This window comes from Poeciliopsis prolifica, unplaced genomic scaffold (assembly GCF_027474105.1).
Source record: "Poeciliopsis prolifica strain line A6 unplaced genomic scaffold, Auburn_PproV2 SCAFFOLD017, whole genome shotgun sequence".
Lineage (NCBI taxonomy): Eukaryota > Metazoa > Chordata > Actinopteri > Cyprinodontiformes > Poeciliidae > Poeciliopsis > Poeciliopsis prolifica.
In genome coordinates this window covers 5,637,472-5,698,419 of record NW_026562392.1, presented here as the reverse complement: position 1 = coordinate 5,698,419, position 60,948 = coordinate 5,637,472, and the positions used below count along the sequence as shown (strand labels likewise).

The 60,948-nt window shown below is 44.0% G+C and overlaps 2 protein-coding genes across 3 annotated transcripts; one reads left to right on the top strand and one right to left on the bottom strand.

Moving 5' to 3' along the window:
- Positions 1-251: 251 nt before the first annotated feature.
- Positions 252-5,210, bottom strand: LOC129367472 (prostaglandin reductase 3-like). The gene is made up of 2 exons (XM_055041908.1): positions 4,622-5,210; positions 252-1,296 (listed from the first exon to the last, which is right to left on the bottom strand). Exons 1-2 carry the CDS (start codon positions 4,891-4,893, stop codon positions 366-368), a joined length of 1,203 nt encoding a protein of 400 aa, XP_054897883.1. The 5' UTR covers positions 4,894-5,210; the 3' UTR covers positions 252-365.
- Positions 4,329-52,429, top strand: LOC129367471 (teashirt homolog 1-like). 2 transcript variants are annotated; one of them, XM_055041907.1, is made up of 3 exons: positions 4,329-4,510; positions 7,813-8,520; positions 47,457-52,429. In XM_055041907.1, the coding sequence occupies exons 2-3, from the start codon at positions 8,481-8,483 to the stop codon at positions 51,002-51,004; spliced, it is 3,588 nt and encodes a 1,195-aa protein (XP_054897882.1). In that variant the 5' UTR covers positions 4,329-4,510; positions 7,813-8,480; the 3' UTR covers positions 51,005-52,429. The 2 variants fall into 2 exon arrangements, with proteins under 2 accessions (XP_054897882.1, XP_054897881.1); XM_055041906.1 differs by lacking the exon at positions 4,329-4,510 and adding an exon at positions 7,182-7,569.
- The last annotated feature ends 8,519 nt before the right edge of the window (positions 52,430-60,948 follow it).

Here is a 60,948-nt window from a genome sequence, read left to right as displayed (position 1 = left end):
TTCATCTTGGTTGAGTTTTTATATTTTTCTGTTATGTCACACAAGAAATGTGTTTCTTCAAAATGTACAGATGTATGCCTCTGTGATTTTGGCAAATCTGACTGTTAAACATTTTGTCTGATTTAATATCTAAGAAAAAAAATGGTTGTCTTTTTTACACAGCTGTAGGCTTGATACAATATGATACAGGAATTTAGATTGAACTCTGTTCAAATCTTACAATCAGGAAAAAAAATACTTTAGATGCTTAATGTCTGTTTATTAATCATTCTTTATTGAGCTTTATCAAAAATCTTACAAAAATAGAATCTAAATTTTGAGGCCACATAAAGTATGTTTTGATTTTAGTGCAACATTAAGGTAAATCACAGCTTGCTGTTTCCAACATTTGGAGGCGCCACCTCTACCACCACCTTGCCCAAGTTTTTCCCAGCATACATGTAGTCCACTGCCCTGAAAACCGATTCCAGCCCCACAAATCTTCCCTCCTGCGCCATATCCCCACAATCCACCTCACACACCAGCTCCCCTTTGGCAAACATCTGCATCATGCTGGTCAAGGCCTCCCTGTAGTCCCCGAGGAAGTGGGGTAGGAAGAACCCCCGGACGCTGGCCGACTTCTGGAGCAGCTTGACCGGCAGCGTACCTCCCTTGAAAGGTGGGATGCCTGACGCGGTCTGGTAGCCCGAAATGAAGCCGATCACTATCAGTCTGCCCTTAGTGGCCAAGCTGTTCACAGCGAGCTCCAGGACACTTCCCCCGACAGACTCGTACACCACGTCTACGCCTTGCGGATACTCCTTCCGTAGTGTCTTGGCGAGGTCTTCCTTGGAATAGTTGATTGGCCTGTCGCAGCCAATGGATTTGAGGAAGCCTGCTTTCTCGTCGGAGGAACACGTCCCAATCACGTGGCAGCCGGCCCGTTTGGCGAACTGCACGGCGAACTGTCCCGTTCCTCCGGCAGCTGCAGTGACCAGGACGGTCTCGCCCTTAGCCAGGTCGCCGAGGCGCTTCAGGGCGATGTAAGCTGTGGCACCGCTCACCAGCAGGGTGAGGAACTCCGGCTTCGGTGAGGGAACGGGCACGCTCTCCTTGGCAGGGACTACTGTGTACTCCGCGAACGCGCCGCTGCCGAAATAGGCCACTGTGTCCCCGACGGTGTAACGGGAGCTGGCGCTGAGGCCGAGGCCTACGACCTCGCCGATTCCCTCGAAGCCGGCGTCAAAGGGGGGCTTCACCGAAGGGTCATAGCGGCCTGCAGAGTAGTTGATATCAGAGGCGTTGATTCCCACAAAGCTGAAACACAGAGATGCAAACGTTTATTGTGTAAAAGGTGAGAGGAAAAGACAGCTGCAGCCTGGTGTGGCAAGTTAAAAGCTTGACCTAAAATGCCTCATTGGATCATAAATGTAGGGATATAATTCCTGGAATCCGGCGTGAAGGTTAAGACTCGAGCCTTGTTCTGTCAGGTAAAACGCTCAGGTTTGTTTTGGCAATACTGCAACGCTTTTTTCTTTTTTCTTCCCCTAGAAAAGAGCAGTCCTGTACCGACAGGACAAGGCTCATATCATAAAAACATTAAATGATGTCGTAATTTCTTGTCTTCAGAGACACCCACAAAAAAACTGAAACTGTGCTGTGTTTATTTTATGGGGTTTTTTATTATTTTGTTGTTTTTTTTGTTCAATCAGAAGACAGCCGCTTCATGCCTCAACACGAAAAGGCAGTGGTTTTCATCTTACTTTTTGTAGCGACGCTGGGAACAAATCTGGGAGAAAAGGAATGTATAAATAAATCATTTACTGTCTTTTAGAGCGGCGGCGCATGCTGGGCCTCATTACTGTGCATGTCACACGTGTACTTTGAGCTTGTAGATAATGCTCCTGTGGTTTATAGATGGGTAAAGATGATATAACAAAACGCCTTGATTCCACTCTTTTTTTTTTTTTTTTTTTTTACATCCGTGAGATCAGCTGCCTCACAAACATAATGTGGTTTTATTAAAGAGGAACAATTATTTGGATTCACACAGACAGAAAATCCTGAAGCTTTTCAAATTCCCATTGATATAAATTTAGAGATTATTTTGGAAATGAAGCCCGAATCTGCTACGCCTGCAGCCTTTGAAATAATGTGGAAAGCTCAACGGCATTCAGCAAGATAATGTGCTCGGAAATTGTTTCTTTTTGTGGCAAACGTGATCGCGTTGATGTAGAGGTTTGCTGACAAAAACAAAACGTTCTAAAACATCATTTACACGTTAAAATTACGGTTTCAAAACCGCAAAACTTCTGTCAAGCCATTTCTAGGGCTTAAAGACTTCTGAACGAGATGCCCCAGGCAGTGATGGAGTGAGCATGGAGGAAGACGGTGCTGCTCCTCCCCCACCTACTGCTGCACACTGGTAGTCAGATGGCTGTCAAATAGACTAGTGTGTTTGTGAGTTATGTTTGGAAATATTTTCAGTTGCAAAAAACCAGAGGTTCATTGGTATCACATGCTTTAATACAGGTTTTTAAGTTTGATTCTTTGCACTGATAAAGTGAAACTGAGTGAAATCTCACACCTAAAATGTGTGAAGCAACCAAAGCTCGATGTTTAGATGCACTGAAAACTGAACTTTTTAAAAATATATATCTCTTATACATTACAATAAAACTAATAATCCTGTTATACATCAGACATGTCATCAGAAAAAAACAACAACTAATAACAATGAACACTATAATAATGTCTTTCGGGGACAGTTTCCGTATTAACGTGTGTTTTGGGGGGCAAAATCAAAACCTAAGGAATACAGAGGCAAATATAATGCTTTTTCACAGGCCCATAACGTCTTTTAATTTTACTTTAAGGTCTGATTTGTATTTTGTGCAATTCCATTTTTTTTTTTTTTTTTACGGTTGTAAACCATGGATGGGATTTCATGGCATGTGATTGCGATTGTTGTTTTAAATGGAACAGAGGCGAATGAAATGTGATTCAAAACATGCATTTTTTGCTGATTTACTCGTTAGCTAAAAAATCTGTTGCGGCTTAGTCCGAGACAGACTTGCTTAGTCTGTTTGATGGGCAAACATGATTTGTTCTGATCCATTTGATAAATAAAACTGAAAAGGTATTCTTTAACTGTGTCCCAATCTTTCTGCACCGTGCACAGAAACCAGAACCATGCGACAGTATTGTCGTTTTTACACAGAAAACCTCCCTCTGAATGAAAAGTGCATTTCAGTTTTATCAGCCGTTGTCACGTTTACTGCTTAGATATCTTACAGAAAAAATAAACCTTTCCATAAACAAAGCTTTTAAAAAAAAAAAGAAAAAGAAAAATTGAGAAATAAAAAAGAAGTTTTATTTGTGGGGTATGTGGACTAACTTTATTCGTGATCTAAAAATCACCTTTCTCTCTTTCTTGCTCATATCTTTGTTTTAGGCTTGTACTCCAGCAAATCGTGTGCACTAAATCCAAGACGATTCGAACACACACTCGGTAGAGATCGCTGCAGATTAAAAGCATCCCGCTGCACTGGCTTTGATGTTTAATATAAATTAACTACAACTCTCCTGGAGCTTTAGCTGATCCTCCAGCTCCAGTCAGAGGCAATCTATGAGCACGATGAGAGCTCTCCCTCTAAAGATTCATCACCTGCTTCAAATTGTATACAATTGCTGCCTCGCAAGCTCCGCCGATCGGTCGGCAGAAGAGCGGAATCAGCCCATTTCCCCTTGTTGATTTGCAAATCTACAGCTTTCGATTCCCACATCCGCTTGAATTTAAAACTTCTATCGACATAAAGGAAGCGACAGCAGTTTTGTCTTTGTAATCTTCAGAATAAGAGAGGTCGGATCGGGTGAAAAATGAAAGCAGGACAGACCTGATTGGTGCATCTCTGCTTACAAGCCAACCAGGTTCTAATGCAGAAGATCTCGCACTGGTTTATGGTGGGGGGAAAAAAATACTTTTTTATGGAGAGCAAATGGAACAATTAACATTAGAAACCTCATCAGGCTGCCCGCACAGGCGGTAGTGGGGTAGTAAATCAAAAACAGAGGACAAATACAGGATATCAGGCATTATAAAGTATGTTTTTAGTCCTACATCAAAGTAGGCGGATGCTTAGTTTAAGGCTGTTTGTGCATGCAGGTGCAATCGGTGCTGGTCTGTGGGGAAACGAGCCTGATTCCACCCAAACACACTGCTGCTTGCTGCTCTGAATGGGAGACATGATGCTGCAGCTCCGGCGCCATGTAAAGCCGCATCTCCTTCTCCATCATCTCCTGATGCCAGTCTGAGCCCCCCCACCGACTCTCTGTGTGTGCGGGTTGGTGACGTAGGAAGACAGGAGGACAGAGAGAGAGAGAGAGAGGGAGAGATGGATTGATAGACAAATGCAGGGAGGGCGGAACTTGGAGTAACTGTGGTTTTCTCTTTTTTTTTTCTTTTTTTTTATGCCATCTCGTGATGATGATGATGGTGCTGATGATGATGATCGCGGTCGCCGGATTTGAGGTAAGCGGAGAGCTTTCTGTAACTTCCCCCCAAACAATAACAGTGATCGATCAGACACCGTATCGGTTACCCCCCCCCCCCCCTCTATCCCCCCCCCGGGCAACAACTCACCGATTCCGGACGAGGAGCTCTGCGTCTCCGGGCGTCGGAACGGCGACGGTCCGCACGCCGACGGCCTCTCTGAAATCCTGACTGAGCTTGGCAACGACCAGCTTCTTCATGCTGCTCGGTATGGAGGAGCCTTTGAAATCCATGAAGTGCGCCGAGTAGGACGTGTCGATGATGAAGCGCCTCGGAGCCGTCGGGCGGACACCGGGAAGCGCGCCGGCTCTCCTCCCGAGCAGCGACAGCAGCAGCCGCGGCGGCGGCGACGGGCTGAGCATGGCTCCGAATTGTGGCAAAGTTCACGGAGCAGAAACTTGCCAGCAGTGAGCCCCGCTGCCGTTAGCCTGCGCGACAGGCTCTGCTTTTCTGCCCCCTCTGCGCAGTGCGCGGCGCGCGCAGATCGGACTCGGGCCGGGCCGAGCGGCAAACGGACGCGTTTCGACGAGTAAAATAAATAAATACATAAACCACTCCGCGCTTTTGCTACGCTGTATCTACGGCTAAAACCACGCTCTGAATGTGTGTGTGTGTGTGTTTTATTGGGATTGAAACGCAGCTCAGTGGGGAAGAGGTGCAGCGGCTTGTCGTCGGAGTCCCTCCCCTTTCCCGGACACACGCGGCATTCACTTCCTAGTACATGCAAAGGTGAAACGGATCCGTCCCAACGTCCTCCCCCCCCCCCCTTCCACGAATTCACTGTGACGTCTCAGAATAATAATAATAATACTAATAAAAGAATATTAAAGGGACCATCGCGCTCCAGTGTTGCCTGTCAGTTTGTGTGGGTACACCTGTAACCAGAGCTTCCTCACTGGCGATTCGTGGGATTTTGCTGTCATCTGTTGTCATCTGATCTCCTGTTTTTTTTTCTGGAAGGTCTGAGTTGTCTCTCTCTCTCCGCCCTGACATTTGTAAGGGGTGGCAAAATGAGGGTGGGGTGTGTATGCAAGAAGAAGCAACAATGACATTCCAGGAGCGCTACCAATATGTCACAAATATTCAATTGTAGCCATTGAACAATTCCAGAAAGTGGGCGGAGCCAAACTAGGCTGAGGCGGGGCAAGGTCGAGGGTAAGTGCAGTTAGCACTGATGCTAACTCGTAGACTTTGGCACCATTCTGTGACTTTCCAGGCACCTCTAGTGACTTTTTAATCAAAAACCAACAAATGTAGTGGCTTTGTGCGTTAAAGACTTTTATGGACGACGCTCTGCAGTTCAGCTGCGGCTCGTCTTCGTGGAGGACAGGCAGCGACAGCTAGCATGAGACAGCTAGCAAATGGTGGAATTCAACTTTTCAGCCAAAAAATGTAATGCAAAATTAAACGTGAAGATGTCAACATTTGCACAGTAACAAAAACAAAGAACCTTTAAATAACCTCTTTCGGCAGTCCTGATTTAGGAGTTTGCTACACTTTAAAGTAAAACCCAATACATTTAGCTAACCCTATATAACAAAAAATCGCATGTTTTGATATGTTAGCACATGCTTTCTCAATCCCTGGAACATTTTGTGACAATAAATCTCATATTTCACCCACAAAATTGAAACATTTAAAAAAAAAAAACATTTACAACTACATATTATTTACATGTATACCATTGGGACTGCTAATAGCTGATTCATTTCTCCAACTTTTAGTATTTTATTGCCTCCATATTGGATACTGTTTGGCACTGGCAATGCCCAAAAATCCTCATAAATTATCTGGCAGTCATTGGCCAGACCGTCTTTTATGTGTAGTAATTCTTTTTAAAATATGAATTTAAACTAGGAAAAGTCATGTTTGAAAGAGTTGTACCATATTTCTTCCCGCAGTCATCACAGCAGAACATTATATAAATTGTGCGACTGTCTTAGATTTTTAGTGGTTCCGCTCCCACCACCGCCTTACCTTATCAGAACGTCCCAGTGCCGCCCCAGCAGACACTACGGAACTTAACAATCCCAAATTTCTTAGAACAATTTAAAACAAAGAAAAAAGAAAACAGCAACACGGTTTATAAGCATAAGTCAGGTGATAACAAAGCGGCAGGACAAGATGAGAACACTAACATGAATGTCCCCCAAGCCTGTTGTTCACCCCCATCCCCCTGTCCAGACAGTGTTTATATATATATATATATATATATATATATTATATATATATATATATATATATATATATATATATATATATGTGTGTGTGTGTGTGTGTGTGTGTGTGTGTGTGTGTGTGTGTGTGTGTGTGTGTGTGTGTGTGTGTGTGTGTGTGTGTGTGCAGCAGCACGTGTGCCTCCCCCATTCTGGCTGCCCCCTTTTCCAAACTTTCTGGACGCACCCCTGCATGGATGCAAGTTTGGGTTCCAAAAGACTTCCATTTGTCTCTAAAACGGAGGTTTAGTATTTTTAAAGCAAGAGGAGAGAGAAAGAAAGAGAGAGAGAGTGGGAGAGAGAGAGAGAGAGAAAACAAGACAATTAAAAAGATTGACAGGTAGGCTCCTCTGTCAGGGGTGACGCTTGCGGAGAGGGGAGGAGTAAAAACTGTAGCAGGAAAAGCCACTCGATGCGTCTGTCTATCAGTTGAGACTGTCTGAAACAGCTTCCAGATCCACCGCGTTTCCCCCATTTTTTCCCACCTCCTCTCCTTTCGGGAGAGCGACCTCGGATCAGTCCCCTGGAGTTTCATTCTTCTTCTTTCTAAAAAAGACGCAGACGTGTGTGTGTGTTTTTTTTGTTTGTTTTTCTGGGTTTTTTTTTTTGTCCGCTCCTGTCGATGTGATCTGATCAGATCGGATCAGATCCGAGTGTTTTATTTGTGTACATATATTTACATATATGTATACTGGTGGGGGGGCAGCGAAGCTCGGATGCGCCTCTTCACCGCATGAAGCTGAGATCCTTAAAAATAAAGAAAAACCACACCGACTCTGTCCGAGATGAGGCGTGGAAATGATTCGCAGCACTCTTAAAAGCGTAAGTACGAGAGAAACGAGAGTGCACGTCTCAGTTTATTGTTCCCCCGTTTCTCTTTTCCCTTCTTCTTGTTCCTCTTCTTCTCTCAAACGGGAGAGAGGAGAGGAGAGGAGGGGAATGGAAAAGTGTCCGCCGGACGGCTGACGCTGGATCCGGGCTGAGGCGGTGTGCAGGGGGACGGGGTTGACATGGACCCATCTTAACGCCTCGCTCTCTTGTCTGCTTTCTTCCTTTCTTTTTTAGGTGTCTGGGTAAAGACAAGAAGGAAACGGGAGCAGGAGTGGAGACTGCTTCCTCACATCGGATTTGTTTGGTGAAATCACCTTTTTTTTTGTTGTTCTTTTTAATATACATGTATAGTTTTTGGCGTGCGTAAAAAGGCGCAGCAAACTCTCCCTCTCCCCCCCCCACCGCCCCTTCAACCGGGACTAGAGATTATTATAGGGGGATTTATAATTTTTTTTCCCCGCACACACAAAGAAAGGAGTGAACTGAAAACTTTTTTAAAAATTTTTTGGTGCTTTATTTTTGTTTCTTATTATTGAGACTGTAATTGTTAGATTTTTTTTCTTCAATTTTTGTTATTATTATTATCGCCGGCTAAAAACAGAAATGAAGGAAGATGATATCTGATGGACACGGAGGTTTCGGGAGCTGGCCGAACCCTCAGTTTCGCTGAAGCCGACCCCCCCCCCCCCCCCTTCCCCCCAGCCATCATCCACATCCAGCAGAGAAACGAGAGAAAAAGCCTGGCGTTTTTTTTTTTCGTCTTTTTTTGAGCCTCAGAAAAAAAGGATGATTCCTCAAATCTGATCCTACTTTGACCCATCTACTTCTTCTTTTTTTTTTTTTTTTTCAATACAAAAATAAATATACCTGCATGAGAAGCTCCGTGGAAGGTGACGGTCACTATGCCGAGGAGAAAGCAGCAAGAGCCGCGGCGATCAGCAGGTACAGCCCGCTCCTTCCCTTCTGAACCTTTCCTCTTTCTGTCACGTTTCATTTTTGGTTTCCACGTTTTAGTTGTTTTTTAAAAAAACACGCGCACACACACACATACACACATTGTTCTAATCCATCCGTCTTGTCACCCGTGACTCACATCAGTTTGGACCCAAACTGCGCAAAAGACGCACAGATCCTGCCACTTTTTCTTCCCCCCTTGGAAACTTTTAGGAATAGTGAGATAAACTAAATGGCATGTTGTTGTGGGGGTAAAAGCGGGGAGGGGAGTTTAGAGGTTTTGAGAGTGAGTGAGTGAGTAATGATGAATAATTGACACAGAGAGTCGTTTTTTTCCCTCTCTCCCTCTCTCTTTTTTGGTTTTATTAGAAGATTGCCATCCTTGATTTGATGCGTGATTGATCGCCTGTCATGTGGCACTCTTTGATCTGTTCATCCCCCATAAACATCAATAAATCCCCTCCATGAAGGCTGCCTGAAGTCCTTCTCTTTTATCATCTTCATTATTATTATTATTGCTTGTATGTTATTATTATTATTATTATTATTATTATTATTATTATTATTATTTAGGCCAAAACAATCTCCTGAAGTTGGGAATTTGGTATAAAAAGAAGGCCAGAAGCATCTGCTCCTTCATTTTGACATCCATGTGTAAGTGTAGGGACTAATACCTAAACCACAGAGTGAAATAATTTTTGCTACAGGCGCTCTGTTTATGTGAATATTTGTAATTTGGGGGGACAAAAGCAAAAAAATCAAAAGTAAAATATTCAAATAGAAAAACAGTAGAAAACCTGAAATTTGGAAAGAATCAGTATAAATCACTGCAGAATGAGGTGCATCCCTCCAATCTCAGTCAACGCAACGTTAGATGAATCTGAAGGTGGCACGTGTGTACACAGATAAAAAAATAATAATAATAACATTGGAGTCTGTTGTGATCGTGGTTCTGCACTTTGATGGCCACAGGTAGGAAAGATCTCCTGTGGCGTCGTGTTGGTGCTTCTAAGTGGAATCATTCTTTCTCTCCTGTGATTGGCCAGCACATTGTACAGTAGGGTGTATGCACTACGTCTACTTTTGATTTTTTTTTTCTTTCCAGACACAAATAATAAATTTCTCTTCGGGATTTATCCCACGCTCCCCTCTAGAGCAGATATACCCGAATGCTGTGATGTTTAGCAAAGTGACCAGCTGACAGAAGCAGTTATGGGGAAAAAGGACCCCACAAGGTTGACATGTACTAGTTTGGATTTGGATCTGAAACCCCCACCACCACCACCAGCCATCACCCCCACCCACCCCCCTCTGCAGCCTTTAAACAAATGTAAATGAGTGACAGGGGCTTTTCTACCTCTGTGCTAATGAGGCTGAGCCTTTGAAGTTAGGCATTAACAACTGCAGCGAACAAAAGACAGTTACAGAATTTTAAAGAGATTTTTTTTTTTTAATATGAGGTGCAGAGCAGGTCGAACGGGAGGCCCGGCTGCCGAGGACTTTGAACTCAGTGGGTTTTATCATTGTGATGATGTTGAGGAGGAGGAGGCAGAGGAGGAGAGGACTGTGAGATGGAGACGATTCTCCAACTGAACAGTCTTCCTGGAATCGCTGGGCCACACCGGGAAGCCGGGGGATTCGGATTTCCACTTTCAGGGCTCGCTGAGCTTTTCCGCGCGTGGTTTTCGAGGGTTACGAAGAGGGAGGCGTGCGTGACACGACACCGCCATGACCTCCCCACCCTCTTCTTTTCCTCACATCGAAAACACATCCAGCTGAGCGTCCGCCGGGAGCCGCGAACATCACGGCTTGTGACGGTCGATCAAACGGAGCGTCTTCCTCCCAGGAAAACGAGAGTCCAGACAAGGACTTCCACTTGTACTTCACACACATGCACACATGCACACACACTGCAGTCTGGCCTGATGCTCTACTGGGAGCTGCCACTGACCTGTAGCTTCCTCCCTGTGTGCCACATCTCAAACTGCTATCGGTGGCGAAAATCAAGACGTCACATGATTTCAAAAAAGAAACATACAAAAAGACTTTCGGTGCATATTTCTATTAATTTCACACCCACCCAAATAATATTGTGTTGGTATTTATATACAGAAAAGATTTTTACTGTCAAGTTGCTGAAACTTTTGACATACATTTTTCTGCATTTTCTCTACAACTCAAATATAATTTCTTACTAAATATCAAATAAAAAATATGCATAACTTTTTTTTCTTTTTGAAAAAAATCCATATTTTTTACAAAACTTTTTGAAACGTTCAGGGTCTCTGTCTCAACGCTTTGGAGTAAGGCGAAACAAACGAACGTGTGGGCCCTTTCATTTTGGCCGGGGCATGACCGGATCCAGTCGCAGGTTTTTACCGAACGCACATCCATTACTTCTGTGACCCTCCGATCCCGGAAGTGTCGTCCTCCTGCTCTTCGTGACACCTTGCGGCCGTCCCTCCCTCCCTCTCTCCCCTTCCTCTCTGGCGAACCACTTTGTCTTTGAGGCGGCAAAGACGAGGGAGGAGCGGAGGACGGAAAAAGGAGTGGCTCTGCCTTTCATCCGAGGCGGTTCTCGGATCGGCTCAGATCAGATAGTCGCTGCTCCGTCTTTTGAAACACGCTGGTTAATTATAAGACAGACAAGAGTGTGTGTGAGTGTGTGTGTGTTCAGCTTGGAAATGGTGGATAAGGGGTGCTTGTGGTGCTGCTGAGACGGAGGGAAGTAGGGGGATCTGTGTGTGTGTGTGGGTGGTTGGGGGGGTGTTGGTGGATGTAAGGTTGCTTCCTGTTGGCTTCATTAGAGAGAGCCCTAATTATCTGCGGAGCTGATGGATTTGTGACAGGCCCTAACGATTAATGCTGACAAATTCAGTAAAGTGTCAAGTCCGCAGCTGCCTTGATGTAATCAAGTTGATATTATACAGTCCCCGTAGCCCCTAGTGCAGCACCGACTCAATTTACCAGTGCAGGTGACAAATGGACTTTGCTACCTGACTAATCACATCAGGAGACAATGCCAGTTAATGACCTCGGCGTGCCCCCCACCGTTCTCATAAAGTCGTAATAAGAGAACCCGGACATGCTCCGACATGTCCTGACCCTTTTTTCTGTTTCCACGATAGATACGATTTTGATTTTTCTTTCTCTAAATACCCCATCGATTTCCACAAAAAATTCCCTACTCGAAACGTTCCTGTAAGTCACCATCATGGGCGTTTTCCATATTTATTGATATTATTGTTATTTGCCAATGACACGGTTCAGGCCGCTTGGTGTATCAACTCACCGAAGCGGTCCTAAGAGTCGTGTTTTATTGTTTTTTTTTGTTGTTTTTTTTTTCTTAAAGTCCTGGACATCCTGTGGGGGAGCTTTTACGTTTTTCACATGTGTTGCTTGTAAATCAAAACAGTTTCCATGTTCTTAAGCTCAAAACACACACACACGCATACAAGCTCCCTCTCCCCAGCCAGCTCGCTGAAGGCCTCCGGTTTATTCTGACCCGGAGAATCGCAGTGCCCGGGGATTCATGATTTTGCATGTTCGGGGGGATCAGATTACACGGCGACCTTTGTGCTCCCTGTTGACGACGCTGTTATGTGATAGTCCTGCCCTCAAAGTAATCAGCAGGTAGAGATTTATGCCCACCCACCCTATACACACACACACACACACACCACCCTTCTGATTTAATCCCTCTAAATACCTGTTTTTGTTTAGTTTTTTTATTTTATTTGACCAACTACTTCCTGTAACCATCTGAAAAGGAATCTGGAGGGACTTACAATTTCAAAGGCTTCATAGTGTCTGAGTCAACTGTTGGTGTTTGAGCTTTGCCAAAAAAAAAAAAAAAAGAGAGGAAAAGTGTGCGCGCGTGCGTGTGTGTGAAAGAAGCAGAAACAACCGAGACCTGGAGTGTGTGTGCCTCAGTGCTGACCGGTGTCAGTTTTCCTGGAATGAATAACTCAAACGAGCGCAGCGGTGACCACGCCAACTTAGTCATCCTCTTTAGCAGGGCCAGCCTTCGCTTCTCATCCTCGCCCTCCCCCTCCTGCCTCCAACCACCACCGCCGCCGTCGCCGCCTCATTGGAGCAGGAAAACGAGCTGGTTTTCTCTCGTCTAGCATATTTTTAGCCATTTCAAATCAAAAGCCTTAAAAAAAAAAGCGGGACCACCTATTGATCCCCCCTCTGCCTGTTCGGTTTGTACGCTTCCGGTACCCTCAGAGTGAGTGCGTGTGTGGGTGTGTGTGTTTGGCACAGCGAGAGCTTGCGGCGCTGTAGTTAGCAGGTGGGCTTCAACTGACCTGGTCAATAGCCCCTTTTTTTTTTTTTTTTTTTTCGCTCCTGCACCGGCCTCCGAAAAACGATAGTTTAAATTTACATCTGGGATTCTGGGAGGTCGAAGGTCAAACACGCTCAGCTTGCTCCTTTTTAATGCCTCAAGTAACAACATATGCCTTTGCAAGCTATGCACTAGAATGAGATCATGGCTGTGTGTCAACCTTGAGTAAAAATATCAAGCACTTACACAAAGATTTTATTTGAGGCTAATTGTTTTTACACCTGCTTAAGTAATATAACATAGTGCTTATTAAAGTTATAATATAATACACTCTTTGTTGCCTTGATATTTAAAGACCACAAGCCTGCATTCCGCTGCTTTACAGATACATAACCCAGTGTCTTGTCTGATGTTAGCATAAGTGACAAACGACAGATTCGCCCAATATGGTTCCCTTGTCGCCTCCTTTCGACAACGGAAAGAAGGCGATTACTGCTAGTCCAGTTCGAGGAAAACTTCACGCTGACATCTCATTAGCAGGATTTTGAACTTTAGGAATGACGCAATGGAAAAATTAAAGCTAACTTGCTAGAGCCTCGCTTTTAGTTGATAACAGGCGTCCGCCACTTCAGTTAACGTTTGTCAGAGCTTTTCTTGTTAGCAAACCACTAAATTAAGGCTATTACATGCAGCACGATTACTAGCGAAGGATTTTAAGAACATTGCCTTACCAAATGGTGATCAGCTTTCAGATCTATCTCAAAGGCTGCATTTATAGCAAATGTGTGGCCTTTATTGCCACAAAGACCACCCTGTTTATGTGTAATTACACTTAAATGACGCATTGTTCTTTAGTCCTTCCAATCCCAATTGTTGCAGATAAAATGTCATATAACGTGTGACATTTTATCGCACTTTTCTGTGAGGCTGCTGATCCTGCTGATCAAAAAAAAAAGGGGGGAAGTCAGCGATGCAGTTTTGTTGCTACCTTCACTCGTCCCAAGCTTTTAAACCTCAGAGCACTTTTCAATTCATCATCCAAAAATGGAGGATGACACAACTGAAAACCTACACAGACGGGGAGAAAGCTCCTGCATTTCCTCCTCGAAGGATGGCATGTTGCAAAAATGTTTGTTATTTTTTCCAAACTTTATTTTATCGATAATCGGCCCGTGTCTCGTTCTAAGGCTTGCTTTGATATTCTAACCAAAAAGTCAGCATAGATAAATAATCAAAACGGGAAAAACAGCTAATCTCCGTTCACATTAGTTTTCACTTTTTCATTTTAATACCAGATTTGTTTTTTTTTTTTTTTGTTCTATTTCTTTACATTTCTTTCTCGGGGTGTTCTGACTAAAATCTTAGGCTAGAGGGGGGGGGGGGCATGCTCCTGCCACCGATCGCAGTCTGTTGCCCCTCGCCGCACTTTAAAACACACATGCACACCGTGAACCATAAACACCGTCAGACACTCGCACACTCACAGACACACACCTATACCTAATGCTTAAGTGCAGCCAGCATGTCTCTGTGGGAGGTCATAATGGAGGTGGCTTAGTATGATGGGAAATCATATCATTAAAGCAGCCAGATGTGCTTTGTTGCCTGCCTTGCAGCACATAAAAACAGCAGCAAGTCATGGGATCTGAAAAGGAAAAAAGAAAAAAAAGAAATCCAAGTCTGAGAAAATCAAGTCTGAAACAGATAGAAAGCAGCCCTCTGGGACTGGGGCTGACAAGCAGTCTTACTGCTGACTGCCATAGAAAAACAATTTCCACCCAAATAAAGTATTTTTTTCCCCTCTTTCTGCTGTTTTAAAATATTGCAGCACCAGAGACAAACTCTTCTCTGAACTTTTTTTATTTTTTTGAGAAATTCCAAAAGTGAAAAAAATAAAAATAAAAAAGCATTGATAAATTGCTTCCTGTCACTGTTATCAGCTCTCTGCGAAGTGTGCTTAATTACGATGTAATAGTGGTGTGTGCTGAGTAATTACATTTTCTTAAGGGTCCACAGCGGGGATGTAAGACTTAAGAGCTCATTAATAGAAAACTGTTGATATGCTTTTTTTTTTTTCTTCCCTTGCTCGGCCAGCACATAGTTGGAGACATGAGGAAGATAAGAGGGGAAATGTTCGAGAGAACTAGTCATGCAACATTTAAGGCTCAAAAATTGATATCTCAAATTTTCTTAAGTAAAGTATTACATTAGCTGTGGGTAAATTTGCTTTCTTGATCAGCGCCTTGCCTCCTCGAGAGGCTACGAGAAAGTCTGCCAGAGCCAAATTTAACATGTTACTACTATCAATAAAAGATGAGCAATTACAGAATATTTTGTCTAATAAGTATTTGAATTCCTCGGCGCTTGAAAAAAGCCCAGAAAAAAAACCCAAAAACAAAAAAAACATGTAGCTTACCCACTCATTACATCAGTTAGCAGGGGGAGTGAGAGGCAGCCCTTTGATGCCGACAAACAAACAAGACAAATGAGACGGGGCCCTCTACAGAAGAACCAAAGCCCTATCCAGGGACACCTATACCCCTGTGTACACCTCCCTTCCCCCACTTCTTCTTTGACTTTGGATCCTCCGCACATCTCTGCCTCTCCATCTCTTTCACGTGCCTCCTGTTTCGTTGCTCTCCCTCTCCTCTTTCTTTCGCGCTTTCCTGCCTCCCGTGCGCCTTTTTGCTTCTCTCGGAACCAGAGAGGAACTTTACTTTTGAGCTTTTCGTTTACGGTGAAAAACTTCCCGTTCCCTCCTGTGTCTCATCAGGCAGAAGTCAAGGCGAGATGGAGAGGGAGTTTCCGCTGGGCGGTCTTTTGAGTTTTAAGCTGCTTTTCCCCTGCAAATAACAGATTATCCAAGCAATGTTTTGGTAACACTAAGCGATGAGTAAAATCTGGTTTTCATGATGTCAAGGTGCTCGGGAGTACCGGCTAAATGACGATCTTGGTCGCTGGTGTTGTGGTGTTTTTGTTTTTTGCGTGGGAAGGAGGAGTGGTGGGGTGAGGCTTTCAGGAAGGATAGTTAAGCTGACAGATGAACGGGACGACAGACAAATTCTCCCACAACAGCTGCGACTGCTGCCATTATCCTGACAGGTGTCAATTAAGAATTACTGCCTGGCCGGCCGAGCGCCCCTCCGGACTCACTCAAACGTCCCTCCATCCCTCTAGTGCGCCACTCCACCCCCCTTTCCTAGGTCCAGCTGTCGACTTGTGAGAGAAATAACACTCAGATTCTCAGTTTTCCCATCTCTTGATCAATGGTAGCACACAGGATCATGATTATTGTACATCTGTTGACCACCAGGGTACTGGTATTACTACTTGCTTAATGCTTCCTGCTTTGCAACCCAAATAGAGAGAAATGGTGACTCAAGAAGCTGTACCTGGCCTTACCCCAGCTATTTTGAATATAAATCTTTCAGCTCTCAGATCTGGAAGGTTAACAAGCCTCATTTCATCTGTGGTTGTGTTTGTATGAGGGTTTGGATCCATTTCGTGCATATGTGCTGCACTTGCCTTGCAAAGTACCGTCTACAGACTTACTGATTTGAGTTGTTGGCTTCCCCTCTGTTCACTGGCTTTCATCAAACCAGTTGATGGCCATGCTTTTGCAAACTTTTTGCACATCTTGATGGCTCACTTTGGCAAACCTACCAACCGAGCAAATGTGCGCCTGACTATCAACAGCCGAGAAAAGGCTTCAATCAAGCCTTTTCTCGGCGACGCCTGTTGTGGTCTAACTTTGTAGCCCTTAAAAGAGAAAAAAAAAACACACCACAGGTTCTTTGAAAGATGCTAATATTTTTTAATCCAATAGTGAGTTAAAGTATGGTAGGTTTTTCCGCATTAGATCTGTTGATCTTCAATCAAACGGAAAATTTGTCTGATTCCGACGTCTGGTCGAGTGATGGGTGAATTTCTAGTCAACCGTCTTACGGTTTTACCGCAAGAAAGTGAAAAGCTAATTTATTTGGCATCTGCCTACCCACTTGTCTCAGTTTATGAGGGTCTTTAGTATGCAGTTGAACTTTTTTCTTAGATTGGGTAGCTTAGCGGAAATGGTTAAGTCAGCGGGACACTGATTCCTGCAGGCATGAGGAATAAAACGGGAGAGCCTATATTTTCTACATACAGTATGGAATTCACCATCGTGTTTACTGATTCTACGGTGATGTGTCATGCCGTTGACTCTGTACTTATTGCTCAGACTCTGTAATGAATGCAGTTTTCAGTGCTGCCGCAGAGTAAACACGGGGAAGGCTTCAATCGGCTGAAGGAGGAAGCAAAAACAGCAACGCTTAAAAAGCAACATGAGAGTGAGCGAGTTAAAGGAAAAAAAAAAAAAGCTCCCCAGGAACACACAGACGGATTTGCATGTTCACTTGGGAGTTAGACTTTTGGATTTTTTTTTCCTCCCTAGAAATCATTTGCCAAAAAAAATAACCGGGGAAGATAATATCACTGTTTTGTGTGTGTGTGTGCATGTGTGTGTTTTTCCTGCTTCTCCTGCTTTATTTGCATATCACTTGTTTTAAATAAGGAAAACCCTCTGAGAGATTTCTCTCTATATATATATTTTTGCCTTTAGCTACGGTCGTTTTCATCATGACAAAACTATCATCTCTCTCGGCCTTTTCTCCCACCTTCTCTCCCCTCCCCACTTCTTCTTCTCCTCTTTTTATTTCATTCCTTCCTCAGGCCTGCCTCCATTCAGTCTCACTCCAGAATTATGCCGCTCCGAGCGATTATCAAACCTGAGAATATTTTTTTTTTTCCCCCCATCCCCATGCAAATCACCTCACCGTGTTCTCTTATCTGCCCCCAACCCAGCCAACCCCCTTCCGAACCGTTTTGTGTAATCAAAGTAAACGGCAGCTAAAGCGAAAAGGGAAACGCTCTTTGTGGAGATGGATGGAGGGATTAAATATTAACCGGATGCGGCCGACTTAAGGCGAGTGTTTTACATAGCTGCTCCCGCCACGGATGCCGCACATTGATCCCCCCCCTCCGCCACCTCCTCACCTCAACCCCCTCACCCCACCTCACCCCGCTTCCCTTCGCCCCGGTGCCTTTACTTGTTTGGCCGCCTGCCGTTAATTTTTCACCATCAACTCGCCGGCTGGGTCTGGAGAACAGAAACGGAGCGGGTGGAGGAGAGGGAGGCCAACGAATGGTTCTGCCATCATCCACCCTCGCTCCCATTCCCCACCACCACCCACTCCTCTGCTTTTAACAGGGGCAGGTGAGATGGATGATAGCAATTTGAAATTTTGTTTGTGCGTGTGATCATGGAGATTGTTTTCTGTATTACCATGGTGTAACAATTCCAGTGATTAATTGAGGCGAATGCCGGGTTCTGACTGGCTGAATGGGGCTTGGGATATTTGTGTGTACACGTGTGTATGCGGGCGTGCGTGCGTGTGCGTGTGTGTGTGTGGTGGCTTTCAGAATGTCCACCATCCTGCAGTCCTGGCTCGTGAATGTAGTGTTTATCAGCTGACCTTGGCTACTCCCGGCCAAAAAAAACAAAGAGAAATCGGCCCATACAAACAGCGGATCCAGCCTGCCACACACTGCCCTTTCTGTCATATCGCTTCCTTCATTTCCTCCTTCTTCCCCTGCTCCAGCTGTGATTAAAAGTAGCAAAATCAAACCACTCAAGTCCAACTTTTTTCACACCCAAAAAAGGGGCCTGGGGGCGGGGGGGAAGACTAAACAAAAACAAAATGGCCACAGTGACTTCACTATTTGCGCTTTTAGGACATCAGAGGTAGGAATGCTCCTCCAGTGGCGGCGGCGCTGCGGGTTCACTCTCTGTTTGTTGTTTACATGTGTACAGCAATATCCTGTGGGTTACAGAGGCAGCTTGTTAACGAGGGAGGGAGAGGGGGCTCCGACCAGAGCCGGTTCATCCCACCCTGCCCCAACACTCATCTCAGGCCAAATACACACACACTCACAAACACGCACGTACACAAAGTTGTCACAACGGTGCTGGTGACAGCACGGTGAAGGCCCTCTGGCATTTATAAATGTGTCCACCCTGCAGCAGAGAGAGACCCCCACCGCCAGCAGTCCCCTGTCCCTCCCTGCCTCTCCTGCACCCTCCAGCCGGCGCACTCGTCTGACGAGGTCGCAGGCAGGTCGTGACCCCCAGGTGGCCGCAGTCTGGGCTATGCGGGTCCTTGTTTGCTCTCTTTTGTTGTTTTTCTGCCCTGCCGCAGAATTCTGGTGAAATTCCAGGTCAGACGGTCCATCTAAAAAAAAGAAAATAAAAAAAGTTAAAATAACGCTTGTGTTTCACAGGTGGGGGGTTTCTGATGCCACATGCCACAAAACAGTGTCGTTTTTCTCCTTTATTTCCACAGAAAATACCACAGTGTGGCTCTTCCTTAAATGTGTTCTAAAGTAGGTGTAACGTGGTGCCACAATATTCTCATTCAATGAAGCCTTTATCTGCATGAAAGTTGAGGCTATTACTATGACACGTGTTATGTTCTGTATTTAACAACTCTTCTTTTGATGTGAGAAAGGAAGTAGTTCTTGAGTTCCTCCTCTCTGTTGGTAAAGGCAATGAATGATCATTGTTTTTAGACCAGTTCTTCTGATTCTTACATTATTGGCTGTTTGATCATTTTTAATAAGTTTGGATCACAATTGGTTTTTCAGAACAAATCAAATACAAAATTTTAATTTGATTTGACTGGTGAAATAAGGTCTTTCTCTCTGGCTGGATATGAAGGGTGCTTTAAACCTGGGACTCTTTATTTCTAATGGCTGTATATACTCTGGGAAAACTGAGAAAAATCAGTTTACTTGAGGTGACAGGAATGTAGTTTGTTTGGTCCAGGACATTTTATACTTCACAACAAACTCAAGGACGGAACTCCTGGGAAGACCTTCCACATTTCTCCTTTCTTTTTTCTTTTTTTTTTTTATACAACCAAACCCATTTGAAATGTTCTGACCAATCACAGAACTGTTCTCTGATGCCAACGCTCTGCCCAGCAGATGTGTTGAGAACGAGCACAACCAGGCAGAATGGATCAGTTCGTGTGGCGCATGTGTTTTAAGACAAGAAGGAGTTCTTGAGTTGCCCTGATGCATTGCTCGTCGTGAGCGGCAATGCAACAGGGCAACCTTCGGGATTCTGAAGGAAAAAAGAATTGCTGGCAAAATTAAGAGACAAGATGCAAACAAGTTGTAAGGACTGTGAGGATAGAGTGGCTAATTGTTAAGCGCTAGCATCGCTAAAGTTAGCATCTACATCTTAGCTGACTGTTATTGTCTAACTAAAGGGTTGTTTCCCAGTTTTTAATGAGTCTGGATTGCATACGATCATCTTTAGGTCAGTATCTGAGACATTTAACTTGAACTTGTGAATTTCCCAAACGCTTTATTCAGTTTGGGAAAACGCAACAGCAGAGAGTTTTCGCATATATTTTTCGTCTTTTTGGCATTTGGGTTTATGGGAAAATGACGCAGCCTAGTAAAAACAGACTAATATTGTTCCCTGATTACAGATCCTTTGAAAGACACTTTGTCCTCAGTACCGCGCATGTTCATCCACACTCCTCCTCTGTCAGATCACAAACTTCTCCTGCCTCTCTATTCTGTATCCTTCCTAGTTGCTCTCCTCCCTGTCTTTTCTGTGTCTCTGTCTCTGGCGCTCCCTCAGTAAAAGTAGCCCTGGTCCCCATAGCAACACATGGTGAACTCTTACTCATTACCCTGTGTTTGCAAGCTGCTGAATGGCATGAATCCGGCTCCTCGTTGCTGTAATTTTATTCCAACGGGACTGTCGTGATTTTATTTTTCCCTTTTTCTCTCAGCCTCTCTCTCCCACCTGACCACCTTGAGCAGAAAATGATGGAAATATTTAATCTCCAAAGTGTTAGGTCAGTCGGTTTAGTGGATGCCATCCGTCCTTCGTGTTTCCTTTTCTTTCCTTCTTTTTTTCCCTTTTCTTTTCCTTTTCTCTCTTTTTGACCGTTAAAGCTCCTGTGTGCTGATAACAGGTCAGCCGTTGAGGGCGAAACAAGAGGGTGGGAGGAGTGGTGAAAAGTGAAAGAGATACAGATGAAGGGAGGGCAGGCGAGGAAGATGAAGAATCAGGATGTGATTATTGAGAGTAAGAAAATGTGTAAGCAAGATGGGAGGAAGGAAAAAAAGAAAAAGGGAAAGATTTTCTTTATGTTGGCTCACCCGTAGCGTAGGCGGTGCACGGAGTGGAAGAGGTCAATAGGATGCCGTGATAGGCTAATCTGCCAGGAAAGGGAGGGTTAGAGCAGGCCTCACGGGAGCAGCTCATTGGCTAGATTCATTTGCCCCTGTGAAATAAAATCTCACTGTGTCTTTGTGTTGCTTTCTTTCTTTCCCTCTCTTTCTCTCTCTCTCTCTTTCATCACTCCAAGATTGATAGTGGAGGCATTTTGCTCTGAAAAGTTCCTCTCGAGTGTGTGAATATTTATCCGCTGGCGTACATATCCCGTATCTGCTCGTTTAGCTGTGTGTGTGGCATACTTTTCTCAGTCCATCCCAGTTCCTGTGGGAGCGCGAGTGTGTGTCTGTGGGCGTGTACGCTCAACATTTCCAGAGCTCTCTCTGTGTGTGTGTGTGTGTGTGTGTGTGTGTGCTTCCCCTATTCCAGTCAGACACATGGATGACAGATGACCCAGTGGGAGACACCAGCCATCCTGCCCAACCGGAATCTCTCCACACTCCCTCCACCCTCCTCCCTTTTGCCTATTAAAAAGTGTGCTCTTTGTTTACTTCCTCGGCTTTTTGCCATAAATCCTGGATCCACCTCCTATGTGGCGCTGCCCTCTTTTCCTCAGGTTATGGCTTTGAACGCGATCATAATGGCTGCGTCATGGCGACTGTGTGCGCGTGCGTGCAAGAGGGAACAAACCGGCCGCAACCTGTCTACGTGCGAGCTCGTCTGTCGTTTTGTGTGTGCGCGCGTGTGTGTGGAGGGGTACTCGGTGGACCAGAGGAAACCTAAATCCTTATATATAAAAAGGCCGTGCACTCAGCCCGGGCCGAGGGAATGGAGGGAGGGGAAAAGAAAGAAGGGGGACAGAATCTGAAGGAGAGAGGGAGAGGGAGAAGGGGAAAAAAGTTGATTTCCTTTTTCAGCAGAGCCATATATCACCGGGCCTCCCAGCTGCAGTGTCACAAGCTGACAGAATGACATGTGTCATTTATCAAAGGGGCCAGGCGGGGGCCTTGGGAAACGTGCACCACAAAGCCTGAGAGAGTTCATTCCAACACTCAACCCTCCCTTCTCCCTTCCCTCCCCTCATCTCCACTCCTTTAGCCCGCCCCCACTGTTCACTCTCCTCCTCGTTCACCCCCCCACCCCTCTCTCGACATCACCACCCACCCACTCACTTCGCCTGGTGCTGAAAAAAAAAAAAAAGGGCCCTGTAATGTTTGCTGTCTTCACAGCAGCTGTGTCTCTGTGTGTATGCAGGGTTACCCCCACTGAGTTCAGAGCTGGGCTGCACCTTAGAGCCAAACTCTGCTCAACTTTGAGGCAGAGAAAAAGAGACGGGAAGAGGATCTTCGGTCGGTTAAGCGAGCTCTCGTAAACACCTGTACCTGATGCACTAAATATCTTTCTGAAGCTGTTAAAAATAAAAGCAATTAGCTTGGGTTGCAAAAGTATTTATACCCCTTAAAATTCCTAAACGTTTGTTAGATTTGTAACCAAAAAAAAAAAAGTGTTTTGGTGCATTTTGATGGAATTTTATGACACATCAAAGCACATTAGTGCATAATTGTAGCCTGGCCATCGCCTTCCTATGCTATTCCACCCAGTTCTAAACTCGCTTCACAGCTCAGTCTGGGCTTTCTCCCGTTGAAGTGGATTCCTCTGGTAAAATTTCTTCCGGGCCAACCAGCGAACAGAAGAAGTTGTGAACGATGTTGATTTTCTGCGCTGTTTTAGAATTGTAATCTGCCTGTAGTTTTAGCAATTCGAGCAGAGGAAGTGAATGAATCTGTTCGGTCCATGTTGGCCACATCTCCAAATATTGAATTAACATCAGCAGCCATCTCGTTCAGCGCGGCTCTTCTCTCCATTCAGTGAAGGTTGGTTGTTTACAGCACAGGCAGTTTTTGGTAGCTTCATAGCGTCAAACTGACAAATTGCGTATGTCATGGGCAAATGTTAGTGATTGGGTGAAAAAAACAATTTTGAAGACTGTCATGCTTTTGTATTCATCTGGACCACCTGTCTCTACCAGGTCTGCATACCAGAGATTCATTTTTTTCCTTGCAAAACAGCTCAACATCAATCAGATTGGTTGCCATCTGTGAAGTTCAATGTTCAAGTCTCGCTGTAGGTTTTTATATTACGTCTGGACATTGACATCCTAACACATGAATGAGCTCTTCTCTGAGCCATTGTATCGTAGCTCTAGTTTGAATGCTTAGGTTTATTCTTGTGCTAAGAGGTGCACCTCCACCTCAGGCTCAAGTCTTCTGTGATCAGGATTTTCCACCCTGTTGTTAACTCTATCTCTGACCAGCTTGGGCCGCCATGCAATTTGCACAGCTATAAGTCATGTTGGCCAACAAGTTCTGACCGGAACGTCTTCTTCCCACATGCTTTGTGGAAAACTCAACTCCTTATTTTGCTTTCTTGCTGCTACTACTAGTTGTTTTGGCAGCAAGATTTTTATATCTCTTCCAAAAGTTACCAAGGGCCTCTTAACTATTTCTCTCCTTTATGCTCTTTTTGCCAGTGGAAGTTGATGTCCAGGTTTTCAGACCTTGTCTTCACGATTCTGTGTTTTTCTCTGTTAAACCTGAGACTTTCACAGAACATCTGGACTCATACTGAGGTTAAATTTCACCGACACATACTCTATTTACTAACTAGTTGACTTCTAAAAGTAATTGGGGCAAATGGGGCTGAATACAAACACCAGTTACACCAGTGCTTCTCAAATAGTGGGGCGGGCCCCCTTTGGGGGGCGCGGTGCGATACCTGGGGGGGCGCGTGTGATCCTGGGGAACAGGCTTTTTTTTGGCCGAACTAGTATAAAGTGTAATTGCGCACAGTAGGCGGCAGTGGCGCTCTCATTGTTACGTCTGTCACGTTTGCGACAGTGCAACATTTTACGACTTACAAGACAACAGGTTTGCCTTGGTTAGCAGTGTTAAGTCAACAAAAAGCTCCGACTGCGTTCTGTCTATGGCCTCCGTTATTCAACAACCCCCAACATGAAAAAGTTTTTAACAGGGATGAAAAGAAAAGCGGAGAGAGACAAAGATAATGAGACAACAGAAAGTCAACCGAAAGCTAAGAAGAGGAAATACGACGAAGCGTATTTAGCGCTTGGCTTCACTGTGACTACAGTTGGAGAAGAGGAAAGACCGGTGTGTTTGCTGTGTCTAAAAATGCTCGCAGCGGACACCATGAAGCCAAATAAATTAGCGCGTCACTTAAATACATTACATCCCAATCACGCCGATAAGCCGCTAGAGTTTTTTCAGCGAAAAAAATGTTAATAAGGAAAAAATGTTATGCAGAGATGTATATTCACGGTGGGTGGGGGCGCGAATAGTTTTCTTCTTGCTAGGGGGGGCGTAACGGAAAATAATTGAGAAGCACTGAGTTACACTAAGAAAATACTTTTTCCCCCATTTCTTTCTACTCCAAAATTAAGAGCTGCACATAAATCCTCCCCCCAAAATACATAGAAATTTGTGGTTTTTAACATGACAAATAGTTGACACTTTTACATGGCTGTGTACCAAAGCATTGATCTTAACGCTCTGGCAGTTTCAGTTGTGGTTTCATACTGTTTAGAAGAATCACCGCTTGCATCCATCAGCCAAGAATTACACACTGCAACTTAGAACAAAGTTGCAAGAGTTTTTTTTTTTTTTTTCATGGTGTGTTAGATACCGCAGCCCCTGATTTAACAGCCCATTACGTCGATGAGCAGAGGAATGCATTTTGTATACAATGTGCCACCTACAATATAAACCAGCGTCAGTCCAGTCATGGCATGTCTGTCTAGCAGCTTTTTCTTTTTTTCCTTCTTCTTCTTTTTTTTGCCGACGTCTTACCTCAGCGCACAGACTCCAAACCCGACTTCCTCTCATCCATCATCGGCTCACCTTTTATCCCGGGCCTTCATCCACCCCCACACCCGGCCTCAGCTGGGGTAGACTCCATTCTGGCCACTTCCTGAATGAATGACTTAACCTACCTGTATGCCCTTCACCACCATGAGCTCCCCCTTTGTTTGTTAATAGGCCTTGCAGTCGTTTCTGTTCTCTCTAAAGTTGCTTCTTCCTTCACGGAAAGATTCTTTGGGAATGTTGTCACCAGGTATGGGCATTATTTATTGAAAGAAAATAATTATTTTAAACATTGCTCAAAGCATACGTACTGTTTTGCCATCTGTCTAGACGGGCTTGTGATGCTTTCTGATTAATTTGTAACCACGCTCACATGGCGCAATGTCACAACATACACCTTTTTTTCTTTTCACTGAAATTGCAACACATGGCAGAGTGCAATAAATAACTAGAAAGTTTCTTGTATATAAAGTTCAGAAGGTGACAGTAAGATTGCAGAATCAACACCTCCAGAGGCTGGCTTTGTTAATAATCTGTAGGGGTGTGATAAGATTTCGTGGAACAATAGGAAAAAAGCACCATATTTGTTGTCAAGGTAAAGACTCCCTTGCTGAGCTGCTGTTAGCGTTTGTCTGTGTCTTGTGACGCAAGTTTAAACAACCATCATGAGTTGATGGTTGTTCTTTCAATATAAAGGCGTGTGCTTTAATCTTGTCACATTGTGTAAGTTTGAAGGACAGAAAGGAAGCATTTGTTGATTCGGTGTCATGCTGACAGAGTCAGGTAATCAAGACGTAGCCAGGCTAGCTAGCACAAAGTCTGAGCAATGTTCAAAATGCTTATTTGAGAGCATTTAGGGAATTGAGTTAAAAATTGAAATGGTGGCAGAGTGATTAGCAAGAGATGACATAAGGATTATGACTATAATGACTGGCTAACCTGAGTTGCTAACAATGGAAATGTTTGTTGTTAGCTTAGAGCTTTCTGCTAGCATTCAACTAAAGGGATATTTTGCTGCTTTTATTGGGTTTGAACTGCATTTAATTGTCATCATGTTTACGCTCTAGTAGGTAGACTGGTGAAACCTGACACCGGATGATTTTGGCACTGAAAAGAAATTCTTCAAATTCGCAGTTGGAGACGTATGTCACTTGTGTTTGTGAAAACGAAAAGCAGGGATTTCAATCCACTCAACTTTGTTTTTATCCATCCACTGCCACGTGCATTTCTTCGTAATGTCGAAGATGTTGAAACTGTAATGTTTGCTTTGGCTTCTTCTTCTCTTTGCTTGGCCTTCATTCATCCATTGCCTTAACATTTCCAGAATTTAGAAGCTGCCTCATGTTGACATTTTTGGGGGGTTTAGCTTGTGCTTCTTTCTTATTTATTTTTATTTTTTTGTTCAGTCTCTTGACAGCTGCTGAACTATTTTGGTTAGAGTTTGTTTGAAGTTTTGTCACTAAGTAATACATTTCAGTATTTTCACTTAACTGAAAAGAAGCTGCACATTTGAAAGCTTACGCCATTTGTTACACCAAAATAGTGGAGTGACTGTTTGCACCTGTGCATTACACATACTCCAGTAATTCTCCTGGACAGAAGCGGTCACTGTTGAGGACCACACTACTGCTGCACATGAGTAACTTTAGCAGAAGAAGAGTCAGCGGGAAGCAATCTCCACATTAAAACATATGTCAGAAATGTAAACTTACCTTTGCACTTCCGACATCAAATGTGAAATCAAAATAGTTGCTACCAGGAACCTTACAATACTACAGCTAACTTAAGCTATTGCACTTATATTTTAAATAAATCACAGGTTGTACAGCTTTAACCAGGATTATTACCACAAACATCTTGCAGCGACTTTCAGTATTGAACGCAGGGACATTTCTAAAGGTTAAGAAGAAGAAAAATCAATGCGGCATGAACAGTCGGGCTGGGGGGCTTCCGATACAAACCGTCGAGATGCAACTTGCAGAAATTCGCTCCCTCCAAGCCCCCATTTTCATGCTGACTCGTGATGGCAATTACAAACGTTTATTCATCTCTCTAAACAGAAAGCATATCGTTTTTGCGGTGCAGACAGCCTCGTCCTGGCAGACCAGACAGCCTCAAGAAAAGCAGAGGAGCTCTCTCTGAGTGGAATTCTCCTTTTAATTATTCAAAATCTAACACAGAGCAGATCGAGGTAGAGGAGGGGAGACAGGGAAAGTGAATGAGAGGTGAGAAAGCAGAAGAAGAAGAAGAGGTGGGGGCGGTGGGAGGCCTCCTGACAGTATGACGCTTCTTTGCTTTGTCTGTGGGGGCTATCAGAGACGGTCGATCATTAAAGGGAAAATTCAGTGGCCGCGTCACCAAGGAGTGACCCTTCAAACAGGTCGCGGATAGTTCACTCTTTAAACACTTCCTCCCTTCCCCCCACTGTTCCTCTTTGCGTGCTGTGAAAGGTGTTTTCACTCGCACCGTGACAGATTTTAGGTCTTCGCTTGGTAAGCAGCATTCAAACGCAAGTTGATTTCATGACTCAATTCGGGTTGGATGAGCTGTCCATTTATGCACCAAAAGTCATCTGCTTATATGTTGAAAGAATCTTTGTTTTGGCTCAACATATTCATCCTTATCTCCACTCCTCGCTTTATTTCGGACCGTCTGTATGTGATTTTTGTCTCATTCTGTGTGGGTAAACACCAGAAAAGTAGAAAGCAAAAGAGGAAAACCTGTTTATTGTATGTGTCTTCATAACCCATATTCAGGTTTGCAGCTAAATATAAACTGACAGATCTCACTCATATCTCACTCAATCGCTTAAAAGCCATCATATCCTGCCCTCTCCTCTGTCAGCACCTTTAGGCCATCAGTTGCCCTACCTCCCACCCAAACCAAGAGAGCACCTGAACGTCTCCCCCACCACCAGCACCTTCAACCAATTCAGCATTTTAGGAGATGGATGCTTCTTTAAAGCAGAGATTTATTGTGGGTATCAGAGTTATGGTGCCATTCATCACAGTAGATATTATTCAGATGAGCAGCAATGAGCAGGGAAGTGAGACCCTAAGCCCATTGATGAGGTGGGGAAGTGGGAGAGGTGGAAGCGGGGAGTCAGGGGTGCCTATGGATTCTAGATGAGTGCATGAGTTTCTAGGGGCCCGTTCACAATTAGTAACTCCTTTTTGGGGCCTTTATAGTTTTTTGGGGGGAGTAATGAGCATAAATCCTCATAAAAATGCTAAAATCTCACCTATAATATAAATGAAGTTCGTAGTATTTTCTGAAAGCTTTTAACTCCACCTAGTTTTTGATCAGGCTTTTTCTAGTTTGTTCTGATTTCGAGTTTTTCCTTAAGGTCAGAACTGTTGATTCTGAGTCGGACCTGTTAGTTTCTTCTGAACAGAATTGCAGCACAAAGTAAAAATCTGCAAGTTCCTAGATAGATGTGAAAGTTATGAATCCAACTGGAAATAGAGAAATAAATAAATAATATATATATATATATATATATATATATATATATATATATATATATATATATATATATATATATATATATATAAGATATGTTTCTTCTTTAGTTACCAAGCGACCAAAACTACAAAGTGACAAAATGACTTGCACCTTTTTTTAGGTGGCTCATACTTTTGCTTCTATTGTTGGTAATGTTTCTGCATCTTGCTGTTAATTCTATGTATATATTCTCATCGGTGTGTGAGTGTGTCTGTCTGCATTGGTCTCCATTTATGCGATGTTTCTCCGTACCCTCTTCTCACCGGTCTCGGATTTACGGCTTCATTAGAATCCTTGCGTTACCTCCCATCCTTCCTCTCTCTTTTTTTTTTATTGTGCGCGTCTGCTTCCTTCTGTGCGGCCGCATTTGCAGACAAAACGCACAGCCAGCCGCACGGTCAACATGCTGCTCTCTCTCTCAAGGGAAAGCTGCGGCTAAAGTACTTTTCATTCTGGCACTTTGTATAGTTTGTTTCAGTTCTTGTTTGTCATCCTTATAAATAATCTGTCATTGTTCGTCAAGGCTTAGCACCTCATTGTGACTGGAGAGTTGAGGCGCTGCGGCGGTTTTTTGGAGGTCCTTCCCTGCCCCCAGGCAGCCCCACTCGGCTGAAAAGAGCCCCCTTATTGTGTGTGTCGTCTTTTATGGCGCTGTCTGAAAGAGAGGGATGCACTCCAGTCGGCATTCAAATGCACGTGGTGAAGCAGCCAGCAGAGCAGGACAAACACCACTGGTTGTAAAACGCTTTGAAAAGGAGTGTCTGCATTTGAGTGTGTGAAGGCGGTATGGATGCGTGTGCGTGCGCGTGAGAGAGACGGTGCAAGCTTGGAACTGAAAGGATTTCACTCACTTTACATCCACTTTTTCAGTTTCTTGATACAGCTTGTGTCCACCTGTCTCCTGTAATCGCCTGAAATGACTTTCTTCTTGCAGGACTAAGAAAAGAACCGTAAAGTTTGGGCTTTTCAAAGTTCCCCCTCCCCATCACCAACACTATTATCAGGAGTCAAGTCATGCAGAAACGTTAAAAAGAAAAAAAAGAAGGTAATCACACTTTGTGCTGGTGCTTTTGTCGTCAGTCCGTGATGGAAATAGGTCTAAATATGAGATTAGAACCTGCCAGTGACTGATGCTATTAGGCAGATATGCCATAGACTTCACTATCTTCTGTGAAGGATTAACGCAAATTATACTGGGAGACGGGCTTGATTTCTCCTCTGCCTGGCTGGATGTGGGCATTTGAGGCACTCTAAGTTGACAGCGTCTGTCTCCGCTTAGTTCTCCGAGACAGGTTGTGTGACAGCTGATGCCAGCCGAGGGCTTAAAAAGTGTGTATACGTGTGGGTTTCGATTTTTTTGTGTGTGTGTGTGTTGGACAGCATTTGGTCTGCTCGTGCGGCGAGTTTGTCTTCGCGTGTGTGTGCGTGAGCAGGAGAGTTATAAACTGACAGGCGAACGCGTTTGAATGTGATTTCACGTCAATGACTTTTTCTCTTGCCTTGATGTTGGGAAACAGGTTCTCTTTGAGTTGGGTGACAATTGGGAAAGGCTAAATTTAAGCTTGGTGGCGTCCTCTTTATTTCTGCACTTTATTTTCCGTGTTTAGTTAAATAACTCCTAGTTATTTAACCCATCCAGCTTTACTGTCCAGGTAAAGCTGAATGGGTGGTTTGGATAACTTTCATGTGATTATTTGAAGAGTAGTGCTGTTGATTCCCATCAGGTCTGTTTTAAGGTCTATGCAGATGCTCCCTGTTTTAGCCTGAGGGTTTCCTCTTGGTGCACTGATTTAGAAAGGGAACATTTTCTGTATTGCTGTGTAGTAAGCTAGAAGAGTGGATGTATAGTCTGAATCCCTGTTTCTCCCATCAGTAACTCATCGCCCTCATGATTATAACAAAGGTTCCCCCTCAGACTAAACTTGGCCAAAGTTTGGGCTTGAGATTCACCTTGAATTTTGCAGAAATGAAGCCATAGGTTATGTTAGGTAAGCAGGTTATGTTCTGATATCTTGAACTTTATTTCTTATATGCAAAAGAAAATATCTCTACCTTTCTGTCACCTGTACGGCCATCAGAGGCATTGTGGTGCTGCTTTGGTTTTACATTTAGTTGGAGAAAATTTGCGGTCACACCTGTGCCTTCTGTGGCATTTGCAAAAAGTACCTCAGACCGTGACAGAAGCTCTTCTGTGCTTTTCTTTCCTTTGTGCGTGGCTTTTTTAAAAACCTTAATATATGACCCATTCCTGCAGTGGGAATTGGCCACACAGAAAGCAAACAAAGAAGTTTCTTACAACAGAGGACAGTCGTTTGGGTTAAAAATAGAGACTTCAGTCCAACTAAAGCCAAATCAGGACTTTTGAGCAAAATGAACTAAATTCTGAAGTTCGAAGGTACAAACTTTTCCTTTCTCCCGGTTCGTTTTGCTGTTTTCCTGCTTGAATTACTTGAGATTGAATTAGAGAAATCCAAACAAAACCACCTCAAACGTCTAGAAAACAATATTAAAACCTTGAAGTAACTTTCAAAATATCGATCTCTGCTGTGTCTCCTCCTTGTTCTAACTTCAGCTGCCCCCCCCTGAGATTTCTGCCCCCTCCACCCACTCATCACAGTCCTCTCTCGTCTTCACCTCTCTCCTTCGTTTGTTCTGATGTACGGCCCGAAGCCCGCACTTTGCTGCATCAGCAGGACCGAGCGGGTCAAAATACAGAGTGACTCACATAAGGCTGCAAAGATATACCACATGCTGTTAAGGCTGTAAGTCGGCCCACTTCTAATATAATGTCATTTTGACAGCTACTAAGTGTTCACGGTTAGGAAGAGTTCCCTGACTGTCTGAATGTGGAGGTTTCATTGTTTCCCCTTTCAAGGGTTACTTTTGAAACAATCCAGCGGATGAAACTGATCCTAGAAGAAGAACAGTAAATAATTCAACATTATAGAAATGATGTTCGCTGTCACTTAGGCACCCGAGAAGCCCATATCTGTCTTCTTATATGTAGCATGTGCCAAATCAGTCTCTTTCTGTCCTAGACGGGGTTTGACTGATCCGTCCAAGGCACAGTTTGCTGCTGCCAACATGGGACTTGATATTTCTCTATTTATTTCCACGGCCGATGCGTTTTTCGCCATATAAAGACAGACTATGTCTGACCGTGTCACCCTGTGATGGATTGCATAGTCCTCTTCTCTCAGGAAGAAAAGGGTGGGGGGGGGGAGAAGGATGGAGGAGAAGAAGACAGAAAAGAATGAGCAAGAGAGGGAGAGGAAGCGGAGCGGTGCGGTACGGTACGGCAGTGAAGGACATGGCAGCTTAGTGCTGGCCAAAAAGACTGTGCTGAACACCTGCTCCTGTCTCCAACGCCCCTTCAACCTCCTCATTACCTGTCAATCTATCACAAGGCAGCCAGATCAAATGTCTGCAGCAGCCAGGACTCTCAGAGGGAGGGAGAGCAGGGGGGTGGGAAGAAGAAGAGATGGTGGGAGGGGGTCTTGAAAGAAAGAAGGGAAGGACTGGGACAGATTGTGTGTGTGGGAGAGCTGAAAATGAAGATGAAGTTATTAGAGCAGCTGCATGTGCATATATTGAGTTTGTCGGGGTAAACTTTCTTTGGGGCGTGATTATTCGAAACTTCTGGAGGGAGCTTGACGTGTTGCTGCTTTGCTGGCAGAACTTGTTGGACGCTGTCGTCAAACCCCCCCGACCAAGTGGGCAACGCATATTTTTAAATAGCAGCAGGACACATCTTCTCACATTCATGAATAACTCAGTTCCTAGCATTAAAGGGTGAATACAGAGACCTAAGATTTGTTTTTTCAGAAGTTTGTTTTTCTCATTTGAAACAATAAAACATGAACCATAAACAATAAAAAGACTGTAATTTTTACCTAAATTGATTTTGATGTGAGGCATTTTGAACACCTTGTGGGAAAAAAGTCATGGTGAACTGTGAATACTGTGACTAGCTAACTGTTAACTGCTAACACATTGTAGTTGTTCATTGACTTGGAGCGAAGGGAGTATGTCACAAAGGAAAATAATAATAATAACCAAAAACTGTGAGAGTACAAGGCCTCGCTACGTTAATACAGTGACAAGCCTATTAGCTGCTCACTCTGCTAAAGTTGGAGTCTGGTCCGTAGCTCCCTTTTGTTGCAGAAACAAAGGACAATTTCATAGCGTTTTTAACATTCAGCACATCAGAATTTGCCTATGAAACAATAAACATTTTTGCAATATTATTTTTGATAATATTGCCTGCACTTCGTCCAGATCATTGCAGCAATTCTTGAAAACTTATTTTAATATTTATGAGCTCAGGCTCATCAAAGCGAGAAACTTTTTGACATCCAAGTTTTCGGCATCTCATTCAAGCATATTCTTGAATATCATTTGTAAAGGCATTCTGAACTGGTTAGCGCCCTTATGGTGGCTGAATCCCTTGATGCAGCACCCTGTTCCAACCCTTACTGAAGACGCATATAAAGTCTGAAAATAGATTAGTTCTCAGTGCAGTGGCATAATCTCCCTCCCAATAAATGCTGCAATTCTCTTAACAGTGAGCTGTGGAGATTTATTCCTAACGAGGTTCCTCAGTTTCCTCGCTGTTGTGGGTGGTGATGGTGAGATGAACTTGTCTTCCTGTCCCGTCATGTTTGTCTCAGTTTCATCTGCTTTAAACATTTCGATTCTCCAGAAACGGCTGAGGACAATTTGTATTTTCTTAAAACCGTCTCCCGACTTATGAAGATCAACACACATCCACATTACCTGAATGTTGTGTTTCTTTGACTGCTGTTTTGACATTGTCGTGTTATATTTATATCCCACAGATATAGCGGCAGATTATTACTGTAGGTTGGTGATTGACTCAATTTATGCATAGGTTTTATTAGAGTTGAAAATAATTTAAAGGTGCTGAAATGAAAGCTTTGATTTAGGTTTTCTGGCTTTTTAAGTGTGAAATCCTGTTACTCCAATAAATTATTTTATTTTTAGATGTTACTGCAGAGATTTTTCCAGAGATACCAATGCCTTTGGGGAGTGCTGATTCGACATTGTAATGTTTTAGATGTGTTCCACCGGATCTTCCTGTTTTCTTTTCCATATGTCTTACATTTGAATTATTTGTGAAAAAAAAAAGACAAGAAAAATGCACATATGTTTCCAAGCGTGGCCTGTAGTTTCAGTGTGAAACGAATTGCACATATGTAAGCATACGGTAATACGTGCATTTGTGCAGTCAACACTTAGCATCTGTGAGCTTTAAAAGACAGCTGAAATTCAGCTCATCAAAGTGCATTAGTGCACACATGACAAGTCCCAGCCCTCCAGTTCTGATCTTTTTTTTTCCCTGTCTTTACTCTCTCTCTCTCTCTTTCACCTTGTTTTTTAATGCTCTCTCTACCCTCTCTTGCCTTTAGTATGTGAGCTGCGGTGATTTACGGTAATTATCCACTGTAGGGTCATCTATCAGGCTTGCTGTTGCTAGGAGATGGAAGCAGCTGCTGCTTACTGTTGTCTCGTCGGGACGGTGCGTGTGTGTGTGTGTGTGCGTGTACGTACCTGTGTTTATGTGTGTTTCCTGTGACCTGAGCGGGGACGTGTGCATGGGGTGGAGTGTATTTACTGGCGGCGTGCGAGTGTGTGTTTGCCTTGATGCGGGGATTTAAAAGCACAGGTGGTAGGAGAAACACAGAACTGTTAGTCAATGGAGGCAAGGATTATGAGAAGCAGGCAGACCTTGGCGAGGGAGGGGTCAGAGGTTGAAAGGGGCCAGGTGGAGTCTGAGTGTATGTTCTGTTTGGGGTGGGTGGGAGATGGGGGCCTTAAAAGGCACAGGTGTGGTGACAGACAGAGGAGCTGGATGATAAATTCATCCGGCCATATGGAAGTTTTAAGAAGTCGAACCTTGGGGTAGTAGTTTTCGTGGCAGTGAAAATTGCAAGATTTGGTTTCTCTCCTCGCGTGTGTGTGCGTGTGTACATAGAAGAGCAAGTTGCATTTCCTACAGCAGCTGATCGGCCACAGATGGATGCTGGTTCAAATCCATGCCAAGGGGGCCCGCTCTCTCTTCACTTCGCCATTTTAATCCGGCGGTAACCCATTGTGTTGACACCGTCTCAAGTTTCGTGTTCTACAAAAACCTTCAGACATCAACGCCCACACACACACACACACACACACACACACACACACACACACACACACACACACACACACACACACCCACGCACGCAAATATACTCAAGTTAGGTCACACTGAAAGGTCAGCTGCAGATATTATGTCCTTTCAGCGGTGTGCTTTTACCAGGAATCAGACAGGAAGTTTCAAAGACTAGCAGGAAATTGTCACAGGTAACCTGGTTGAGGGTTTCCAGATGTGAAAGAGGGGTGAGATCAACAACAATAAATAACACATTTACTAGAGCCGTAACAAGACCTCAATGTATTGAAATGGCCCCTCCATTTTCCATCAAGTCAAGTCTAGTTGCTGTCATCGTGTGACATCATCTGGTGAAGGAGGTTAAAGCTGTTATTCTGTTGTATTTATGTTGGAGACTCTCATCCTAGTAAATCTTGACTTGTTTTGACGGAGTTAACTTGCTGACTGCTTGACTGACTGGGAGAATTGAGGGATCCTTCACCATTCTTAAATTGTTTGGCATTTCTGGATTTTCAGCAGAAAACTGAAAGTTTGACAGTGACTGACAGGTTAGGAAAAATCCGTAAGCTCGCAGCTATCTGTCAATGTGGCGTATGTTTTGTGGCTTAAACTAAAAGGCTATTTTATCGTTTTTGTCTGGTTTACAGTTCATTCTCTCGCTAAGCATGTCACAACTCACCAGCAGCTCAATTAATTGCTAGGTTCCTTTATGATTATGGCAGTTTTGTTTAGAATGATATCATAATTTATGTGAGGTTGTGTATTTCTTGTTTTTGGTTGTTGTGTTTTACTTTGAAATTTTAGCGTCTTACAGTTCCAGTACAGAGCATAAAATTTAATTTACTAGAAGTAGAGAGAGCGAACTTGCGTTACAACGCCATTTTTATTACATTACTGGAAAATGGCTTCAAAACAACAATATTATCATTTATCTCAATAATTTGTGGGACAATTAATCGTCCAGTAAGATTTGGTATCATGACAGGCCTACCTGTCGTTTTTAAATCAAACCTGAACTGGACAATTATAGTCTGACCATACATTCTTTGAAACACAGTTTTGAGATTTTTATTTGTAAAAACAGAAAGCATAAACATTTTGAGTGCATCAAAAAGAAATCTCTAAATAAATAAAACCTGGACCTTTTTTTTGCAGCAAAGTATGTGGAGCTCATAGTTTTTCCCCAAATATTGCTAAAACCTTCTCTGGTGTTGTTGTCATGAACCTAATGTAATGTCTCAAGAGCTTAATGTATGCTAAGGGTTAGGGATGAGCATAACAAACTTCATCAAGTAAAATCCTAAAGCTTTTGTCCTGAATATGCACCTCAACTGTTTTTTTTTTGTTTTGTTTTTTGTTGCTTTTTCTTTGCCTGTCGGTTTATGGAGGTTTTATTTGCTTAACCTGTCAGCAGATCTGAGGGAGGGAACCGAACACGTCCATATGAGCCACAGCAACTGTAAATACAACCTCCACTTTCTGCTCCCCATACCAGCCTAATTAGCGCCAGTTAGCATTTGTCATTGCAGTTAGGGGTGAAGATTAAGAACACCTCTCAATTAATCTGCAATCAGCCTGTTTGTTAATTAGCTAACCTGTTCTAAGTGGCCTTCGGGGCTCTCGTGTAATTAGCTAAGCTGCTGAGAAGCGGGCCCGTGTGTTGACTTTGACCTAAAACGTACTCGCGCACAAACAATGCACAAACACACACACTTTTTTTTTTTTTTTGGCTCACATATATTAAATAAGACAAACACTTCACAAGGCATCTGCAGTCGCGTTCAAGTGGGACAAGAGTCGATGTAAATTACATGCAAACACAAACACGGGTTCTGCGTGTTCAGGAGTAGGAAAAAAAAATTGAAGAAAAAAAAACAGTGCACACTCACACATATTTATTAGAAGCGCACTCAACTCCCATCCACGTATAAATATTTTCACATTGTCACGCCTGCGCTGATACGCTGATTATTTCCCTCCCTTCACTCCGAGGTAAAACTGCATCCCTCAAAAGCATTCTCAGATAAAGCCAAAAGAGGAAAAACTATACAGTCCCCCCCTTTTGCTTTTGCTTCTCTTCCAGTGCCCCCCACCCCCTCCCTCTTGCATGCACACCCTTTTGAACATTTCATCCTTTTCAAGTGCAACAACATCCCAACCAAAAATGAACAGCTTCTTCGTTGCTGTGTCGAAGCGTTTTTTTTTTTGTTTTTTTTCCCTTGCTCACTTCAAAGCCATTTGTTTACTCTGCTGCCTCCTGACATTGTCTGTGGTAATTAAAGGAGCGCGCCGAAATTTATGGTTTAATTATACGGGCCTTGTTATGCAGAGAGGACCAGGATAAGGTGATATGCTCAATAAAAATAAATAAATTCCGTACGGGTTTATTGAACTTTTATACGCAGAGGAGGCGTCCCTTTTCAGGTGCGTGTGTGTTCGTGCGTTGCACGGCCGTGCTCGCGCACCCTTATGTATGCAAATGCGTGTCCGTTTATTTATGTATTGCCCCGCAGGACAGCTGCAGCTCAGCGTGGAGCGCATGAGAGTGAAATATGAAAAAATAAATAAATAAAGAGAGACAGATGAATTGCAATCGATTGGGTGCTGGTTCACTCTATTGATCCCCGAACATGTTAAAGCCTGCTGTACTCCATGAAGCCACTCTCAGTCAGAAAGCCCTCCACCCATTAACACATGCTTAAAGCTGTGCATACCGCGCGCGCTGGACGCGCAGGCTGCAGCTCACACACGGGGTGCTATAAGAGAGTGTGTGAGTGCGTTATGAGTGTGTGTGTTTGTGTGGGTTGTTGTGCATGCTCGGTAATGGAGAGTGATCTTGGCTCTGGCCCACGAGCAGCTTCTCTGAACTGATCTTTGAGTTGGGTATAAATAGTGCTCACTCTATAAATAAAACAGCAGCACCTTTTAGTCACACACACACACACACACACACACACTCACCCCCTCTCTCCCCTTCTCTTTCTTTCCAACACACACATTCAGTTCAGGCCTTTGACTTAATGGCTCTCGCACCTGTCCGGACGCAATCATGTCAACAAATGCTCCTGTCTATATGCTGCCATTCATCCCCGCATCATTTTTCTAAAGGTCACAGAATCACAAGTCTTTGGACAGATTGACAGGTTTACACGAGTGCGTGATCCAAACCAACCTTGTTCTGGTTGAGCAACAGATGTCTGACACAAGATTTCAAAATATGCTTTATGCCAGACGCGTCGCATCCTAATCACAAACTTCTGTGTGCCTTACTGATAGACCCATTCAGTCTATTAGAATAATATTCTAATTCAGTAAATTAGAATATTATTGAAAAGTCCATTTATTTCAGGAACTTTATCACTAGTTGAAACACATTATACAGATGAACTCCACATATTCTCATGTGTGGTTGATGGATTTCTGCTTACAGTATTGCAAACATGACATTTAAATTAGAATGTGACATTAGACCAATAACAAAAATGATGCTTAATTCCAGTTTAAGGGTTATTTTCAAAAGGCACTTCTCATCTGACAAATGAGCCTCATCAGAAAGCACATCCAAATTTACTCAGTACGACTGGGGTACAACAACATGAACCCGAAGCTTAGATTTTTCAAATTTCGTACAAATGAAAATCTCAAAAGTGTGGCGTGCTTTTGTAAAAACTTTATTCCATAACCCCAAAATAAAACATGTCATTATAGCCAGCTGTTGTGCGTAAGCCTCGGTGGTGTATTTGAGTCAAATAGGACTGCTGTTTAGAAAAGTTTAGTGTCTTATAGATACTTAATCTTCCACAAGATGCGTTGAACATTCCGTAAAATAATGCTCAAGCCATTATTTTACATTGAATAGTGTATGGCTCAATTTACAAACCTGCCAAGACATGGTAGTCCACCTAAAGTGACAGGAAGACTAAAATCTAAAGAAGCAACGGTAGCTCAGGAGGTAGATGTTCATCGTCTGTCCGTCTCAGTTGTTGTCGCTGGGCAAGGCACATCAGTCGCCTAGCCTGGTTGTCGCAGGGTCATGTGGTTATGATTGTATGGCAGTCTGTTAGTCTTTCCCAGGAAATCAATGCTTGAATGGGTATATGACTGATCCTTTGGATTGGATAAACCACTATTCAAGAATAGGCCGTGAACTGCTACCGTGAACTCTCCATTCCCACCATGAAACAAGGTGGTGGCAGAATCATGCTGAGCTAAATACAAGACACACCTGAAAGGACACTTGCTAGAAAACCTGCCTGAGCTTTTTGTGAAACATTATTTAGATCTACAATGCTGAAAATAAGGCAAAAAGTTGCTTGTCCAAAGTGTTGACTTGATAGGGCTGAATGCAAATGTATGCCACACTTTTCAGATTGACTGTGTCCTTTTTTCTCCCTCTTTCCATTTATACTTCTTGTTGATTTACCATGTAGTATCCCAACAAAATACAGTGACATTTGCATAAATATTGCTAAAAAAAGAGTTTTAACTACATACAACCTGAAACCAATTTGTGACGTTTAAGCAATGCCAACTTCTACCCTTGACTTTTGTTGAACTTGCCGCTCCAGATTTTGAGCAAACTTCTAGAAGCTGCTGCCGCCGCCTCGTCACCCTACCTGCTCGCGAGACGAAAACACACAGTCTGCTGTCGGAAGCATCCGCAGCATGATTTTTCCATAATGCCACAGGCCAAGTGTAACTCAACATGACTTGAAGCGTTTGCATAGAGCCACCAGCGCGAACGATTACCAGGAAAGCCGGCGGTTAGCTCGCGGAATATCTGCCAATAAAATAGCATTTCCACACTAATCCTGTTTGCACAGCACTTATTCACTTTCACACCACTCTTTGCATCAGTCCATAATAGCAGCTGTGTGTCTGAGGAGCAACGTGTCCCATCCGCCACCGTCTGCCCCGGCTTAAACTCGAGCTAGGGGTGTTTTTTTTCTTTCTTTCTTTTTTTTTTTTGAAACGGCGGGGAGGGGCGGGGAGATAAATTGGTACAGCGAGCTGGAATGCTGCAGTAGTTATTTAAGGCCCTGTAGGTGCTGCCTAGGCCATATGCTCCCATTATTCCGCTTGGGAGGGGCCCATGTGGGCGAATGAGTGAGGCTGAACAGAGGAGAGGAGGAGGGGGTTAGCGAAAAGGAGAAAGGTAGCTGAGGAATTATTTTGAGGATAGCTCTCCTATGAAGCACATGAGGAATTTTAGGCAGGGGGAAACCTTCGGATGAGATTGAGAGGGAATTAGCTGGGAGAGTAAACGATCACTTTCGATCTGCATGTCCGGCTCGCTCACCGTGGTCTTTGCATAATTCATCCCGTCCAAATCGGACACAGAGTGTAACTTGTGAACCTTTGCGGGTCTTTTTAGCAGCTAGACATGATGAGGTCCAGATGAAATCCTTTCTTATGAACTTTGTCGATACCTGTTGATATCCTATGAACTTTTGTTTTCTTCTTTTTAAAAAAGTGGTAGGGATCCACTGATCTATTTTTTTCCCCTCTGCCAATACCAATCGAGATATTTGAGGTTTTGTATTGGCTGATACCGACCCGATACAGAAAAACATTGTCAAATTGTCGTCTTTTTAAACACAGAGATAACTGTACCGAAATACACATTTATTTGATAACGCTGTACCAGTACAACACACTTAAACATACCAATATCTTCACAAGGTTGGTCAAACATGTAAAAGCAACTTTTATTTGTTCAGTCAGAGTGATGTTAGCCAATATAAAATAAACAATAAAGATACTGAAGCTGTTTTGGTCAAACATGGAAAAAAATAAACTGCAAGAAACTTTTTGCATGGTTCAGAAAGTCTGATTAGGAATTTTAAATATGATGCAAAATAAACAATAAATTGTGATGTCAGAGCACAAACTATAGAATTAGACTGTGAAGATCTGCCTAATATCAATATCCAATATCCACAATTTTTGTCAATATTGGGATCGATACAGCTATTACAATAGGATCAATGCATCTCCATTTGAATTCTGACTGGGACGAAACTCCTGGTTCGTCAGACTAAACAGCTTCTCTGCTGCAGATAGCTCAATATTTATCCGTTCAGGAAAACAAGGCCCACACGCAGCTTTTTGCAGTTTGATTCATCTCTTTCTCTCCCTGTCTATCTCTCTCTCTCTCTCTCTCACTTTCTCTCGCTCTCTTTATTTTGTGTTCTTCCTCCTATCTGCTCTGTCTCTTGTCAGGATGGGGCCCACGTTCCTGATCAGGGGCATTGCTCTCATGTTAGCCGCTTCACGGGAAGCACATCCCAGCATTCCCTCTGACACGCCGGCAGCGGCATTACCATAATTGGCTTTTCTACATGACGGGACAGAGGAAATAATAATGTCATTTTATTTACAGCCCTCTTGTCCCGGCCCGAGAGCTATCAGCCCACCCCGCACCCCCCTCTTCCTCCCTCGGCCCCCCTCTCTGCTCTGCACCATGCACTGACATACACCCTCCTCCTCCTCTACTCCTCCTCCTCCAGCCTCCGTCTCATCTCGCCCCGTGCCTGCGCCGGGCGCGGGCCGCGTTCTGCCACGGCGTGTAGGTCAAGCGATGGCTTTTTGATCAGCTCCTGTCTGAAGCCATCAGGGCTGAGAGGCACGTAATGGAGAGCGGGGTGACAAACAGAATCTGGGGAAGGAATAAGACTGCCAGTTTCCTATTAGGGGCCTGGCCTAAACGGCCTCGGCCCTCCCCAACCTGTACCCACCACCTTCCCCACTATCCCCTGCCACGGACGCACTCCTGCACTGCCTAAATCACATGAGTGAAGGGGTGCGTGATTGGACATTAGTGCCGCAAATGACTGCAGTGATTGCCCCCTCTTCCCGAACCCACATCAAATAAATAAAGAAATGTGTGTAAATAAATAGGAGGGGGCGGGGGTGAGGGGGACGTGGGGAAGACGCGGCCCCGGCGGTGGAGGAGTGGGGGGAAGCCGAATCGTTTCATCCCCTATCTCTCTCTCCCTCTCCCATCTCATCGCCTTTCTGCCTTTCTTATCTGGTTTGTTTGGCTTTGACAGCGGCCAAATGGTGAAGCTCCTCGGGCCTGAGAGTTATATTGATTTAACAACCAGCAGACTCTCAGCAAAGAAAAGGGATAAGGCAACAGAGAAAAAATAAAGCCAAGAAGGACGGGGAGGATAGTGAAGTTTTGAAAAGGAGTGATATGTTTCTTGCCAAGAGGCTGACGTGTCTGCTGGTTCTGTTTCATTCGGAGTGTTTACAAAATTCAGGACATCCGATGCGTTACGACGTGTGTGAGGAGGAGTGTTGCAGACATGGCCCGATCTACATCGTGTTCCAGTGCGAGGTTCAGCCGTTGGTTGGGACTCTCGGTCTTTCAACGTCGTCATAAGCAAGCCGGCGAAGACGTCGCTACTCGCTGAACCTTTTCACGTTTCGTCTCACAACCAAAAACCTGCATGTTGATAAAGTTGCCTGTTGCAGAATAGAAGAAAAGAGATTTTTCTGACTTTTCTGCATTAAAGATCTGATGATTAAATTTGAGTATAGAAAACGAGTGTTATTTTGCTTATACGCTCATCCGTCGTCGTTTTTGGTGGTAAACTATCATCCTGCATTGTGCTGGGACGATGCAGGACCACCATGTTGCCCCATAATGGGGCAATATGGTGGTGGCAGCATCTCGGATCGGTTTGCTTTTCTTCTGCGGAGACAAGGAACCTGGTCAGAGTTGCTCGGAAGACGAACAAAGCTAAAGACAGGGCAGTTCTGGCAGAAAAGATGTTAAGCGAAAAACTTGAGACTGGGGTGGAGCTTCCCCTTCTTGTAAAATAACAAACCTAAACATACAGCCAAAGCTACAGTGGAATGGAGCATGTTTGCATCCAGCTGAGAATGCGTGGCAGTGCTGAAAATGTATGAATAACATAAAGAACTATGATTTTATTTGTGAAAACAACATTTCACTTTACAATTATACACCTCCATTGAAGTAGTCCTTCTGGAACACTTTCATGTATGTAATAATAAAGACAGGACCCAAACACATACATGGATTCTTTTAAAAGTTCTTATCCAAGGTAATAGCAGGCTGTATAGATGTTATTCTATGTTGCTTGAGACATAGCAACCTGTGCAAGTGCAAGTTAGTGTTATTGTGCTGCAGGCTATTTTAAGGCATCTCTATAGCATATTCAGCTTACGTAGACCTTGACATTTTTCAAAAAGCTTCATGTGTTTTATTCAGATTTTATGTAATACACCAACACAAAGTAGAGCGTAATTGTGAAGTGAAAGGAAGATGTTGTACATTTGCAACATCCATTTCAGTTTTCTTCCCCCCACACATTCTCAACTGGTATTTGACTGTAACACAAAAGTATTGTCTGCCAAGAACCATTACTCTGCAGATCTGGCTGGATTTGTAGAGTTGTTCTGCTGGAAGGGAGAATTGCCTTACATTTACCTGCTTCAATCTGCCCATCAACTCTGATCAGCTTCACTGTCCCTGCTGAAGAACAGAATCGTCCCAGCACGATGCAGCCACCACCATGTTCCACTGCGGGGATAAAGCTCCCACACACTTCCTCCAAAGTGTCAAAATGGACAAATTTATCAATTTTCAAGTGATGAAAATTGTCACTTTATTCCACATCAAGCCTAAGTTAAACTATTTCCACAGTCCTATGTACAAAGTGTTGTGTGATTTGTCCGAAGTTTGCTATTGTGTGTATTTATTTTTTCCAGAAATGTACATGAACAGCAAAGTTTATATTTCTCTTGAACTAATCAGTTTCCACGATCCGAATTTTGTATCTAGACATGAGTGATCTTGATGAATGTTTGTTTGACACAGTGAGCCATTTGTACGATTCTTCTTTTTACTAAATGACTACTATAATATTAAGAATGTCACATGGCTAAAAACCCCGGGTTAAAATTTCGTCATCGTTGTGCTCAGAGAAGGTTGTCTGGAGAAAAGTGTGGCACTAGCAAAAAGCAGAACAGAGGATGTATGGAGAGACTGGAAAATCTTGCAGGCTAGGGTCGTGACTTATACTGAAGCAAGGTGGAGGGTCGGGTGTCTCCTTGGTGGTCAGCGCTGTTGTATGAAAGCTGTGCGCAAAAACAAAAATGCCAAAACCGCGTTACCGTTTGTCGAGTGTCCACCTTTGAATTAAGTACATAGGAATGTTTAGTCTGTTAAGGATAATGAACTTTGGTCCTCGAGATCTACTGTTCTGCAGGGTTCAGACGCAGCTGTATCAAATGATTGAATTACCTTGTCAGCAAACCATCAAGTTGGGCCAACGCCTTCAAACAAGCCATCAATTGATTCAGCTGTGTTGGAGCAGGGTTGCATCTAAAATCTGCAGTGCAGCAGATCTTCAGGACCTGGTTTGGACATGTCTTGTCCCATGAGGTGCAAAAACACCAAGAGCTGTGAGTACCTGTACAAGAAACTCGGCTACAAAATAATTTGGTGTCTTATTGTGTTCCTTGTCAATACAGCATTAGTAGTAGGTCAGTGAGAGAGGGGTGGTAATATGCATATATTTATGTATTTTTTGGGTGTGTGATGGTTCTGATCTGGCTTGGCTGGTGGCGGCCTTGATCGCTGCCGCTTCTGACAGCGATTCCGCCGTCCCGTCCTGGCCGCACTGCCGCCTGTCTACTTGACGCCGGTGTGTCCCCGAGCAAAAGTGACAGGCGCTTTGGCGCCCGTGCAGATGGCCCTGCTCAAAGGCATCACCCACTCTGCAAACCAAACCATCAGGGACGGCCCCTGCCAGCCCTGTGCCCCTTCCTTGAGCCCCGTCCTCGTGGCTGCCGATGCTCGCTGTGCATATGTGCGCCCAGAACGAGACAAGAAAGGGATGGGAGGTGGAGGGAGTGAGAAGCCAAATCTGCTCACCAGTCAGAAGCATGCATCTTCCGAGTTGCAGTGATTGAGCTGATGTGCAGCTTTTGATATCCTCTCTTCATCACGTGCCGGGTTCCATCGTCCCGTCCGAACAGATGCAGATGAAGTGATCAGGCTCACGCTAACCACATTTCATCACTAATATCACTCGCTGGTGGCATGCAAAGCCGCCCACTTTGCTGCCTGTGATTCTTACAGATGTCGGTTGCTGCCAGTCTTTTGTCTGCGTGCTTTTGATATCTCCTCTCTTTGTTGTTTCCATGACAACATGGCAGGACAGGAATTGATTGACAGGGATCGTCAAAGGGTTCCCTGGCGACCTGCTCATCGCTGCAAGCCCCTCCCTGGCGCATTCTGTTTTTTTTGTCACTCGCCCAGGGATATTTCTGATCTGCCGCCTCTCAACCTGCTCTCCGTGTGTGTTAAACACTGCCAGATATTGGAGTTTAGCTTCTCTTTTTTTAATTATTTGTTTTTGGCTAGAGCAGACATGAGTTGCTCACGTAGGTAATTCCTATCGCATGTTTGCACTGTGCCGCCAAGCTCGTGAAGAGCGGGCAGCCATTCTCCGGGATGCGTTTGTGTTTTTTTTTTTTCTTTTTCTTTTTTTTGTTTTAAATGGCTGATGCGTATTGATAGTCCGCTTCTCTGGCAACGTGTTATGGGAGAGGAGAGGTGCTGGAACAGAAGACGCTCTGCAGATGTGTTGTAGGGAGAGCAGCACATAATGCTAATCTGCTGTGTTAGGGATTTTCAGGAGTTTTAGAAACTGTCTCGGTCTCAGTCTGTCAGTTGGATTGAAGCGCAGCCAGGTTCTCCTGTAGTGCTCTCATTTCACAGAAATCTTGTCAGGCGTTAGGGGAGTATGTTGCTCATTTGGGGGAGGGATGTATCAGTTGGTACCCGGCGAACTCAGACTTATAGGCAACATTATGACTGGTGGCTGCTGGGTTCGCGCTCTACAAGCAAACGTATGAAGTGTAAAAAGTGCATACACAGATATGCACGGGAAGGTAAACGCGCGGACAAACTCGCGCACGCACACACACACACACATCATCATCATCATGCAGTCACAGTTGATGGTGCAGCTGCTCACCTTCCCCCTCCCCCTCCTCCACCCATCTCCTCTCAGGCAGCAGTAAATGGTGCCAGTGTATATATATCAGGTATTATGTCCACTTAGATTATGATGTGACAGGTTAGCGTGCCGTTTGAAGTTGACAGCACATCTGTTTCATCAGGAGAGACTGATACTGGCATCTAGGACGCACATCTCACCATGCAGGAAGGAGATAAAGGAAGAAGCTAGGGGGCTGTCTTTCCTGTCTCCCTGCTTCACTCACTTACTCCTCTCCCTATGTTTTTTTTTCTCCTTTCTTCAGCCCTTCCCTCCACCACCACCTCCTGCTCACTTTTCCTTTCTTCCCCAGGTCTTTTCATTCACTTATCCCTTCCTTACTCCCTCACTTTCTTGCTCTGTAGCTTACAGATGCTTAGCTAACTTAGTCATGTGCATGCACACGTCTTTTCCAGGGACGGTTTTGTGGCCGATTTCGGGTTACAGAATTTACATTTCGAGCTATTTTTTGACATCCAGGCTTTGCTTGATTAGCATTCACAACTCTTTGACAGGGAAGTGTACCCTACCTTAACTCAGATATAGAAACTGATTCCACTCTTAAGACATTTTGAAGACTTAAAAGGACAAAACAGGACAAGTTTGTTGTTTTACTCTTACCCTTCTTGTCATCTGCTGAGTAAGATGTCAGCATGTTCATTCTTACTTTTTTGTCCTTCATCTCACTTCATTTTTAAAATTACTGGTTTTGAGTCTCTTTCCCATAGTAACAGCTGTTACTTGTTCATTCACTTTACAACCGCATGGCCTGACAACATGCAGCTATTCTGCATTCAGGATTAGCTTTGGAGACCAAGATTGTGTGTGCAAACAAGGAATTTGACTTCAGTGTTCAAGCTTAGATTTACAAATCCAGGCTTGTTTTCCTTGACCAGTTTTTTTGTAAAACGTTCCCCTGCTGATCCAGATTTTAGCCAATTCTAGTTCTGGTTGTGGTAAAGGGTAGGCTAATCATTTGTGGTGTCTCATCCCCTGTTTAGACCAAGATGAATTGTGAATGAGTGTATGAATTAGAAATAGCTATCTTTCAAATGATTTCATACACATTTAACTTCTACTGTTTTTGGTAAACAGCAAAAGTGTGAGTCTCCACGCCAGAGACTGTGCATCCTGGTAGAACTTGAGTGGGGTGCATTTACAGGTCAGCAAAAAAAAAAAAAAAAAGAAACTAGCTAATGGTTAGGGCAGATGAAGTGGAACATTTTTTAATCCACTTCTTGATACATCTCGAAAAATCAACTCAAAATGTGTGACTTTCAAAAAGCTAGACAAGCTCCAAAGTTTAATTTTTCTTATTTCCACTACCAATTTCTGGTGGAACTTAAGTGTGTGAAGATGTGGACTTTATGAAACCTGATGACTAACATGAAGTAAAACCATTGGAGAAGAGAGAAAGAAGGGGTGGGGGTGAAAGAGGGGTTGAGCATGCAGCTGGGCTAACAAGGCCAAACAGCCAGTGTCTTCCTGGGGAACATGAGACACGTGTGGAAGAATAGATAGCTGAGAAGGAAAAGGACAACTGTCAGAAGCTCAGCGATTTATTTTTCCCTCGGAGGCTTTTTTCACCACTGCCTCTCAGAGCCACATGTGTGTAAAATACACACAAGCTCACGCATGCATATACAGTCACATACAGTCACACACAGACGCTCTGGAAGAGAATAAAAGCCTGCATTTTCCATCATTGAGTATTCATTCCTTGTTATTTTGTCAGTGGTCCTGTTAGTGTGGCGTTAATTTTTAATTTCACCGAGCTGACCTCTTTTTTTTCTCTTTCTTTTCTGCATTCCAGCATACATGCCCGAGGATGAGCTTAAGGCAACCACTCATGATGAGGAAGAGCACCTGCAGGATGATGGCCTCTCTTTAGATGGACAGGACACAGAGTTCCTGTGCAATGATGAAGAGGAGGATGCAGATGGAGGCCAGCCACCTAGCTATAGAGACTCTCCACTTAGCAATGGCACTAACCCAGATGCCGGATACGGGTCTCCACTCAGTGATGGTAGCGACAGACTTGCAGATATCAAGAGCACCTCTTCCAGAGATGGTCAGGAGAGGGAAGGCTCTGCTCCGCCCTACCGTCCCAACAACGGACTATCTTTCCAGGACAGCCTGGCACAGATGAAAGCCGTCTATGCAAACCTCATCTCAGATGCCTCTTGGTCTAGCATCACAATGGACATCATGAAATCGAAGCCTGCTGCAGCTGGCAGTGTCAACACTGCCCACACGACTCCAGAGCCTGTGTCTGCTGTCTCTGTCTCTGCTGTCTCTGTCTCGCCTACTGCTACCACAAACAAGAGCAGTGTGGTGAACATGGCCAACAGTCACCACAATGGTAGGAGCTCCACCAACACTGTCAACCACACAGGCAACGCGAGTGCCAACACCAATGGTACAACAACTAGTTCCGCAAGCAGCCACAGCGCGACGAGCAGTAGTGGAAGCAGTGCTGGTGGAGCCAGCAACGGAAGTGGTGTAGCCTACGATTGGCACCAGGCAGCACTTGCCAAAACTCTTCAACAGACCCCATACCACCTTTTACCTGAGCCTAGCCTCTTCAGCACAGTGCAGCTCTACCGGCAGAACAACAAGCTCTATGGCTCTGTTTTCACTGGTGCAAGCAAGTTTCGCTGCAAAGACTGCAGTGCCGCTTACGACACGCTAGTGGGATTGACAGTCCACATGAATGAGACGGGTCACTACCGCGATGACAACAAGGACAAAGAGGAGGACCAGGGCAAGCGCTGGTCCAAACCACGTAAGCGATCCTTAATGGAAATGGAGGGGAAGGAGGATGCTCAGAAAGTACTGAAGTGTATGTACTGCGGCCACTCGTTTGAGTCCCTACAAGATCTCAGCGTACATATGATCAAGACCAAGCATTACCAAAAAGTGCCTCTCAAAGAACCCGTGCCAGCCCTGGCTACTAAGCTGGTGCCAACTTCAGCTAAAAAACGTGCTATTCAAGATGTTATAGTCTCTCCATGCTCCCCAGACTCCATCCATGCTGGTAGTGGTGGTGGTGGTTCTGTGTCTCTTGGGGACATGGGCAAAGACTCAAAAGCTACCGCTAATCCCTATGTGACGCCAAACAACCGCTATGGCTACCAAAATGGTGCCAGCTACACATGGCAGTTTGAGGCTCGCAAAGCGCAGATCCTTAAATGCATGGAGTGCGGGAGCTCGCATGATACACTCCAACAGCTGACTGCCCACATGATGGTTACAGGTCACTTTTTGAAGGTTACAAACTCTGCATCTAAGAAAGGCAAACAATTGGTCTTTGATCCAGTGGTGGAAGAAAAGATTCAGTCAATCCCACTACCACCAACCACCACCAGACTCCCTGTTTCTAGTACTGTAAAATCCCAACCAGTATCCCCTGCCCTCTCGACTGGCTCCGAGGATAAAAGGGAGGGATTAGAGGATGAAAAACTTGAAGGATGTGAGCCTATCGAGAAAAAAATCAAGGAGGAGAAAGATGACGCAAGTGAGAAATCAGAAACTGATACTACATCTTATAAATACCTTAGAGAAGAAGATCTGGAGGAAACACCTAAAGAGGGTTTAGATATACTAAAGTCTCTTGAAAACACTGTATCCAGTGCCATCAGCAAGGCCCAGACGGGCACTCCTACATGGGGTGGCTATCCTAGCATTCATGCAGCTTACCAGCTGCAAGGTGCAATTAAAAGTTCAGCTACTGTTCTTCCCCCAACCGTCCAGAGCGTTCAGATGCAGCCAATGTTTAATAGTGGGCTTCGAAGTCTTGTGAGTGACTCTAACTCCGTCATCCACTCCCCTCGTAGCCCTTCCTCCCCGACTCTCCTCAGGAGCAATGTCACTGCCATGGAGGAGCTTGTTGAGAAAGTGACAGGCAAAACTGCCACCGTGAAGAAAGAAAAGGAGGAAAAGCTGGTCAGTCTAGAGCGTTGTAGGCCACCGTCATTAGTAAAATCACCCTCTCCTGCACTGAGAGAGCAGAGGGAGCAATTACCGTCTCCAAACGACCTTTCTGTAGGTAAACCGTCTGGCCTGAGAAGTATCAGCCCAGGTAGTGTAGACTCCGAGCTTATTTGTAAGAAGGAGCCCAAAGAGAGTCTGTTGGATAGCCACAGCAACACTTCAAAAAATGGCTCAGAGGCATCCCAGTCTCCAGTAACAAATGGGAACAGTCTTAGCATCATCACGGACCACTCACCTGAAAGTCCTTTCATCAACCCTCTGAGTGCACTCCAGTCAATCATGAACACGCATCTGGGAAAGGCTTCTAAACCTGTGAGTCCAGCAGCGGATCCGTTGTCCATGCTTTACAAAATCAGCAACAGCATGATGGACAAACCAGCTTTTACCCCGACTCCTCAAAGCAAGGCGACTGAGCCCGTTAGCCACTTTCAGCTGTATGAAAGTAACGACCAGCCCATAGACCTGAGTAAAAATAAGGCCACCACTAATAGCGGTAACAATACCAACAGCAGCGTGTTATTGACCAACAATAGCGTAAACGGCAACAAGCCCCTCATCTCCCTCCCTGAATCCGTCTCCTCTCCTCTGAGAGAGAATGCTCTGATGGACATTTCAGATATGGTGAAGAACCTCACAGGACGACTGACGCCCAAATCGTCAACGCCCTCCTCCATCTCAGAGAAGTCTGATGCCGATGGCAGTGCGTTCGAGGATGCCCTGGAGGACCTCTCGCCGGTACAGAAGAGGAAAGGGAGGCAGTCCAATTGGAATCCTCAGCATCTTCTCATCTTGCAAGCACAGTTCGCCTCTAGCCTGAGGGAGACCCCAGAGGGCCGTTACGCAATGACTGACCTGGGCCCTCAGGAAAGGGTCCACATCTGTAAATTCACAGGGCTCTCGATGACCACCATATCTCACTGGCTGGCAAATGTGAAGTATCAGCTGAGACGGACTGGGGGCACCAAGTTTCTCAAGAACATGGACTCGTGCCAGCCCGTGTTCCTCTGTGGTGACTGTGCCTCTCAGTTCAGGACTCCCTCCTCCTACATCAGCCACCTGGAATCTCACCTGGGCTTTAGCCTGAAGGACCTGTCCAAACTGTCAGCGGAGCACCTACGGGAGCAGCAGGCTGCCTCAAAGGTGATCACAGACAAAATGACATTCGGCAGCCCACTGTCAGCCTTGACCACACCGGAGGACGACACGGGCTCTGTGTACCAGTGCAGACTTTGCAATCGGACATTCGTCAGCAAACACGCAGTCAAACTGCACCTCAGCAAGACCCATGGCAAGTCTCCAGAGGACCACCTGGTGTTTGTCACTGCTCTGGAGAAACTGGAGAAGCTCGACAAAATGGAAAAAGTTTAATCAAGCAAATCCGTGAGCTGCTGAGGGAAAAGACTGACAGCTGTGGAACTGACTAGAATTTCATTGCACTAAAATGACATTGTTCACAGTTACTGCACTGGGCCGAATTGAGCCGCCAGAAGAAAGAAAGAAAAAAAAATTTAAAAAAATCAGTCTTACTATTTTTAGTTGACGACTGCCTGACTGGACCATTTCTTTAAATGTTGTTTTATTTGTTTTGCTTTGTTTTGCCAAGCTTTTTTACACTTATTTTGTAAAATATTTATATGCTATTTGTCTGACCTGTGCATGTATTTTAGTGAAACAAGGTTAAACATGAGATTTGAATCTGTTCATGGCAAAAATACAACTACTGCTTCGATGGCGAAGGTGGCATAAATTGGTGGAAGTCTGGACTGTGTAATAATACTTGATATCAAGAAGAGGAACATTAAATGTTTTCGCCAAAAGAATGAACGGAGGATATACCCTGAAAGACTGAAGTACAGTAGCACCTTAGACAGTTCAATTTGTGAAGAGGACGTGTTTTCAAATATCTTGCATCTCTTAAAATCTGATTTGGAAAGATCCGAGGATTGTCATTCCCACCTTCCCAACTCCTGTCCTTGTTATTATTTTTTTCTCCACTTTCTTTTTTTGATTTATTTATTTTTTTAATTATTTTTAAATACAAATAGCCTGCTCATAAATCTGTTGTATTTAAAGAAAAAAAAAACACAACAAAAAACATCATTTGGAAAATTAAAAATGCTGCTTCTTGGTCACAAATCGGTGAAAGTGAACGGCCATCGGTATGCAAGTTTGCGCTTGGAAAAAAAAAAGAAGAAACTTTCCTTGCTGTGAAGCATCACTTTATAACAATTTTCCAGTTGTATGGTTTGTTACGAGTTTCTCTTTCTAAATTGTGTCGCTTTCTTCAGCTGTAAAGAGAACAGTCCGTTACATGTAAATGACCACCAGTGAAATGTCAGTGCTCCATGAGACATATCTTATACCATTTAAAAAGGCTCCACATTCTTTGTATCTTAAGGTGTGTGCATTCTCTAACTTTTATATTGTCATTTTATATAGAAAAATGATTTTAAAAAATAGCATAAAAACAGATGGTGTACATAAATATATGCTGTAGAGCTACAAAATGTCATTTTTTAAAGAAAAATACAAATTAAGCTACTTTGGCTCGGTTTACAGAAATGATTTTAATTATACTTGCATCCAATTTGATGCATGAAATGGTGTGGAAAAATAAGCGATGCACAATGACTATACATTTCAATGTTTTATTGACAATATTGTAAAAAAGAAAAAGGACAAAAAAAACAAAAAAAAAAAAAAAGAAACAAAACAAACTTTTTAGCACCGGTTAGTTTGTTTCCTTTTCTTTCTCAATTGTAAAATAAACCCCAAAGCAGTTGTTAACAGTCAGATATTTGTGGTTGTGTGTTCTTTTTGGTAACGGTGGTGAAATAAATCTCAGCTCTGTGGATACTTGCTCTCGGGCAAAATTAAAAGCATTCACATCCGTGTCAAATGCTAACCCAGTGTAACCGGATTTATTTTCATGGTTATTCAAAACACGGGCATTGCAGAGGTGCCGTCTAAAATGGACCCCCCCTCACACAACCCAGTCGTTTGCTGCCGCTTTTAACTTTTAGCCAGATTTTTGTTCTTCTCTTTTTTATTATTCTTGGCTAGAACAAAATAAAAATAAAAAAGAGGGGGAAGTCGTTCGTGTCATACTTCTAACTGATGACGGAGCTGCATCATACTGCCAATGATTATGATGGTAAAAGTGATAAGCCTGTAAGGGGGCCTATTGTACTCTGAGGAACCCATGCTAGGCTTGTGACTGACTTTCAGAGGGCCATTCTGAATGAATCAGTGTTGTATTAATGAAAGCTGTGTACTTTGCATTTCTTCCTAGAATAGAATCGGATGGGGCGTCTGCCTAAGACATACTTGGCAATAAGGATCTTATTATTAAAGAAGAGCCCCACAAATACAGACACAGTCGTTGGCACCCCTGTCACAAACAATAAAGTTTTTTTGGGGGTTTTTTTTTGCATGGGCTCATTAAAAATAATTTTAAAAAAAGAGAAAAATCCAGCTGGTTCATCCAATGCATGCATTTATATAGGAGGGGGAAAAAACACGTTTTTAGCTAAATCTGTGTTGGAAGAATTGTTTCTTTTGCGAGTAGCAATTATGCAAAACGTCAATATAAAAGCGCAAATGCAGAAGGTTCTTTGCATAGTCTCTCCAGAATTTCACTTCTTCTCTTAAGGTGTTCCAGACTGTGGATAATATGTGTCCGAACAACAATATATGTGTCAATTTTACCAAATCTATATGTTTATGAAAGTATTTTTTTAGCTAAAAAAACACATTCGTCTGCATCTGCATACACTTCAACTTAAATCCCCAGCTGCTTTTACCACAAGTTCGTTTGTGTCAAAAGAACTGAAAACTTACAACTCAATATGTGAGTGGTCACAACCCGACAATCCCACCTTGCCTGGATCTAGTTTATGATCGGACTCTATTCTGTTTTTCATTGGGCTTTTTATTAATTAAATGCGTCGAAAGTTTAAGAAAAAAATCAGATAAAGCTCAATACAGATGTGTATGGATAAACTGGGATGATCTTGTGCCGCCTGCATTTTCAGTTGGGATTCAGAACTGCTACCTCCATCAGGGAACCATATTTTATGTGCAATAGTCCTTAAAACAAACAAACCGACAACAACAACAAAAAACATGTTCAAGGTCAATAAGTCCAACCTACAAAAGCCTGAATACATTTTCAGAAATGTTCAGAGTCTAATTACATAACTGCAGCAGACAATTTCATTTAGACGTTGGTCCACGCTGCTACCTTGGGCACCGCACCGTTGATAATCCGAGACAAATATCTGAATTATCAAGAAAGAAAGAAAGCTACTTTGAAAAATGTCCTCAAGAGATCCCAGATGGAGATCAATCCTTCCCACCTCTTTGGGAGGGAAACTATGCAAACATAAAGAATCATCTGCAACAGAGCCAAACCTGGAATCTGTTTTCCACTCAGTCTTTTTGTTTGGTTATGAGCTTTGTTTTTATGTCTCCCGACACACACACACACACACACACACGCACACACGCACACACACACACACACACACACTATTATTATTTCAAACAAAACGCTGAAGGGATTAAATCCACACCGGGCCCAGTAACATCCAGCTGCTGTTTGGGCTGCAGGTATGCACGGTGACCTCCATTTGCTCCCCCGGCCACAGAGCGCCCCAGGCGGCCAGCCTGGCCTGCTCCTCCGGCGGCCCTGCAGGTGAAGCGTCCGCGTCAGGAATGTGATCTCTCATCTCGCCCTCATGTCTCAGGTACCTGACGGAGCACGCACAGTGCCGGCCTTTGTACGGAGGAAGCCATGCTGCAGTGTTATGTCTGCCATTCCCTCGCGATCACAACGCGGGTCTCATGTCAGCCGCGCGCGCGCTCGCGCACGCATATCAGTCTTTGTGCGGCTCCTCAAATCTGGCCGCGCCTCGCCGTGTTGATACACGGCTCCGGTGACAAAGGAAACACAGGCAGAGGGGCAGATTAGCCCCGGCTGAAGACGCAGCCGTCCCCGGAACGGAGGGGCCGCCCGACTCGGGCTCTAAGACAAACAAGGCAGAAAAACAAGCAACATTTCGGGGGGCAGCGGGGGACGCGGGGTGGGGTGGGTGGATAGTGTTCCCTGAACATCAGACACCTTGTAGGTTTAATACCCCACAGCTAAAACCTGTAATTTCGCTGCTCCGTCAGATAGCTCCTGAGCCGACAGATAGAGGCTCCCTGTCTTTTCTCCCCCTGCATTGTTAGAGATCCGCGCGCTGTTTTTTTTTTTTTTTTTTTTTTTTTCCTGCGCGCATTCTATGTAAATTACACGCGATAATCGCCACGCGAGGCACAATGCCGGTTTCCCGCGGTGCGAGCGGAAACCGAGGGTAGATAAACGCGGGCTGGGCGAGATTTGCATAGCCTTTGTGCTTTTGGGGCGCCGGCGGACGTGAGCCCTGAGGATTGGTAGGGATTTCCTCTAGGTTTTGTGTAAGTAAATGTCTGCTTCCTCCACCGGGCCGGGACCATTATGTACAGCAGACAGACAGGGGGGAGGCAGAGGGCAAAAAAAATCACCTGGGCTGGCGGATGGGAGCCACAACCTCCGTCAGCTGCTCCTGTCAGAGGTGGAGTGACGTCAGGGATCTGATTCACTTCATCACACCGAGAACAGGTGTTGATCTGTTGGAGGCCGTGATGGAGAGGTGTCACCTTACAGCTGGGGCTCACAGAGGAGTAAAACAGAAGTACGAGGTCCCTCATTAAAGGTGTGGCGTTACCTCTAAAAGGGTTGAGGGCTTAAGTGGGGGCGTGGGGGTGGAAACACACCTGCACCTTTCCCCAGAAGGTCTTTAGTTTTGTGGGGTTTGTGTGTTTTTTGGGTGCTGTTCGTGGGTTGCAGCGACGTGATAACGGGCCTGGAAGTCGTCGTCGAGCGGAAAGACGGACGTTTGCGGCGCAGCTTCGACGCGCAGCTTAATCCCCGTCCCAGAGAACCTGAGACTAAACAAACAGCGTCTGACAAGAGAGTCAACACAGACCGAGCCTTTTATTCCGGATCAGAAACGAAAGTCGCAGGAATCTGTTTCACTCCTGATAAGATGCCTTTCAGAAGGTATCGGCAGCCATGTTTGAACTTTTTTCAGCGCTCCAGAAACCTCTGTTTCAAAGCAACCCAATTTAATATGTCTTTTAATATGTCAATTTAATAATTTAATATATCTGATAATTATCAGCCACATTAATCCCACAGCAATTCAGTTCTGCTTTCAAGTATCCAGCATCCCGAGGTGAGTAAGCAATCTGCGTAGCATAGCGTGGTGATAAGTGATGTTATCATAATTTCATTGATTCTGCAGCAGTGGCACCGTTTGCAGAAAGTTTTGAGCCTTTCCAAAAAAATCTGTTAGATTGGGTTGTAGTAATCAAATTGTGTTTCCAAAGGTACTAAATGCTTCTAGCAAAGTGAGTCCAGATTGTTAGTTTTACTTTAAAACATGAAGGGAAAACATCAGATGAGAGGGATGGGTTTACTAACCAGATGCAGGCAGAACTTTCTAAATATTAATTGTTGAATTTGTGACCAAGCTTAGTCTGACCACTTCACAAATAAAAGGTCATAAGTTAACTAACTTGTTCTCTAGTGTGACCTACTCTTGTCACGGTAACAGAATTGTGCAGGTTAGTCTTGATCTGACTTCGTCTTACGTCGTCGCAATGTCTGATCAAGTTCTTCAAAATGGCTACCTGTGAGAAATGACGAGGCTAAAGCCATCTTACTTCTGGTCTCGCTGTATAAACACAGAATATGGCTGAAATGAAATGACTCAGCACTTATTTGTTTGTGATGTATAAATAAAAAAATCTTTATTCATAGGAATGTTCAATTCTTGCAAGGAAAGTCTTCCAAGTTTGAGTCTGCACGCTTCACCTCACGGCTCCGCAGAATCGCCGAATCATTTTGAGGCGACGTGACGACAAAAACACGACGGCGGTCGTCCCGTCCTGCTGCTCATTCCGCTTCCAGTTGTACTTTGTCGAAGTAAAGTCACGTCTGTCTGGGATCTGCGGCTCCGTAGCGGCGGCGGACTTCGTCGTTAGCTTTATGTTGCTCGTGGCGTAGCTTTGATTAGAGCGAGATCTAATCAAGCTCCACAAGAACGCTTTTATTTCATCAAATATATTCTTCCTCTTCGTCAGAGCCGTGCCACATTGTTCCAGGCAGCACACTGTGATCCTCAGACAGCGGCACCCCAGCTGGTCTCAACCGCTATGTATTTGTACTCCACCCTCCTCTCCCTCTCCCTCCATCTCTCTCTGTCTCTCTTTGATAGACATGCAGCAGTCTTTCATCAACGTGGGTTCATCTTGCTGTGGGACGGCTGATGTGACAGAGTTGTCTTTAGAGAGGGATGGTGTTTGACAGCGGCAGGCTAACGGATGTAGGAGATCATCTCAGTCTGCCGAGGCTTTAGTTATGATGTGGCGCCGGGTGCCGATCTGCAGGTGTGTGTCGCCAGGCCCTTCATCCATCACAAGTCTGGACAAAGCATGGGGGAATGAAATGTTTCTTCCATCTTGGCGGATGAGGGATGTGGTTTCACAGAACAGGATAGGATACCTATCCATTCTGTCCTTGCCCTGTCATTATTCTTTCTTTTTTGGTGGGGAAGGAGGATAAGGGGATCGTCCAGATCTGTCTGTTGGTGTGTCAGTGTTTGTTTCTTGAAGAGAAGCACTTCGAGAAAGCGTCTGCAAAGGGCGTGTTAAGTGAAAAACGAGTAGGCTCAAAATTGCTTTAATAAGACACAAGAGAAAGTAATAAAGTCTCTCCGGCCCCACAGACAACAGAGGTGATGTGCTCAAGTAAAAGTACAGCAAATTTTAGTTCAATATTAATGTGGAGTATTTGTCAAATAAAATGGAAAAATTGTCCCATTACATTTTAAGTGACAGTTTTTTTTTTTTTTAAGTGTTTAAACTAGAAACGCCTATTTTGTTCATCTGCCAGCAAATAGTTAACTTGACGGCAAGTTTTTAAAAATCAAAAGCAATTTTAGCGCATTTTATAACAACTGCGTTTGCATTTGGTCAAGGCCACAAAAGTGTAAAAATCAAAAATGAAATAAAGAGGACTTCAAGCATTAAAGTACAAAACGGTCAGCAGGATGAAAACATAAAAAAAGAAGCACTTATTCCATTTGACGTCCAAATAATGAAGATCCTGTTCTATAAAGTCAGCAGAATAAGATCGATTCAATTCATTAGCTGAATTCTGCCTTGAACCTTTTAATTGAGATTTCATAATTCCTCCCCCACCCCACATCCTAAACGTGCTTAAACTTAAAGCACGTCATCCGCTGCATATAATCAACACATTGACACTCAGAGCTTTCTATTAGACATGGGAATAGACGCGAGTCTTAATGTTTCTTCAAACATTTAGAGGCGAAAGTGTTTGGCTTAATGAGTACCAAAATGTCTGGAGATGTTATACTTTTTCTCTGGGTCATCATAATATGCTATGTTGTGCTTCATTTAAACAATTGTGGAGATATCTATCTATCTATGAAATCACTATATTATGTTATTTTTGCTTGTAGTCTTCTCTTCTTTTCAGATCTTTTCTGTATTGCAGCTGATCCATCTCTATTTGTCTGCTCACCTGGGGACATCCCTATAGCCGCAATAATAATCCACACATGAAAGATTAATGATATATCTCCCCCCCCCTAAAAAAAACCCCAAATGCTGTCTATAGATGTATGTGTGTCTGCATGATTTAATCATTGACCTCTCAGGGATTTTTTTTTTCTTTTTTCTTTTGTGTAAGAGAACAACTACCATGTTCCTGTCATTTCCTATTTCGAATCAAAGAGGTCAACGCAGAAAATGTCTCAAAACCAATTTGTGTTTCAAAAAGACCCTTGAGAAATAGTGGCTTGTGCTGCGTTTGATATGTACAAAGACACTTATCCCTTATCTATCTTTTCAGAGAGAATGAGAGAGAAGGAGAGAGAAAGGGATGGAGGGAGAAGTGCTCCAGGAATCAGTGCTGCCTCCGTGAGATATGATGCTGCTCGATTTTGATCATTGACATTTGCTTTTTCATGCATCCCGAAAAAAAAGAGGACAAAAAAAACCCCTCCCAAAAAAAAAAAAAAAAAAAAAAAAAACAAGGCCTGCCTTCCATTAAGGAATTATTCAAATGACCTTCAACAGTGCATGTTTTCGTACAGTTTTGTTGTGAGAATATGAGAACACATACTGACATCTCAATTACTTATGCAAGGCTCAGAGTGGGCCCAGTGGATGCAATCACCGTGCGTGCAATCCTCAGTCACTCCAAATCACCAAAGCTCCCGGACAGACACACATAATTCAGACAAGTCAGACAGGATTTGCATACAAAGACTACCACGAAAAAAAAAGGCATAAATAAAAAATGGGAAGGAAGAGAACACAGGAAGGTGAGGAATACCGGAAAAATCTAAAAACAGACAAAAAAAAAAAGATCTTGCTTAAAACTTGCTAACGCAACATGAGAACATATCAATATGTCTTGAACCTTACGTCTTGTCACGATACAGCTACAGATTTCAGCGTATTTCATTTTGCATCTCATGTGACAGGCCAACAGAAAGCAACACACATCTGTAAAGTAGAAACAACATAGATCCCTGGCTTAAAAAATAACGTGGCGTCTATATGCACTTTGCCTTGTTTGCAGAGTCATTCAGGTCGCAATATATGGAAAAAGGAGTTCGAGTCGGAAGACGGCAAAAGTTCAACTTTTGGCCCGTTTACAAAAGGCCCATCACTGTGTGCGAAACCTGGGGGTGACATCATCACGTCATGCTGATCCGGGCTGATGGGAGGTTGGATCGTGGCCCGATCAATAAAGAACCAGTGGCAATGCTTGAGAATCGATGTTCATCAAAACTCTCCATTCAGTGTAACTGAGCTTATAGTTATATTTAATTTAAAGCAAAATTAAGTTTTGAATGTGAAAATACTTGACATGACAAAGCAACGTCACCTGATACTTCATGTCAGCCGATGACATAAAATCCCCCAAATACACGTTCACGCTTCTGACTGGAATCGTTTTGCTGCTGTTGCATGTAAAATAAGAAAAGTGAGAAAGAATAACTTTAAAAAAGACCTTAGTTTTGAGCAAAATTAAGTTTTGAATGCAAAAATAATGCCTGACATGAGAAAGCGTGAAAATCTCTTACTTTTAAACTTCCCCAAAAGGCCCTCAGTGGCCATCCATCCCAGATTCACACATATGGGACCAAAAACACGGTTGTCGCTCTTTACATTAAAAAAAAAATAAATAAAAAACAGCATATTTTTTTCTTTTTTTTTCCATTCCAATCTTCTGCCCTTCTTGGAGGTGACACACTGTCTTACGGCGGATGACGGGTCTTGGGGGCAGGGGAGGTAGTGAGGGGCTGAGAGAGGGGTTGGGGTTGTAGGGGCATGCAAAAGAGCTGGGGTGGAGGGCTAACCCGGCATCCCGTCATTAGCGTGGCGCGGCGGAGATGCAGGGGCACCCTGACACATGTCACGGACAGCCACCCGAGAGCCCACGTATGAAGCTGACACGCCGCGCATAATTTATCCCGTGACACGATCTGCATGTCGAGTTGTTGATCTGTTGTGTTTGGTTTGGACATGGGTGCTCTCTGGCAGGGGAAGACAGAAGGGGCTGTTATTATGCAGGTGGGGATTGGGGGGGAGGATGAAGGGGTGCGGAGTATCAGGGCAGGAGGAGGAGAGCGAGGGCGAAGAAGTGTGTTGTTTTCAAGGGACGACCGAGGGGTTAGGGTGGTGGTGGTGGGGGGTGAAGTAACATCTTGGTGTAGCACACACTGAAGGGACGACACGTTTGTCATGTCCACTGAGAAGCAACATATACATAAACAAGTGCATTCAAATTCACTAATGCAGACAGTCAGACTGTCTCTATCTCTCTATCACATAAACACGCACCCCCTACCCCCATCACCCACGCCCCCATCACTTCACGCTTTGCTGACATGCACATTGAGCCATCCTGAAATCGCAGCGATAATCTCGCCCCTTAAGACATCTGTTCATGAGTGAGAATGACTAATACAGTTGAGCTGACCCTGTGCCGTTCTGTTGGACGTGAGTGTTTCCCGGACGCCACCGATGCTCCGTCTCATCAAGCTAAAGCTGCAGTTTGAGACTTTTACAGAAATATGTCGTTTTTCTTTACATATTTGTTTAAAGCGTCACTTTGGGGTGACAGTGGGAGACAGATAACGTGGGAAAACCAATCAGACTCCTTCACTTTCTCCTCCGGTGCTACT

Excerpts from the sequence above, each read along its gene's own strand:
- LOC129367472 (XM_055041908.1), bottom strand. The coding sequence starts at position 4,893 with ATGCTCAGCCCGTCGCCGCCGCCGCGGCTGCTGCTGTCGCTGCTCGGG. Across the intron at positions 1,297-4,621 it reads GAGCTCCTCGTCCGGAATCG|CTTTGTGGGAATCAACGCCT; the intron begins GTGAGTTGTTGC and ends TCTGTGTTTCAG.
- LOC129367471 (XM_055041907.1), top strand. The coding sequence starts at position 8,481 with ATGCCGAGGAGAAAGCAGCAAGAGCCGCGGCGATCAGCAG. Across the intron at positions 8,521-47,456 it reads AGAGCCGCGGCGATCAGCAG|CATACATGCCCGAGGATGAG; the intron begins GTACAGCCCGCT and ends TCTGCATTCCAG.